This window comes from Lepus europaeus, chromosome 11 (genome assembly GCF_033115175.1).
Source record: "Lepus europaeus isolate LE1 chromosome 11, mLepTim1.pri, whole genome shotgun sequence".
Taxonomy (NCBI): domain Eukaryota; kingdom Metazoa; phylum Chordata; class Mammalia; order Lagomorpha; family Leporidae; genus Lepus; species Lepus europaeus.
Window position 1 is genome coordinate 35,908,958 of NC_084837.1, and position 53,025 is coordinate 35,961,982.

The window sequence follows — 53,025 nt, forward strand, 5'->3', positions numbered from 1 at the left end:
GTCCTGACCTCGGCCACGACCCCTAGTATCTTCTGGTTAACTTGTATGTTCTGCTTCAGGTATTCCATCTTGTTTTTGTTTGTTTACTTGGTTTGTTTTGTTTTCTCACTTCATGCCTTTAGTCCCTTGCACTCCACTTCCAGTAAACTTCCTGGTGGCCAACATGTCCCTACACCTGTTTGCGTACCTGGGCTTAATTCAATATACACCTGGACACTATCTCAATATATCTAAAAATTCACCGCCTGAAAATTGATGATTTATTTACTCTTTCTACAGTTTTTCATATTGAAGAACACACAGTAGGAACCGAAAGCTTTTAATGAAGCCAGCAGGGATTCTTGTTACCTTTTCTAACTTTTACAGCTGATTAACACGGGGATGGCAGCAAAGGCACCCTGTCTTCTTAAATCCTCTACGTACCCACCCCGGATATCTCCGGGGAGGAGCTTTCCTCCTCTCCGCACTGGCCACGAACCCGGGCGGGAGAGGAGCTCCGTGACCATAGAGCTGGCGGAATGCCGGGCTAGAGGGGACCGGAAGTTGCTTCTTCGCCCCCCGCCCAGGGGCTGGGTCGGGTCTCCGCGGGCTGGGTCTGGTTCTCGCTGCTTGTCAGGCTGCTTCGGCTCCGGGTCTTCGTAGCCCGGGGAGTGGGCTTGCCCCAGTGTTGGGCTCGTGCCCGTTCGGACCTCACGCGGGTGCCTGCCTTCCAGAAGCGGAGAGAATTCCTGTGTCTCCTAGCAACCGGGCACCGGGCTGCCGCCTGAGGGAGCGGGGCTCGGGCCGAGTCGTTCAGACAAGGGCCGGAACCTCCGGGCCCGGCCCGAACGGGAGCCGAAACCCGGAGCTGCAAGGATAAGCCAGCGATGGCGGACGAGGCGCTGTTTTTGCTGCTCCATAACGAGATGGTGTCTGGAGTGTACAAGTCCGCGGAGCAGGGGGAGGTGGTGAGTGCTGCCGCACGCCTTGGCACCGGTTGTTTCACCTCCATTCTTTGCCTCAACCCTGTGCCGTCGCCACCCGGCATCCCTCCGGGTGTAAACTGTCCCAGCGCCAGGCATCCTGAACCTGTCGGCCGTCTCCTCTGACACCTTTACCTTCCATCCTTTTCTCTTTGGTTCTCTTTGGTGTCTTTGTGGGTGTGGGTTGGTTTTTTTTTTTTTTTTTTTTTTTGCAGTTCCCCCTTTGCCGTGCAAGCCACAATGTGTTTTTCTTCTAATGTTGTTCCTACCGTGATTTATGGCAGAGCTGATTTTCACACCCCTAGTGAATTTTGCTAGCACTCTGCAGCACTTCAGAGCCTCCCACTGGGCAAACCTGTCCCAGCCTGAGAACCCTGTCCCGTCCTTTCCCGTTCCAGATCCTCGGTACCACTGCACACAACTCGAAGGCAGAGCTTTAATGAGGTGTGGGGTCATAGCAAAGGAAACATGGGAGGTGTTCACGATACTTAGGAAAATAGGGTTTAAGTACAGAAAATATTCAGCACCCACGAATTCAGAGCTAGTTCTAAGAGCTAAGGATAAAGTAGTGCGTGAAACAATGGCTCCATCCTTCTGAAAGAGACTTCTGATACGTGAAGTTCTCCTGCACGCCTTGATTCTTTCAGAAGACGAGAGTAAAGACGCGTTTGGGGCCTAACACTTCGCTGGCTAAATCAGATTAAACGCCTGCTTTACAGCCTTTGGGGGTGGTGATTTAATGAGAAAGGAGTTGTGTATTGGGTATGAGGTGTAGAATCACAGAGATGTCACGGATTTTAGAACTGGGATATTCCAGTCATGGTCAAGTCAGGAACCCTTTCTGTAATGCTGCTGATGAAGAGGGTTGGAGACTGGGCGAGGGGGGAATGGGACAAGTGTCCTAGATAAGGTTAAAGACAAAGTATGAGAGAGGTGGGTTTACTGAAATATGATTGAGCGTTTCATTTTGACTGAGTAAAAAGAATTGAGAGCTATCGTTAGAAACAGCTTGATATAATTAAATAATTGGGGCCTTCTCAGTGGAAAAGGGGAAGGGGAATGATGTGGCCCATTTTTTTTTTTTTTTTTTTTTAACAGAGTGGATAGTAAAAAACAGAGAAAGGTCTTCCTTTTGCCGTTGGTTTACCCTCCAATTGCCGCTGCGGCCGGCGCATCGTGCTGATCCAAAGCCAGGAGCCAGGTGCTTCTCCTGGTCTCCCCTGCGGGTGCAGGGCCCAAGGACCTGGGCCATCCTCCACAGCAGAGAGCTGGCCTGGAAGAGGGGCAACTGGGATAGAATCCAGCGCCCCAACCGGGACCAGAACCCGGTGTACCGGTGCTGCAAGGCAGAGGATTAGCCTGTTAAGCCACGGCGCCGGCCTTGAATTTTAGAAAGATGATTCAGTGTTTGGGTTAGAGAGGGAAGACTCTTGTAATAACATCCATTGTTGCAGGAGTCACAGCAGGAGATTAGGTTTGAATTAAGACAGGGATAGTAGAAATAGGGGAGAACAACTTGAGAGGTAGAAGACAGAATCTATAGGCCTTGAGTAAGTGTGGGAGTGAGAGTAGAAAGAGTCTCAGAAATGAAGCAGATTTGATTATACACTTTTTAAATTTATTTTTATTTTATTTGAAGGACAGAGAGACAGAGATAGCTTCCGGCTACTGGTTCACTCACCAGTGCCCATAACAGCTGGCTGGGCCTGGCCAAAGCCAGGAGTCTGGAACTCAATCCCAGCATCCCACATGGGTGACAGAGACCCAAGTATTTGAGCCATTATAGGCTATTCCCTTCCTGCCCTATCCTGCCGCCCCACTCCAACCCTCCAACCCCCAGTCTGCCAAAGTATGCAGGAAGTCGGAATTAGAAGCAGAGCTAGGACTTGGACCTGGGCACTCTGACAAGGGATTCTCGGCGTTTCAAGTGGTGTTCTAATTGCTGCGCCAAATGTCTGCCCCAAATACAGACTTAAATATGCTTCATATGAGTGCTGTGTGAGACCTTTCAATGGCTGAGTCCAGTAAAGTGTATACTTAGAAGTACAGTTTGATTTGGCACAGCCCAAATTGGAATGTGTGGTTCTTTAGAAAAAAGTTCTGCAAATAGTGAAGCCTGTGGTCTACTTCTTAGTAGAAATCAGATGGGCTTCAGAATATACAAAATCCCTGCTTTCTTGGAGCTGCATTCCAGTAGAGGGTAGGGTTAAGGGGATATGAGTGATATAAAATATTAAACCTATGTTAAATGGTGAAAAAAGTTCTTTTTTTTAAAAAAAAATATTCATTTGAAAGGTGGAATTATAGAGAAGGAAAGAGAGAGAGATTCCATCAGTTGGTTCACTCTCCAATTGGCCACAACAGGCCGAAGCCAAGAGGCTGGAACTCCATTTGGGTCTCCTACATGGGTGACAGCAGCCCAAGTACTTGGGCCATCTTCTGCTGCTTTCCTGGGTGCATTAGTAGGGAACTGGATCAAAAGTGGAGCAGGTGAGACTCGAACTGGCACTCATACAGGATGCCATTGTTGCAGATTGCAGCTTAACCCACTAAGCCACAGTGTCAGCCCCAGAAAGACATTCCACAGAGAAAAATTAAACAGAGAAGTGGCATAGGGCATCAGAAGTTACTTCCAGAAGGCTTAATAAAACACAGATACTGGCCCCCACACTTAGAATTTCTGACTCAGTAGATTGGAGGTGGGGCTAGTGAATTTGCATTTTTAGCAAGTTCTCGTAAGATGCTGATGTTGCTGGTCTAGGGGCACAGGAGGATAGAGTTGCTGAAGGGAGATGATGCTGCAGTTTTAGCGATATCTTTAAAATGGGCTTCATCGAGTTGGTGACGTGAGAGCAAATACTTCTAGGAGCTAATAAAGTTGGTCATATCACTATCTGGAGGAAGAACTGCCATTGTAAAGGCCCTGAAATTGTACTATTGCTGGCATGTTTAAGGGTCAGCAAGGAGACCAGAGCAGATTGATCTGAATGAGTGTGAAGAGTAGAAGGTTCAGGCCAGAGAGGTATGGGTTCTGGATTGTGTAGAGCTTTACAGATCAACTGTAGGAATTTAGAAGTGTTCAGCATGGAGATACTAAGATTGGATGAGATTGTCATAGGAAGAGCAAAGCAATGCCATGATTCAAGAAGTGGGATGGTCATCAACCAAGGCACACTGAGAACCAAGGAGCTTAGATGACTTTAGCAGACATTTTAAAGTATAGACCTATTGAACTTAATGAGAACATAAAGATAGTGACTGATGGAAGTGAATCAAAGGTGATACCAGATTTTATAAGGTAGGAGAAGGACTGGTACTGTGCTGTAGCAGGTAGAGCTGCTGCCTGGGGGTGCCAGCATCCTATATGGGAGCTGGTTCAGTCCCTGCTGCTCCATTTCCTATCCAGCTCCCTGTTAATGCACCTGAGAAAACAGCAGAAGATGGCCCAAGTAGGGCCCCTGTACCCACGTGGGAGACCTATATGAAGCTTTTGGCTCCTGGCTTTGGCCCGGCCCAGCCCTGGCTGTTGTGGCCATTTGGGGAGTAAACCAGCAGATGGAAGATATATCTCTCTCTCTCTCTCTTTTTCTCTGTGTGTGTCTGCCTCTCCTTCTCTGTAATTCTGACTTTCAAATAAATATTGAGGAATAAAAAAGGTAGGAGAGAACAATGGATAAGCCTCTAAGAAGAGTCGTTGGTATTTCTTAAAAGTAATTATAAGTTATTAGTAATTTTATTGATAAAATTGAGGATGTATTGTAAAACACTTTCTATTAAAATGTTTCAGTTACAAATATGAATGTTTACATTAATATTTAGCCAGTATTTTAAAAGTTTTTGAGTGCTAATATCTTGGCTTTCCAAACTTATTTCACAACTTATTTCTTATATAGGAAAATGGACGGTGTATAACTAAGCTGGAAAACATGGGGTTTCGAGTAGGACAAGGATTGATAGAAAGGTGAGCAGTATGGATTTGAAAATTTTCTTCCAGGTAGGTTATGAACAAAGATGATCCATTTCAAACGATTGCATAAACCCTGAGATAGTACAGTTTGAATTCCTGAATTTTAATTCTTGTCTATACTTTAATTCATAGATAGAAATTTCTTTCTAGGCCTGATTCTATTTTAGTTATTAAAATATTATGTTTTAATATCTGAAGATAATATATTTTTATCCAGATTTTTTTCTCCTGAAAAGTATTGAAACAGTTATCTAAAGTCTCATTGCATTTTCTACTTGAGATCTATTAGGTCCTTTAAAAAATTCCTGAATGTAATTTTGTTTAAGTGTATAGAGGTGGAAATTAGATTCAGTGTTTATGTATTTAATAATATTCTTACTTGTAGATCAGTTCTTTTTAGTATTCCTTTCTCACTGTGTGACTGGTTAAATTATTATACTTTGTACGTTACCATGATCATGATCAGTTCTTTATTTTGATGTGCTAGTTCTTTATTTTGATGTACCTGAAATTTTGGATATATTGTTGGACTGATAAACTCTTAATTTTAGGCCCCATACTTAATAGAATGGAACATGAATCCATTGAGATGGAGATCTGTTTTACTTCATGATTATCAAGAAATGTTCAGTGTTATTCTGACATTTAAAAGTTAATAATTTGCCCTTTTTGCTTTCTTTGGAGGAAAAACACTGTATTACTTTTAGCTGATCTTTTTAGGTTTACAAAAGATACCGCAAGATTCAAGGATGAGTTAGACATCATGAAGTTCATTTGTAAAGATTTTTGGACTACAGTATTCAAGAAACAAATTGACAATTTAAGGACAAATCATCAGGTATTTAGATATACGAAGGCCTCTTTTAAAAGTTATTTAACTTAATATAAATGTCTTATTTTAGTAATTCAGTTATTTAAAACAAAATAATTTCTGATCAACTCTGGAATGTTTCTTAAAGTTATTAGTTTTTTCTTTAGTAGGGTAGAGTGAATAAAGATGAAAATTGTTTCTTTCTTCCAATTATATAAGTGATGTTAAGCTTTAAAAAGTAGCAAATGTCAGAATGATATTGGTTTTAGGATTTGATTTCTTAGTTATTTATACTTAGTAGTGGTAATATGGAGAGTCATCAGTATATCTCACATTTATGTCTTTAGATTAATTACTAAAGTCTAATTTACAGAGCATATTTAACTCAGTTAACTATTATTATTATTATTATTATTATTATTATTTTGACAGGCAGAGTGGACAGTGAGAGAGAGAGAGACAGAGAGAAAGGTCTTCCTTTGCCGTTGGTTCACCCTCTAATGGCTGCTGCGGCCGGCGCACCGCGCTGATCCGAAGGCAGGAGCCAGGTACTTCTCCTGGTCTCCCATGCGGATGCAGGGCCCAAGCACTTGGGCCATCCTCCACTGCCTTCCCAGGCCATAGCAAAGAGCTGGCCTGGAAGAGGGGCAACCGGGATAGAATCTGGCGCCCCAACCAGGACCAGAACCCGGTGTGCCGGCGCCGCAAGGCGGAGGATTAGCCTGTTGAGCCATGGCGCTGGCCCCTCAGTTAACTATTATTGCTGTCATATTTCCTATTCTTAAAATGTTTTGTTACTATAAAATTAGATTACATAGAAAACTATGCATTTGATAATTGATTTGACTTTATAAACCTTGAATACTTCGAGTGGATTTGGCATCTTAGGTATAATACATGAAAATAACTGGTTTGATATTACCATTATAATTCATGTTTTCATACACTAGCACCAACCTTAGTATGAAATTGCTTCAAATGGTAATGGGAAACAGTGACTCTGTTTATTGACTTTCTAGACATAATTTCATGTGAACATGTATTATGATTCCTTTACACAAGACTGAGATCTTATTATAAGGATGAGGTCTGTTCTATGCATCTTGGTGTCTTTAGTGTATTAAAACATTCATGAATATTAGTACTGTGAAATAATGAAGTTGCAGCTCTAACCTAAATATTGCAAAACTTCATCCTTTAAAGAAATTTGACCAATGGAAAGAAGAATTTTAAGTAATTTCAGAAAACTCTTAAATTGTTTCATGGGGATACATTTTTTAAAAAAATTTTTTATTTATTTATTTGAGAGGTAGAGTTACAGACAGTGAGAGGGAGAGACAGAGAGAAAGGTCTTCCTTCCGTTGGTTCACTCCCCAAATGGTTGCAACAACCAGGGCTGCACTGAACTGAAGCCAGGAGCCAGCTGCTTCTTCCTGGTCTCCCATGCAGGTGCAAGGGCCCAAGCACTTAGGCCATCTTCTGCTGCTTTCCCAGGCCACAGCAGAGAGCTGGATTGGAAGAGGAGCAGCTGGTACTATAACCTGTGCCCATATGGGATGCCAGCGCCACAGGCAGAGGATTAACCTACTGCGCCACGGCACCGGCCCCAAGGGGATAAGATAATTTTTAAAGACTACACATTATGTTGATTTGGATGTTTTTTCTATTTTGGAACAGGGCATCTATGTGCTTCAGGACAACAAATTTCGTTTGCTTACTCAGATGTCTGCAGGAAAACAGTATTTGGAACATGCATCCAAGGTATCTCATGTAAAAGAAGATTTGGGTTTTCTATTAAAAACAGAGGGAAAAATACAACACCAATTACAATAGACTCTTGAATCAAAAATAGGTTTGAAAATTTCTTATTTATTTGTTTTCTTTTTTATTTATTTATTTATTTTTATTTATTTTTTTATTTAGTGAATATAAATTTCCTAAGTACAGCTTATGGATTACAAAGGCTTCCCTCCCCACAACCTTCCCCCCACCCGCAACCCTCCCCCTTCCCACTCTCTCTCCCCTTCCATTCCCATCAAGATTCATTTTCAATTCTCTTTATATACTGAAAATCAGTTTAGTATATGTAAAGATTTCAAGAATTTGCCCTCACATAGCAACACAAAGTGAAAAAGAATACTGTTGGAGTACTAGTTATAGCATTAAATAACAGTGTACATCACATTAATGACAGAGATTCCACAAGATATTTTTTTTTAAAAAAGGATTGATTTTTTTTCTATGTAATTTCCAATTTAAAACCAAGGGTTTTTTTTTTTTCATTTTCAATTATCTTTATATACAGAAGATTGCTTTAGTATATACTAAGTAAAGATTTCATCAGTTTGCACCCACACATTACCACAATGTGTAAAAATACTGTTTCAGTACTAGCTATATCATTACTTCACCTTCGACAACCTATTAAGGACAGATCCCACATGGGACGTAAGTACACAGTGACTCCTGATGTTGATTTAACAATTTAACACTCTTGTTTATTTTTTTTATTTTTGACAGGCAGAGTGGACAGTAAGAGAGAGACAGAGAGAAAGGTCTTCCTTTTTGCCGTTGGTTCACTCTCCAATGGCTGCCGCGGTAGGCGTGCTGCGGCTAGCGCACCGCGCTGATCCGATGGCAGGAGCCAGGTGCTTATCCTGGTCTCCCATGGGGTGCAGGGCCCAAGGACTTGGGCCATCCTCCACTGCCTTCCCGGGCCATAGCAGAGAGCTGGCCTGGAAGAGGGGCAACCGGGACAGAATCTGGCGCCCCGACCGGGACTAGAACCCGGTGTGCCGGAGCCACAAGGCGGAGGATTAGCCTAGTGAGCCGCGGCACCGGCCTATTTATTTGTTTTCTATAAAACAGGAGACATGTCTGTCATGTTACAATAATTTATACTAAATTGTAGGTAAATGGATTTACAGTAACCAGTTAAACACTACAATGTAGATTTATGATAGATTTTTGAAAATAACGTAGCTATATTGGTAAACGTATTCCAATGTACAAAACTGACATTAGCTGTACAAAATTATTCACCTCATATAAATTAAAAATGTTTTAAATTAATTTTTGTTTCTAAGAATACATGTTTTATGTTAGGTATATCTATATTGCTTGGCTTTATGTAGTTTTTTTGTTTTTTAATTTCAAGTAGGAATCAATTACTAGGTAAGAAAATTGACAAGTTTTTTTTTAAAGGTTTATTTTATTTGAAAGACAGAGTTATAGGGAGAAGTAGAGTCACAGAGAGAGAAGTCTTCATCTGGTGGTTCACTCCCCAAATGGCCGCAATGGCCAGAGCTGAGCCAGTCTGAAGACAGGAGCCAAGAGCTTCTTCCGGGTCTCCCATGTGAGTGCAGGGGCCCAAGGACTTAGGCCATCCTCTGCTGCTTTCCCAGGCACATTAGCAGGGAGCTGGATCAGAAGTGGAGCAGCCGGGACTCAAACCGGCACCCATTAGGGATGCTGGTACTGCAGGCTAGGGCCTTAACCTTCTGCACCACAGCACCAGCCCTCAGACAGATTTTAATCTAAGGGTTCCTTTGAAGTGATTAAGCTATCTGGGCAAATATAAGCTACTATTTATCTGTAAAAATTCATTTACACTTAAATTATCTAACAGAATGACAGTATACAGTGGTAAGGTCATAGATTTGGAGACTAATTAAATCTAGGTTTTTAAGCTAAGCTCTATAATTAATGGATTTGTGACATTAAATTACCTAATTCTTCTGGACCTTTCTTTTTTCCCATTAAAATAACATGGTGCTTTATACATAGAAGATGCTTATTAAACTATTATTACAGCTATAAAATGTCAATAAAATTAGCCAAGAAATGGGCATGATACTTTGTTTTTATAATTCACTAGTACACAGTTGCTTTTTTTCCTGTGTTTTGGGGTTGTCCAGGCTCTAATTAAATTTTTGTAGTTAATATATAATTTTTTTTTCACTGTATTATCCCTTCTAATATTTCTGCGTCTCACCTGTTTGGTTTCTTCAGTTGTGAAAAGAGTTAAAGAGTAAGATGGAATGCTTCAGTGATTTTTTTTTTTTTTTTGACAGGCAGAGTTAGACAGTGAGAGAGACAGAGAGAAAGGTCTTCCTTCTGCTGGTTCACCCCCCAAATGGCTGCCACGGCTGGTACGCTGCGCTGATCTGAAGCCAGGAGCCAGGTGCTTCCTCCTGGTTTCCCATGCGGGTGCAGGGCCCAAGCACTTGGGCCATCCTCCACTGCCCTCCCGGGCCACAGCAGAGAGCTGGACTGGAAGAGGAACAACCGGGACAGAATCCGGTGCCCCAACCGGGACTAAAACCCATGGTGCCGGCGCCGCAGTCGGAGGATTAGCCTATTGAGCCGCAGCGCTGGCCATGATTTTTAACTATTTTGAGATTATAGATACCTTTTTTAACACTTTTTTAAGATTTTATTTATTTATTTGAGAGGTAGAGTTACAGACAGAGAGATGGAGAGAGAGAGAGAAAGGTCTTCCATCCACTGGTTTATTCCCCAAATAACTGCAATGGCCGGAGCTGGGTCGATCCGAAGCCGGGAGCCAGGAGCTTCTTCCAGGTCTCCCACGCGGGTGCAGGGCCTCAAACACTTGGGCCATCTACTACTGCTTTTCCAGGCTGTAGCAGAGAGCTGATTGGAAGTGGAGCTGCTGGGCTTTGAACTGGTACCCATATAGGATGTTGGCACCAAAGGAGGGATACTTAATCTACTATGCCACAGCACCAGTCCCAAGATTATAGATATCTTTGAGAAGTGGAAAACCTCTCCCCATAAGTATGCACACATACGTAATTTTCATTTTTATATTTTAAAAATATTTATTTATTTATTTATTTATTTATTTATTTGACAAGGCAGAGGGAGAGGCAGATATAGAGGTCTTTCATTTCCTTGTTCACTCCCCAAATGGTTGCAATACCTGGGGCTGGTCCAGATCGATACTAGGAGCCAAGAACTCCATCTAGGTCTCCTACATGGATGGCAGAGGCCTACGTACCTGGTTTATCTTCCCCTGCTTTTCCAGGTGCTGTAAGCAGGGAGCTGGATGGGAAGTGAAGCAGCTGTGGCTTGAACTGGCACTCTAACATGGGATACTGGTGTAACAAGCAGTGGCTTAACACTCTGAGCTACCGTGCCAAATCCCAAGATTTTTTTAATTTTTTATTTATTTGAAAGAAAGAGATGGAAAGAAAGATATTCAATCTGCTGATTCACTGCCCAGATGGCCGCAATAGCCAGAGTTGGGCCAGCCTGAAGCAGGGAGCTTTTTCCAGGTCTCCCACGTGGCTAGCAGGGCCCAAACACTTAGGCTATCTTCTGCTGCTTTTCTGAGGCCATTAGCAGGGAGCTGGATGAGAAGTGGAGCAGCCAAGACATGAACTAGTGCCCATGTGAAATGCCTGAATAGCACACGGCAGCTTTACCCTCTATGCCACAATGCCAGTCCAGCCCCCATGATTTTTATTTTTATGGAGTTCAGTTACTAGGTTAGAATTGTTGGAGAGGCTGGCATTGGGACACAGTGCGTTAAAGCCACAGCCTACAGCGCTGACATATCATGTGGTCTCTGGTTCAAGTCTCAGCTGCTCCACTTCTGATCTAGCTTCCTGCTAATGTTCTGGTTCAAGTCTCAGCTGCTCCACTTCCGATCTAGCTTCCTGCTACTGCGCCTGGGAAAACAGAGGAAGATGGCCTAAGTCCTTGGGCCCCTGCACCCACGTGGGAGACCTAAAAGAAGCTCTTGGATCCTGGCTTTGGATCAGCTCAGCTCTGGCCGTTGTGGCTATTTGGGGAGCGAATCAGTGGATGGAAGACCTCTCTCTGTGTGTCTCTACATCTTTCTAACTCTTTCAAATAGATAAAATAAAGCTTTAAAAATTTTTTTGGTGGGGGCAGCACTGTGGTGCAGCTGATTAAACCACCATCTGCAGTGCTGGCATCCCACACAGGTGCCAGTTCAAGTCCTGGCTACTCCACTTATGATCCAGCTCCCTTCTATGGCCAGGAAATGCAGTAGAAGATGGTCCAAGTCCTTGGGCCCCTGCACCTGCGTGTGAGACCTTGAAGAAGCTCCTGGCTTCTGGGTTTGTGTCAGCCCAGCTCTGGCTGTTTGGCCATTTGGGGAGTGAACCAGCTGATGGGAGGTATCTCTTTCTGCCTTTGCCTCTTTATCACTCTGCATTTCAAATATATAAATAAATCTTAAAAATTAAATAAATAGGCCGGCGCCGCGGCTCACTAGGCTAATCCTCCACCTTGCGGCGCTGGCACACCGGGTTCTAGTCCCGGTCGGGGCACCGATCCTGTCCCAGTTGCCCCTCTTCCAGGCCAGCTCTCTGCTGTGGCCAGGGAGTGCAGTGGAGGATGGCCCAAGTCCTTGGGCCCTGCACCCCATGGGAGACCAGGATAAGCACCTGGCTCCTGCCATCGGATCAGCGCGGTGCGCCGGCCGCAACGCGCCTACCGCGGCAGCCATTGGAGGGTGAACCAACGGCAAAGGAAGACCTTTCTCTCTGTCTCTCTCTCTCACTGTCCACTCTGCCTGTCAAGAAAAAAAAAAAAAAAATTAAATAAATAGGCCGGTGCCGCAGCTCACTAGGCTAATCCTCCACCTGTGGCTCCGGTACCCTGGGTTCTAGTCCCGGTTGGGGCGCCTGATTCTGTCCTGGTTGCTCCTCTTCCAGGCTAGCTCTCTGCTGTGGCCCGGGAAGGCAGTGGAGGATGGCCCGAGTGCTTGGGCCCTGCACCCGCATGGGAGACCAGGAGGAAGCACCTGGCTCCCGGCTTTGGATCAGCGCGGTGCACCGGCCGCAGCGGCCATTTGGGGGGTAAACTAGTGGAAGGAAGACCTTTCTCTCTGTCTCTCTCACTGTCTAACTCTGCCTGTCAAAAAAAAAAAAAAATTAAATAAATAAAAATTCCTTATATTATTCATTTTTTCAGTTTCCACTCTTGTCAGACTTTTTCCTGCTGTAGTTTAGTCCCTTTCCTTTTGTTGCAGACAGTTTCTCACTATCCAGAGTGTTGATAATTTGAACCTGGATAAGTCTTTGTTGTAGCAGGCTCTAAGTCTTGAACAAGTTGACACTCTTGGTTGTAAATACTAGAAGCCAACTCTCATTGAATGCAGTATCATTAGTTAGCATATAGAGTTCATGGAAGGGCTCAGAAAACAAGCAAGAACCATGGGAGGTTTAAGTAGCCAGTGACTGGATCACTCCACAGGGAGTGATTAGACTTCTGTGGGCAGGGTAAACAATAGACATAGCTACTTTTGGTGCCATCAGAACTAACTCTGACCTGTTTTCGGCTTATTTTTTCACTCATTTTTGATTTAGAGTACTGGCCTAGAGCAGCTAGTTGGCCAAGCTTGCCATGTGTCCGTGAGCTTAAGTTGCTAAGGATGTAGAAGTCTACCTTTTAAAAAAACAGTGGTGACTTACTGATAGTGTGGTTTAAGTAAATGAAATAGTTATCAATAGCTTTACTACTTTAGTAAATCATTACTATTTTTAACAGTTTTTTTCCTTTTAGTATTTAGCATTTACATGTGGTTTAATCAGAGGTGGCTTGTCAAACTTGGGGATAAAAAGTATTGTAACAGCTGAAGTGTCTTCAATGCCTGCCTGTAAGTTGAATTCACATTTCTATAAATGTGTTATTTTTCTAAGGAGGGTCTTTTTTTTTTTAAACTTAGAGGAAATTAAAAATGCTAAAACTGTTTCATTTTAGTTTTAGCAGTTTAACATGTAGCATACTATACTAATATTCAATGACATTTTATTTATTTTAAAGATTTATTTAATTATGTGAAAGAGTGACTTAAACAGGGGAGGGGAGAGAGAGAGAGAGAGTGAGAGTGAGCGCAAGAGAGCATGCGTGCTCATGAGTGCTTCTGTCTGCTGGCTCATTCCCCAAATGGCCACAATGATTGGACCTGAGCTGGGTGGAAGCTAGGAGCCAGGGGCTTCATCCAGGTCTTCCATATGGGCCCAAGCACTTGGGCTATCTTTTGCTGCTTTCCTAGGCACATTAATAGGGAGCTGTATCAGAAATGAAACAGGGGCCGGCACTGTGACATAGCAGGTAAATCCACAGCCTGCAGTGCCAGCATCCCATATGGGTGTTGGTTCAAGTTCTGTCTGCTCCATTTCCGATCCAGCTCTCTGGTATGGCCTGGGAAGGCAGTAGAGGATGGCCCAAGTTCTTGGGCCCCTGCACCCACGTGGGAGACCTAGAAGAAACTCCTGGCTCCTGGCTTCGGATAGGCCTAGTTCCAGCTGTTGCAGCCAATTGGGGAGTGAATCAGTGGATGGAAGACTTCTCTCTCTCTCTGCCTCTCCTCTCTCTGTGTAACTCTGACTTTCAAATAAATCAATCATAAAAAAAAATCAAACAGCTGGCACTTGAACCGGTGTTCATGTGGGATGCTGGTGTTGCATTCTGCTGTGCCGCAATGCTGACCCCTCAATATTTTAATTCGTGATAGAAAATTCTCTAAGAAAAACTGCTAAAGAAATACAATATAAGGGACAACTCTTAACTTTTAAAGGAAAATGCACAGTGTTCTTTTAAGGTAGCACTTTTTCCTGTGGTAGTGAAAATGTATTTTTAAACAGTTATTTAGGTTATGTCTATTGTTAAAGCTAAATAAATCCAACTACTCTTTTATCACTAAAGATCTTCCTAAAGATCTTTTTACTAGAGCTATCACTAAAAAATAAAATTTACTTGAGCTTCACTGTCTTTCTTTCCCAGTCATTGTGCTCATTGGTAAGGAAACACCTAAAAATGTAGGCCTCACAAAGAAACAAAGGTACTATGAAAAATTGTTTGACACAGCAAGTTTATTAATAGGAACTACTTCTTAAGTATAACATAAAATAAATGAATAGGCTTGTTTTGTTTTCCTTGTATGTAAAATCAGATAATGATTTTATATATTTTCTTTTTTAAGGCAAATTTCAGGTGATGATACAGAAGCTGTAGAACATTGTGGAATACAAGCTTCAACAGTGTAAAGAGATAAATTATGTGTGAAGTATTCAGGTAGTATGATTTAACTACAGTGTTGGACATTTGTACAGAACTGAGGGTGTATTTTATTAATCTAATACAAAACAAGTTAAAGCAGATAAAGGGACATCTACTATGACTTACACTTTACTGGAACTATTCAAAATGAAAACCTGATTTCAAATAACTAGACTCCAAGTTGTAACTCTTTACTTTAAATATTGTTGTTTGCTTAGAGTGATGTGTATTTAACCATAGATGGAAACACAAAACTCAGGGTTTGTTGAGTTAGCATAAAGAAAAATATGACCAATCAGATCATTTGTGTAAGAATTAATAATTTTGATAAAGTGGGAATATCAGTTATTTTTAAAAAATACACTAAGTTAAGCTTTTTATTGCTTATAATTTATTTGATTGTTTGTATAAGGATTTCATATGTGTATACATTATATGTCTCTCTGTCTGCCTAAATTGCTTAAAACCTTAATTTCACTTTAATAACTTTCAGTCTTTGAGACCTTCATTAATATAATAAAGGTGAAGTACATGATAGTTTAAATGTTAATTTGGTGACATTAGGGCCAAAGAATATTAGGTGTGTTGGGAAGGGTGTGTTCCTGTTACAGTTTTTCAACCTCCTGTGGTGCACTGGAAGTTCTGGTAAAGGTTCAAACATCCTTGTTCTCTTGTCTACTCTTCTACAATGGACAGAGGGTTAGATAATAGGACTCATTCATTGGGCCTTATCCATTGACATTGATTGGACCATATCTTCTCAGTGGGTTGAGGTCAGTGTTCAGCTAGTATAGCTCTTGTAGCACCTTTTCCAGTTATCTTACTTTATTTCAGTTATCTGGCTTATTAAGTAGGTATGCACAATCCAGCTTTTGTTAGAACTCTGTATGTTGGGGTGTCTTCACTCTGATCACTAACACTGTACTTTGTTTTCCATTTAATTACTATCCTTGTGCATATATTTGTTTGACAGGGAATTTGGTAGAAGGTGATTGGCACATCAAAATATTTCACTGGCTTCTCTGCCATAAAAATGAAGGACTAAGGATAACTTGTAATAAAATGAAACAAAAATTATATTAAAAACAGGCAATAAAAATATAAAAATTTACTTTAGGACATAAAAGAAAATTCAGGTTATAGCCATACCATTTTCCTTTCATAGAAAGGTATTATTAAACTGATAAGAACTGATATTACACTTGATCTTAGCCAAAAGGCTGAGAAGTGATTAGAAAGTTATTATAAATATATCATTTTAACTTAAATTATTTTAAGTAATCCTAATTTTCAGAGTATTTGGGAAGTTTTTATTTTTTTCAGGTTTTAGAAAAATATATTCAGAGAAAACTGTTCCAAACATAAAATAAAAAAAAAAAAATGGGATGCTTAGAAATTAAAAAAGGTTGCAGTGATCCAGGAATAGCAAATGACCCAGAAGTAGATCAAAAGGAACAAAATAGACTTTCAAAGCAGGCGTAGTGTACGTGAATTTTTAAGAAAGGCTGTTTTTCAAATCAGTGGCTTTGTTAAACACATTCATTTGCCTACCCATCAGTCATTTTCTCTACCCTCCCTTGCTGACAAAGCCTTATTTTTGTTTTGGTGTTAACTGTGACTACCCCTACTTAGGATGTGTTGATTAGACTTTGACCCACTCATGGTGATTGGTTTATCTTGATCGCTCAATGAAGTCCTGGCTAATGAGACAAAGAGGGAATACTAGGTTTGGGGGAAATTTTTTTTGTTACTCTCAGAAATGGATACAAGATAGGGAGCCTCCCCGCTTTCTTCTCAGTGATGATGGTTGGGATGTTTGGACTGAGTCTGCAGCCTCCTGGTGACTATCAGAGGACACGCATGAAGGTAAAAGCCACCACCCTGAAAATAGCAGGATGCAGACAGAAAGCAGCTGAATTGTGCTCTAGAATAACTAATGCTGAAGATGCTTTACCTCTGGACTTTTATTATGTAAAATATTAAATTCCTTATTTCAATCCACTTTGGCTTGGTTTTGTTTTTATTTGTAGCCAAAATGAAATGTTTCTTATAGAAGCAAAAGAAAAGCAGGGTCAAGAAATACTGCAGGGGCAGATGTTTGTGATACAGCGGGTTAAGCCACCCCTAAGCCAGAAACCTAGAACTCCATCCTGGCCTCCTGCATGGATAACAGGGGCACACTTGGGCCATCTTCCACCAACCAGGATTCGAAATCCATTTCAAAATGAGATGCAAACCTTGCCACATGCCTACCCTGGTGCAAAAAATTTTCAAAATCCATGCATAATTTTCACATAATACACATCTTCCAAGAAATTTTCTAAGACCTTTATGTATGGGTTTCAGGATTTCTTGCACGAAAAGAAACTTTTTTTTTTTTCTTAAAGCTTTATTTATTTGAAAGAGTGAGAGAGCAGATGAGCGAGTTCTTCCATTTGCTGGTTCACCCCCCAAATGGTCACTACAGCTGGGGCTAGACTGATCAGGAGCCAGGAGCCTCCTCTGGGTCTCTCCCACATCAGGCAGGGACCCAAGTACCTGGGCCATCTTGAAATGGTTTCCCAGGCTTACTAGCAGGGAGCTGGTTTGGTAGTGGAGCCGACAGGCACTGACTTTACCTGCTGTGTCACAGCACTGGCCCCCAAATAAATATCTTTTAATCAAAGTTTCCACAAACTATTTTTAAAAAAGATTATTTATTTGAAAGGCAGAGTTAGATGCAGAGAGAAAGAGAAGTCTTCCATCGCTGGTTCACTCCCCAAATGGCTGCAATGGCAGATCCAAAGCCAGAAGCTAGGAGTTTCTTCCAGGTCTTCCACTCAGGTGTAGGAGCCCAAGGACTTGGGCCATCTTCTACTGCTTTCCCAGGCTGTAGCAGGGAGCAGGATAAGAATTGGAGCAGCTGGGACTAGAACCTGTGCCTATGTGGGATGCTGCACTGCATAAACTGTATGTTTATTACAATAAAATTTTAGAGGTCAGCGAGCACCATGAGATTGTTTAAATAGTGGAAAACTTGGGGGCTGGTGCTGTGGGGTAGAGGGTAGAGCCACTGCTTGCAGTGTTGGTGTCCCATATGGGAGTTGTTTCGAGTCCAGGTGCTCCACTTCTGATCCAGCTCTCTGCTATGGCCTGGGAGAGCAGTAGAAGAAGGCCCAAGTCATTGGGCCCCTGCACCTGCATGGGAGACTCGAAGAAGCTCCTGGATCCTGGCTTCAGATTGATGCAGCTCTGGCCGTTGTGGCCAAGTGGGGAGAGAACCAGCAGATGGAAGACCTCTTTCTCTGCCTCTTCTCTCTGTGTAATTCTGCCTTTCAAATAAATAAATCTTCAAGAAAAAATTTTTTGGGGGGTCGGCGCTGTGGCGCAGCGGGTTAATGCCCTGGCCTGAAGTGCCGGCATCCCATGTGGGTGCCAGTTCGAGTCCTGGCTGCTCCACTTCCAAACCAGCTCTCTGCTATGGCCTGGGAAAGCAGTGGAAAATGGCCCAAGTCCTTGGGCCCCTGTACCCACATGGGAGACCTGGAAGAAGCTCCTGGCTTTGGATCGGTGCATCTCCAGCTATTGCAGCCATCTGGGGAGTGAACCAGCGGATGGAAGACCTCTCTCTGCCTCTCTCTTTAACTCTTTCAAATAAATAAAAAATTTTATTAAAAATTTTTAATAAAAATCATTTAATAAAAAATTTTTATAGCTCAGACCATAAAGATAATATTTGCATTTTGAAACTACACTTAAAATTTAAAACATTGTTTAACTCAGCAATTCCATTTCTATATAAAGTTTAAGAAAATGAGTGATGAAAAACTGCATATAAGGATTTTCACTATTTGGTTATTGAATACATATGATTAAATTATGGCATTGGCAAATAAGGGAATTCTACAGCTGTTAAGGGTAAAAGCAGGGGCTGGTGCTGTGGCATAGTAGCATAAGCCTCCATCTACCTCACGTGCATCCTGTATAGGTGCTAGTTCAAGTCCCAGCTGCTCTACTTCCAATCCAGCTCCCTGCTAATTTGCCTAGGAAAGCAGTGGAAGATGATCCAAGTGCTTGGGCCCCTGCACCCATGTGGGAGACCTTGAAGAAGCTTCTGGCTCCTGGCTTCAGATTGGCTCAGCTCCAGCCATTGTGGCCATTTGGGGAGTGAACCAGAGGATGGAAGGCCTCTGTCTTTCCCCTTTCTCTAAGTCTCTCAAATTTTTACTTTTTTAGATATATTTATTTGAAAGAGTTACACATAGAAAGAAGGAGAGGCACAGAGAGAGAGGTCTTTTCCATCTGCTGATTCACTCCCCCGTTGGTCACAATGGCCAGAGCTGAGCTGATCCAAAGCCAAGAGCCGGGAGCTTCTTTCGGGTCTCCCACGTGGGTGCAGGGGTCCAAGGACTTGGGCCATCTTGTACTGTTTTCCTAGGCCATAGCAGAGAGCTGGATCAGAAGTGGAGCAGCCAGGACTCAAACCGGCACCCATATGGGATGCCAGTACTGCAGGCAGCAGCTTTACCCGCTACACCACCAGAGTGCCGGCCCCTCAAATAAATCTTTAAAAAAAGGGTGAAAACATTTACATGGAAACATGTTAATTGGTGTATTAAGAGAAAAGTCTTACTGGATCCTGCATGTACACTATTTAAGTATCTGTTATGAATACATGCTTAAATTATAAAAAAAAAAAAAGACTGGAAAGTTATAAGTAAACTATACAGACTCTGAGATTTCTGATGTTTAGCTTTCATATTATTTCTAAAACAATCCTACAGTAAATATTTTTCTACTTAAGATTGAGAAAATATGTTAAAACCAATGGGATTTTGGGCTGGCGCCGTGGCTCAACAGGCTAATCCTCCGCCTTGCGGCGCCGGCACACCGGGTTCTGGTCCTGGTTGGGGCTCCAGATTCTATCCCGGTTGCCCCTCTTCCAGGCCAGCTCTTTGCTATGGCCTGGGAAGGCAGTGGAGGATGGCCCAAGTGCTTGGGCCCTGCATCCGCATGGGAGACCAGGAGAAGCACCTGGTGCGCCAGCGTCAGCGGCCATTGGAGGGTGAACCAACCGCAAAGGAAGACCTTTCTCTCTGTCTCTCTCACTATCTACTCTGCCTGTTAAACAAACAAACAAACAAAAACAATGGGATTTTAAAACTGGTTTTGGCATCCTGAGATTCCACGGGGTGACCTGGACTCAGAGCTGGGTGGGGGTGATATCAACAGGGGCACCTACTAGAGGTCCTTTGATTGAAAATGTTTGCGTCTGTGGTGTAAAAAATTTTTTTTTTTGTCTCAGTATTCCTGAAAAATATCCCTATGCCAAATTGATTCACTATAAAAATTGTTTCATAATTAACAATTAGAGATCCTCCAGCTTGCTAGTAAAGAGGCAAACTACATTAAAATAATTTTTACAACTTTGTCTATTGCACTTGTAATATTGCCTTCTTAATGTTATCTGTCCTCAAGAATTTTATTCTTTGCAAGTAGCATGTGTTAGATATGTTCTCAGTTACTGTTATAGAGAAATATAAATAACAGTAGGGGTCAGCATTGTGGTGGTAGCAGGTTATGCCGCCGCCTGCAATGCCGGCATCCCATGTGCATGCTAGGAGGTGGACTTGAATATCTGCTGCTCCACTTCTGATCCAGCTCCCTGCTAATGGGCCTGGGAAAGTAACAGAAGATGGCCCAAGTGCTTGAGCCTCTGCACCCATATGAGACCCACAAAAAAATCTTGGCTCCTAGCTTTGGTCTGGCACAGCCTCAGCCATTGTGGACATTTGGGGAGTGAACCAGTGGATGGAAGATCTCTCTTGAGCTCCGACTTTAAAATGAATAAAAAATATTAGAAAAAATTAGTAATTGACATTTTATTGTATCAATACCAAAGATATCCTCCTCCAACAGATCAGCAAAAAAAATGTGAGGCTATATATACAAACTTGGGGCATGTGCTGTGGCATATCAGGTAAAGCTGCTGGCTGCAGCACCAGCATCCCATATGGGTGCCAGTTGAGGCCCAGCTACTCCCTCTTCTGATCCCGATCCCTGCTAATGTGCCTAGGAAAGCAGTGGAAGATGGCCCAAGTGCTTGGGCCCCTGCACCCGCTTGGGAGACCAGGAAGAAGCTCCTGACTTCATATTGGCTCACCTCCAGCCGTTGCGGCCATTTGGGGGAGTGAACCAGCAGATGGAAGATCTTTTTTCTCTCTGCTGCTAAATCTCCTCTGTAACTCTTTCAAATAAATCTTTTATTTAAAAAAAAGCTGGTTGATTTTAGTACAGATTGTTATCTAAACCCTTTATGGCAGATAATCCTGGCTGTGTGCCCAATAGCCACTTTCCCCTTTTTAATAGAAGCCTATTTTTGTTACAAGTGGCAGCGTGCTCAGTTTAAACACACTTTTTCTAGCTTTCTTACTGTTAGGACTGGTCATGTGTCATAACGGTCAAGTATGTAAGTTGAGGATTTCTTACAAAGTTTTGTTTCCCTGTTACAAGCAACAAGGAGCTGTGGCACCCTTTTCCCCCCCTCATGAAATAAATGCAGATGTGACTCAGGAGATAGCCAAATTGTCAAAAAGATGAAAATCGCATACTAGAAATGTGGATGCAGCCCAAGCCCTTTAACGTATTATAGAGCTGTCATAGCATCCCGAACTACTCACACCAGAATTATATGAGGAACAAAAATAATTCTTTAAAAGAAATTATTTGAAAGAGTTACACAGACAGGCAGAGAGAGAGAGAGAGAGAGAGAGAGGTCTTCCATCCAATGGTTCACTCCCCAAGTGGCCACAACAGCTGGAGCTGTGCAAATCCAAGGCCAGGAGCCAGGAGCTTCTTCCGGGTGCGGGTGCAGGGACCCAAGGACTTGGGCCATCTTCCACTGCTTTCCCAGGCCATAGTAGAGAGCTGGATTGGAAGTGGAGCAGCGGAGTCTTGAACTGGCGCCCATATGGGATGCCGGTGCTTCAGGCCATGGCGTTAGACTGCTGCGCCACAGCACCGGCCCCAAAAAAATAATTTTTCAGGGGCCAGTGCATGGCGTAGTGGGCTAAGCCTCCACCTGTGGCGCTGGCATCCCAAATGGGCTGGTTTGAGTCCCAGCTGCTTATCTTCTGATCCAGCCCTCTGCTATGTCCTGGAAAAGCAGTAAAGGATGGCCCAAATGCTTGGGTCCCTGAACTCGCATGGGAGACCCAGAAGAAGCTCCTGGCTCCTGGCTTGGGCTCAGCCCAGCTCCAGTATTTGAAGCCATTTGGGAAGTGAACCAATGGATAGGAGCCCTTTCTCTGTCTTTCCCTCTGGAAGTCTGCCTCCCAAATAAGTAAATAAAATCTTAAAAAAAATTTAAACATTAAATTTTTAAATACATTATTAACTGATGGACTCTTAGGAACTTGGAACTCTAGGTGTGGGAGCTTTTAATAAAAGTAAAAAATTTCAAAAAAAAAAGTTATGTATTACATGAAAATGTCACCACAGCATTTTCTAGCTTAGATTAACACTGAAAAATTACATACGCAACAGTGAGGGAATGTTTAAGTACTTCATGATAAAAAAAACAACTTGGACTGCCATTTGAAAATGAGCTTCATGAAGACTAACAGAAAGGATTCAAATATGAAATTTCATAGGCTCTAATTATAGCTTGTGGTAAAATTACTGGTTACCTGACCCATGGTCATCCCAAATCCCCTTTTCCTTTATACCTTCCTTTCAAGAGACTGGAAAGAAAGCCCTACCACCACTTCCCCACTTTTCTGGGAGCTAGAAGTGCTACTGTGTTTGTTTTTTTAAGGATTTATTTATTTGTCAGAGTTACACAGAGAGAGGAGAGGCAGAGAGAGAGAGGTCTTCCATCTGCTGGTTCACTTCCCAATTGGCCACAACGGCTGGAGTTGTGCTGATTTGAAGCCAGGAGCCAGGAGCTTTTTCTGGGTCTCCCATGCAGGTGCAGGGGCCCAAGGATTTGGCCATCTTCCACTTCTTTCCCAGGCAATAGCAGAGCTGTATTGGAAGTGGAGCAGCCAGGACTTGAACTGGTACCCATACGGGATGCCGGCACTGTAGGCAGTGGCTTTACCTGCTACGTGACAGCGCCGGCCCCATTACCTTGTTTTATAATTGTGACCAACAGATGTAAATAAACCTGATGTGGATTTCTGGGAAACTTCTGCTTTTATGAGAAAAAGATTAGATGTAGAAGGCTCATCTTGTACCGTTTCCTCTCTTGAATACAGAAACACTGTTTTGAATTACAGTGGACAGCATGTAATAATGTGGGAAAGGCTGAAGGAATCTCAGAGACCTTGATATTGCTGAGTCACTGAATCAATGCCAGTTTTCATCGCCTCTAGACTTGCTATGTGAGAGAGATAAATCCCTACGTGTTACTTAATGTAGGAAATATCCCAGATACAGAAATATATGTTATGACTGATATAAATAGATTGGTCAATAAAATCAAAACAGTTGACTTAACAAGAAATTTTTGAAAATGCTTTGTTGGAAAAGATTTTGTTTGTACAATAAATAATTTAAAAATAAAAGTACTGAGTTTAAATGGGAAACAATATATTGTTGTTGACTATGAACAAATCTGCCATTTAATTTAGATTAAACCAAGTACATTCATTGCCTTTTATTTTGCTCAAGAATCAATTTTAGTAACCAAAATATATTTTCAGCAAGATATTTTATGAATTATGTAAACAAACAATGAAAGAGCACCAATGACCTCTGTAAAAATCTCAGCATACATTTTTTTTTTTTATGCAGGCTGTTTTACTAATGAATGGCACTCAATTTGTTATAAACACACGTGATTGCAGAAAATTATTCAAACTGTTAATCAAAAACCAAGTGGGATTTTCCAGATATTTCAGACATTCAAATTAATACAATCTATATTCTGAGTGTCAACTTTCGTTGTACAGGTTAAGATGCAAACCCTTCACACAGCGTTGAATATGTGAAACAATCTGTGCTTGAACTGGCATTGTACTGCCTCAGTTTTAGGCTGCCTTCATCAGAAATGTCTTCAGTCCCTGAGATCAGCTACATCAAGATGGTTCATCAGCTAAGTCACGTTGGTCAAAATACCTGGATGAAAAAAGAATTTATGCATAAAAATATTAATTGCAGCACTACTTGTGGTAGCAAAAGACCACAAACAACTCAAAAGTCCATCAATAAGCAGACTGGTTAACTAAACGGAAGACTATGAAGAATGAACAAAAATTTACATTGCTACAATGTGATTTCTAGATTTACTAAGTGAAAAAAGGGCATAGAACAGATTATTTAGCATGCTACCATCTGTGTGTAGGGATGCAAACATATTTGTAGAATTTAGTACCATCTGAGGTTTCAGGCATTTATTGGGGGTCAGGGAGAGCACTGAATAACTTTAAAGAAATTGTCACGTAATCTTAAATTAGAATTGAAATATTAATTTAAACTCAAAATTTATTTTATTTTATTTTTTTTTTAACGAGGATATCCAGGGCTTTATTTTGTAATGCAGAGCAAAATTTATTTCTTTCTAAAAAAACATGCTCCCTAGCTCTGTGGACTGAACAGGCCTAAGAGCGATGACTAACTTACTTCTAGCTTCCCTCGTGTTCAAACTGTGGTCTCTAAATACCATTTCCAACTTTTACTAAGGAACAAGCATGCCAGGGGAGAAAAGACTGATTCCATATCTGGAGCCAGAAATGTCCAAGATAAATTTGAATCATGTTGGCATACCAGAAAGTAATAAAGGTTTAAGAGACCACAAAGAGTTGTGTCAAAAGGATATAGGGACAGACTTAAAGTGGTCCCACTGGTCAAAGAAGGAACAATTTGCGCATTAAAAAGAATAACGACACCAATGGATTAAAATACACCAATGTTAAAATTATTAAATAAGATAATTAAAAAATAGAAACAACCTTATTGGTTGTCTTAGGAAATTGCTAAATCACCTGTTTTTATTCCAAAATTAGTAATAAAAGGAAATAACCTAGCATGTACCATGACTTTTTATTTTTATTACTTTTTAAAATTAATTTCAGAGGCAGAGAGAGTAAGAGACAGAGCGCTCCACTCCACTGGTTCATTCTCCAAATGCTTACAATGCTTGGGGTTGGGCTGGGTTAAATCTGGGAGCTGAAATCTCAGTTCAGATCTCCTATATGGGCCGGCGCCGTGGCTCAACAGGCTAATCCTCCGCCTTGCGGCGCCGGCACACCGGGTTCTAGTCCCAGTCGGGGCACCGATCCTGTCCCGGTTGCCCCTCTTCCAGGCCAGCTCTCTGCTGTGGCCAGGGAGTGCAGTGGAGGATGGCCCAAGTGTTTGGGCTCTGCACCCCATGGGAGACCAGGAGAAGCACCTGGCTCCTGCCATCGGAACAGCGCGGTGCGCCGGCCGCAGCGCACTACCGCGGCAGCCATTAGAGGGTGAACCAACGGCAAAGGAAGACCTTTCTCTCTGTCTCTCTCTCTCTCTCTCACTGTCCACTCTGCCTGTCAAAAATAAAAAAAAAAATAAATAAATAAAAACAGATCTCCTATATGAATGCCAGGAACTGAGGCATCACCACTGCCTCCCAGGGTCTGTGTTGTCAGGAAGCCAGAGTCAGGAACCAGAGACAGGTACTGAACCTGGGTAGAAGTACCTGGGATACAGGTGACTTACTTGGTGGCTACATGCATACCCTTTAACCAGTGTCACAACTGCTAGGGCAAATGCCTCCCCCAGGTTGGTTGGTTGTTTTTGTACAAATTATATCAGGGCAACCAAACTATTAACGGGAAGTTATTATTATTTATTTATTTTTTTGGACAGGCAGAATTAGACAGCGAGAGAGACAGAGAGAAAGGTCTTCCTTTTCTGTTGGTTCACCCCCCAGATGGCTGCTACGGCCGGCGTGCTGCACTGATCTGAAGCCAGGAGCCAGGAGCTTTTAAATAAGTCCCAGGGAGAATTCTTATGTAAGACTTAAAAATCAAACATGTACTAAATAAAAATATACCCCAACTGAAAATGAACAAATGATTTAAGCAATTAAAAAATACAAATCAAAAAATTAAACATGATCTATACTCAGTGATAAATAAACAAGAAATCCAGGATTACTTAACTATACCTGCTAACCAAGCAGATTAATAAATTCAAAGCAGGAACTCTCTCATCATCTTTGTTGTCCTAAAAAAATTTCAAAAAAGAGAAAAAGAAAAAATTAAGTATAGTCTATTCTTTCCGATATTTTGAAATAAACTTTAAGATGTAAAACATGAAAATTCTGTAAGCTGATAATAACTATAACATGAAAATAGGAACTGTCAAAGAAATAAACTGTAGAATTAATGACTACTTGAGAAACGGTTGAGATACTTTTTTTTTGTTTTGTTTTTAAAGATTTATTTATTTTATTTGAGAGGTAGAGTTACAGACATGGAGGGAAAGACAGAGAGAGGTCTTCCATCTGCTGGTTCACTCCCCAAATGGCTGCAATGGAGCTGGGCTGATCCGAAGCCAGGAGCTAGGAGCTTCCTCCTGGCCACCCACATGAGTTCCAGGCCCAAGTGCTTAGGCCGTCATCCACCTCTTTGCCAGGCCACAAGCAGAGAGCTGCATTGGAAGTAGAGCACCTGGGACTCAAACTGGTACCCGCATGGGATGCTGGTGCTGCAGGTGGAGGCCTAGCCTACTATACCACAGTGCCAGCCCTAAGATCACCTTTTACAAAGATTTTGAATAGATAAACAACTAAGAATTGGAGGTTCTGAGGACAGTAATACAAGAGAGATTTTTTTCCTTGGCCTCAATTATAGGAGCAATAAAAAAAAGGCATGTCCTGACTGGGCAGTAATGAAAAACATAAACGTATTTTAAGGATGGGTCTATATTATGGCCTAGCATGTTAAACTGTTGCTTGTGACCCCAGCATTCCATTACCAGAATAGCAGTTTGAGTTCTGGCTGTTCTACTCCTGATCTAGTGGATGATGGTCAAAGTGCCTCCTTAGGCTGGCGCCGTGGCTCAATAGGCTAATCCTCCACCTGCGGCGCTGGCACCCCAGGTTCTAGTCCCGGTCGGGGCGCTGGATTCTGTCCGGGTTGCCCCTCTTCCAGGCCAGCTCTCTGCTGTGGCCAGGGAGTACAGTGGAGGATGGCCCAAGTGCTTGGGCCCTGCACCCCATGGGAGACCAGGAAGAAGCACCTGGCTCCTGTCTTCGGATCAGTGCGGTGCGCCGGCCGCAGCGGCCATTGGAGGGTGAACCAACAGCAAATGGAAGACATTTCTCTCTGTCTCTATGGCCACTCTCTGCCTGTCAAAAAAAAAAAAAAGTGCCTCCCATGTGGGAGACCCAGATGGAGTTCTTGGATCCTGGCTTTGGCCTGGCCCAGACTTGTGCGGCCCCTTGAGGAATGAATCAGCAGATGGAAGATCTTTCTTTTCTTTTTTAAGATTTATTTATTTACTTGAAAGTCAGAGTTACACAGAGAGAGAAGGAGAGGCAGAGAGACACAGAGGTATTCCATCTGCTGGTTCACTCTCCAACTGGCTGCAATGGCCAGAGCTGTGCTGATCCGAAGCCAGGAGCCAGATGCTTCTCCAGGTCTCCCATGTGAATGCAGGGGCCCAAGGACTTGGGCCATCTTATACCACATTAAATTTAGTAAGTGGAAAAATGTGTTAACATCCCTAAAAATGATTCAAAGTATGTTAGAAAAACAGAGGACAGCAGTAGTGTTTAGCCTTGAGGTGGAGACACCCACATCCCATTATGAGTGATTCCTGTCTTTGGTTCCTGAGCTTCAGCCAATAGAGACCCAGGGAGGTGGTGCTGATGGCTTAAGTAATTGGGTTCAGGTAGGAGACCTCAAATGAGTTCCCAGCTCTTCTCTTCAGTGCAGCCCAGCCCTGCCCAGCTCTGGCTGTTGCAGAATTTGGAGAATGACTCAGTAGATCTGTGTATGCATGCTATTATTTTTTTAAAAGAGAAGATAGAGCGATTCTTCTTAATTGTCTGGATCAGGGAACACATCATAGCAAGTGGTGGAATATAAGACAGATTATGAAAAATAAGTGGTACTTAGATGCAGACTGGAAGAGAATAGAAAGTCATTTTTGTGAGGGAGGAAGATCTAGCAACAAAGCTTGGGGTATATTTAGTGAATGGCCAGCACATTTTGCTTCAAGTACATGCCAAACAATAGTTGGTTTGGGTCACACTGTGGAAATTCAATGAAAATATTCTGGAGTGCTCTATAGAGACCAAGTATGTGTTTTTGGGAACAAGGAAGAGTGATAAAGAGAAAGATCAAAACTGGGCTTAATCTGGCATCAGACTAATTAATATAGTAACAGTGCAGGCATTTTTAGCCAGGCATACTGCCACTTAAGCCAAAAGCAAACACTTTTCCACAGTCCCTTATGGCTATATGACTAAATTCCAGCCAATGAACTATACAGTTAGATGTGCTTACAGAACCTCTGGGAAGGCTATTTAAAGGGGGATTGGCCTTCTTCCCTTTATTCTTTCCAGAAAAGCTGCCTGTAATGAAAACTAATGGCCGGGGCCGGCGCTGTGGCGCAGCGGGTTAACATCCTGGCCTGAAGCGCCGGCATCCCATATGGGTGCCAGTTCTAGTCCCAGCTGCTCCTCTTCCAATCCAGCTCTCTGCTTGGCCTGGGAAAGCAGTAGAAGATGGCCCAAGTCCTTGGGCCCTGCACCCACGTGGGAGACCTGGAAGAAGCTCCTGGCTTTGGATCGGCGCAGTTCCAGCCGGAGGAGCCATCTGGGGAGTGAACCATTGGACAGAAGACCTTGCTCTCTCTCTGCCTCTCCTCTCTCTGTGTAACTCTGACTTTCAAATAAACAAATAAATCTTAAAAAAAAATAATGGCCAAAACTCCTGCAGGCATCTGGAATCCTGAGATGAACCTGAGGAAGCCACATGTGGCAGAACCCAAAGGCCTGGGATACTGCTATATTACATCTTGTCTGCCTACTTCCTTTATCTGAGGACAACAATGCCACTTTATTTAAGTTGCTAGTATTTTCCACTTTCTTGTTATGTGGCCAATTCTAATTGCAACTAACAAAATATGCCAAAGGTCTCCTTTCTATTGGAATTCTTCACCACTATAAAAACTGCTGGATGCTTTCAATTTGGAAAAGTGAGGTGAAACTTACCACTAAGAGCCTCACTTCAGAGCACCTTCTTGCAAGCTGCCGAATCAATGAGTGAGCCTCAGGTAATAAAGGTTTTTCAAGACAAGCCAATAAAGCATAAAGCCATCTTCCCTAAATAGGATTAAAAAAAAACTATTAAATCACAAGTTTAAATATTCTAAGGTGTGCCTGGTTATCTGCCATGAATAAATTCATACAACTCATTACTGTGTTACCTTTAGACCCTCAGATACACTCTTTTGCAAATATCTTTAGCTGTGAAACACTGTTGGTTTCTAAAAACTAAATCTTTCAAAGATGATAAAATTTATTAAAATTAGAAAGAAAACAGGTAATTCATTTAAAAATATTCATCAAATTAACCCAACTTTTAAGGTAAAAAAAAAAATGAGTTGTGAATATAAAGCAATAAAGTAAACACAGTGTAGCATAGTTCTAACAGTGTAGAAATAGAGCCAGACTTCCCTGACTTGAGTCTGAATTCTGCCAATTACAAGCTGTATAATGTTAATTGAGTATTGCACATAACAGTTAATAAATTGTTGAGGGCCCAATGAATTATTATATGTAAGGTTCTTAGAATAATGTCTAGCATGTAGTACTTGCTGTTGTTGTTACTTCTGATCCTTTTGTGGACTGATTTCAAGGTCATTTTAGAAAATGTGTTCCAAACTTTAACCACTGCCACTGGAAGTGGTGTTTGCAGACTCCTGCCAGCCTGTGAGCACACTGTGACTGCTCAGCACTGGGATAAGTAGTTTGTACCAGGATATAAATTAACTCTTTGGTTGACATTTGTCTTCTTCCCCCTCCCCACCAAAGGAAGACTTTGTCAACGAAGAAAGCAGTATGTTGATTTACACCCTGATGTAGGTTCCTTATTGCACCACAAACAAGCATAGTTCAGATTACACGTATACTATCGTGTATCACTTAAGGACAGGGCCACATTCTGAGAAATACATTATCAGGCTATCATGTCATTATGCATACACATAGCAAGTGCTTACACAAACTAAGACTAGGCTATATAATCTTAGAGGACAACTACTATAGATGAAGCCCTCCTTGCCCAAAAACATCATGGTGTGGCACAAGGCTAGTAACACATTTGAGTATACACACACACCCACACAAATACCATACAGTCACACCTCGTGTAGCCTATGAAAATAAAACTGCATTATGAAAATAAAAAGATAACACTACCAATTCTGGAGTAAAGTCTCTTTCTCCAAACCAATTACTCAGATATTCCAAGACACTAGTTACTGTCGCCTAAAAAAAAGGGGGGGAAGGGTAGTGGCACAGAACAGTTATAATATTAGTAATAAATACTGACAAATTCAATAGGAGTTTCACTAAATTTAGTTAGAAAGCAACATTTAAGATTGTCTCCATTCTTTAGATTTCCAAAGAAAACTGACTCTTATTAATAAGAGTCACCTCTGGGAATAGCCTTTTTTTTTTTTTCCAAAAAAAATTGTATTTAAGGAATACAAACTTCAGAATTTCATAATTTAGGAATACAGTAATTCTTCTCATCATATCTGCCCTCCCTCCTACCCACGTTCCCACCCCTCTTCCCCTTCCCTCTCCCATTCCCAGTCCCATTCTCCACTAAGATCCCTTTTCTTTTCTTTTCTTTTCTTTTCTTTTCTTTTCTTTTCTTTCTTTCTTTCTCTCTCTCTTTCTTTCTTTCTTTCTTGACAGGCAGAGTGGACAGTAGAGAGAGACAGAGAGAAAGGTCTTCCTTTTTGCCATTGGTTCACCCTCCAATGGCCGCCGCGGTAGGTGCGCTGCGGCCGGTGCACCGCGCTGTTCCGATGGCAGGAGCCAGGTGCTTCTCCTGGTCTCCCATGGGGTGCAGGGCCCAAGAACCTGGGCCATCCTCCACTGCACTCCCTGGCCACAGCAGAGAGCTGGCCTGGAAGAGGGGCAACCGGGACAGGATCGGTGCCCCGACTGGGACTAGAACCTGGTGTGCCGGCGCCGCAAGGCGGAGGATTAGCCTATTGAGCCCCGGCGCCGGCTTCTTTTTTTTTTTGGACAGGCAGAGTGGATAGTGAGAGAGAGAGACAGAGAGAAAGGTCTTCCTTTGCCGTTGGTTCACCCTCCAACGGCCGCTGTGGTTGGCGCACCGCGCTGATCTGAAGCCAGGAGCCAGGTGCTTCTCCTGGTCTCCCATGGGGTGCAGGGCACAAGCACTTGGGCCATCCTCCACTGCACTCCCTGGCCATAGCAGAGAGCTGGCCTGGAAGAGGGGCAACCAGGATAGAATCCGGCGCCCCGACCGGGACTAGAACCCAGTGTGCCGGCGCCGCAAGGCGGAGGATTAGCCTATTGAGCCACGGCGCCCGTAGATCCATTTTCAATTAACTTTATACCCAGAAGATCAACTCTATACTAAGTAAAGAGTTCAACAATTTGCACACACATAAAAAAACTGTTTCTCAACAGTCGAGACAAGGGAAGGTCATTACATCTCGAAGTTAATTTTACCTTTTTTTTTGAGAAAATTAACTTTAAAGAAGCATTCAAGAATGATACATCTTTTGGGAGCAATTAGACATAACTATAACTTATGAGACATAAGACCTCCATTTAATACATTAAAAGAAAATAAGTCCTTGAGAACAAGTTTTATCATTAGTTAAGGAAGCACCTAGGAAAACAAGCAATGGAGTTGGACACTTAAGCAGATGTAAAACTTATGAGACTTAAAACATATCCTTCACTTAATACACTAAAACAAAATAAATCTTTGAGAACTATGATAATACAACTCTTTGAGGAGAGAGGTCTTGCATGGGAAGTTAGTGCACAGTGACTCCTGTTGTTAATTTAACAATTAACACTCTTATGTATGATGTCAGTAATCACCTGAAGCTCTTGACAAGTGCTGCCTAAGGTATGTAAGCCTTTTGAATTCACAAACTCCATCAGAACTGTATGGACTTATTTTTTTTTACTGTATAAACATAGGTCTTATAAGTTATAGATACCTATAACTAATTGCTCACAAAAGATGTATCATTCTTGGGTGCTTCTTTAAAGTTAATTAAGTCAGAATTTGTCAAAATTGAGACAAGGCCATAAGCAAAGTAGAAGTTCTCTCCTCCCTGCAGAAAAAAGTACATCCTTCTTTGATGACCACTTCTTCTACTGGAGTTTCACTCACAGAAGTCCTTCATGTAGGACATTTTTTGCCACAGTGTCTTGGCTTTCCATGCCTGAAATGAACTCCATGGGCTTTCCAGGTAGTCCAGAATGCTTTAAGGGCTGATTCTGCGGTCAGAGTGCTACTTAAAGCAATTGTCATTCTATCAGTCTGCTGTATGGACTGCTGCCCATGTTGGAGCATTCACTCCTTTTTAATTCTATTATTATAGAAATGTTGGGCCGGCGCCATGGCTTAACAGGCTAATCCTCCGCCTTGTGGCGCCGGCACACCGGGTTCTAGTCCCGGTTGGGGTGCCGGATTCTATCCCGGTTGCCCCTCTTCCAGGCCAGCTCTCTGCTATGGCCCAGGAAGGCAGTGGAGGATGGCTCAAGTCCTTGGGCCCTGCACCCGCATGGGAGACCAGGAGAAGCACCTGGCTCCTGGCTTCAGATCAGCGCATGCGCCAGCCGCGGCGGCCATTGGAGGGTGAACCAATGGCAAAAAGGAAGACCTTTCTCTCTGTCTCTCTCTCTCACTATCCACTCTGCCTGTCAAAAAAAAAAAAAAAAAAGAAATGTAATCCAGACACTTAATACTATTTATATGAATGCTTTAACACTTAAAATGCTATTTTTACCACCCAGCTTAAGGGGATTTGGGGTGGGAATAGGCTTCTAAGACAAATATTCCTATACTTTCAAATATCAATGAATGCCTTGATTAAAATACTAGGATTTAGTTTGTAACTACTAACATAATTTAAAACTATTTGGAAAACTTTACAAACTCTTGAAAAAAGAGTCTTTACCTTTAGTCCATTTCTCAATTCAAAACAAAGTACAAATCTGAAGAAACAAATCTAGAAAGACCTGTTTTACAGCTATACAGGTAGAATTTATCAAACTCTTGAAAAAACATCCTGTGGCTTATTCAATTATGGCTTACCAAAAAACCCACACTGATAGAATTTACAATGACAGCTACAGTATCTTCATACAAATGATCAAGTATGTGAAACTGGCACCCTACTGTATGATTTCCAACAGAGTATGAGCATTAAAAAGAAAAAGACATTTTCCAAAGGTACACAATGCTCTGTGAAGGTAAAACAGTTAAATAATTTATTTGCTTTTTAAATAGCTACAAACACCATTCCTAAATGACTGAATAAACTTATTTCTCCTCTTCTGATGCAAGAAATTCTGTATTTCCATCTTAAAGAAATGTGGAGGACATTTAGAAATACAAACAGTAATCTAACCTTACTATTTAAGTCAAGTCCCAGAATCTAAGATTAAGAACTGAAAGGCACACAATACTTTAGCACTGTTACTAAGAGCATGGGCTTTGGAGTTAGATCTACCAGGACACTGAATCCCAGTGCTGCCGTTTATTTGTTCAAAAACCACCTGCAATCACTTAACCTCAAATTTTATTTCTCACTTATAAAAAAAAGATATTACGAACTCCTGACATAGGGTTGTAGTGAGAAATAAACAAGAACCACTGAAGAGCTTAGGACAAGGTCTTACACATTTTAAGTGTTCAGTAACTGTATTCAAATACTTTCTCACATTGCAAACAACAGAATGCAAAAAGGGCACATATCCATAGCATTAGATAGATTTTACCTGATTCATTCTGCTAACAATACTGAGCAAAGGAGGAAAACCAATCTGAAAGAGAAGATGAGACCGAAATTTACCAAATGGCACTGTACGGAGGGCTTCATTTTTAAAAAAATGTATTCTTTTTTTAAGATTATTTACAACAGTTGTTTGGAAACAAAGAACAGATAAGAGGAAATTCCTTCCCTGCTCACTGTAAAGAGACATCCCAGGGACTACCACACTGATGACACCACAGAAATAATGTCTTCAAATTTGAATACATAAATTGTAAAGGGTTTTTTTTTTTTTTTTTTTTAAAGATTTAGTTATTTATTTGAAAGTCAGAGTTACACAGAGAGAGGAGAGCCAGAGAGAGAGAGAGATCGATCTTCCATTTTCTGGTTCACTCCCCTACAGGCCACACAGTTGGAGCTGTGCCAGTCTGAAGCCAGGAGCTAGGAGCTTCTTCCAGGTCTCCCACGTGGGTGCAGGGGCCCAAGGATTTGGATTTGGGCCATCTTCTCCTGCTTTCCCAGGCCATAGCAGAGAGCTGGATCAGAAGTGGAGCAGACAGGTCTTGAATCAGCACCCATAGGGACAGTGCTTCAGGCCAGGACGTTAACCAGCTGCACCACAGCACTAGCACCAAGTATGGTCTTAATAACTAAAATGTTGAACTATAAAGTTTAAAACAAGATACTATTTGAAAAAATTAACTTATTAAATACTGTGGGACCAGTATCGTGGTGCATTGCTAAGCTACTAGTTACGTGCCTGCATTCCACTTTAGAATGCCAGTTTGAGTCCTGGCTGTTGCACTTCCCATCCAGCTTCTTGCTAATGCACCTGGGAAGGCAGAAGATGTTGGCCTGGGGAATTGGGCCCCTACCACCCTCATGGGAGACCTGGATGAAGCTTCAGGCTCCTGGCTTCAGCCTGGTCTGGTGCTGGTCATTGCAGCCATCTGGGGAGTGATCCAGCGGAATGACAGCTCGCTCTCCTCTCTCTCGCTCCCTCTCTCTTTCAAAATAAATAAATAAATAATTTTTTTCCTTTAAGATTTATTTATTTGAAAGGCAGAGTTATAGAGAGGCAGAGGCAGGGAGAGAGAGAAGTCTTCCATCCGCTGGTTCACTCCCCAGATGGCTGCAACGGCCAGAGTTGCGTCAATCCGAAGCCAGGAGCCAGGAGCTTTTTCCTGGTCTCCCACATGGGTACAGGGGCCCAAGAACTTGAACCATCATCTGCTTTCCCAGGCAATAGAAGAGAGCTGGATTGAAAGTAGAGCAGCTGGGACTCCAACCGGCGCTCGTATGGCATGCTGGCACTGTAGGTGGCAGCTTTAGCCGCTATGCCAGAGCACTGGCCCATAAATAAATAAATAATCTTAAGAAAAATATTATCCAAAGGGCCAGTATTGTGGCACAGCAGGTTAAGCCACTGCCTACAATGCCAACCTCCCTTGTAAATCCTGGCTGCTCTACTTCTGATCCAGCTACCTGCTCATGTGCCTGGGAAAGCAGTGGAAGATGGGCCCAAGTACTTGGGGCCCTGCCACCCACATGGAAGATGTGGATGAAGTTCCAGGATCCAGGCTTCAACCTGGGCCTTGTGGCCATTTGGGGGTTGAATCAGCAGCTGGAAGCTCTCTAACTCTGCCTTTCAAGTAAATCAATAAATCTTAAAAAAAAATTATCCAGGCTGGCGCCGTGGCTTAACAGGCTAATCCTCGGCCTTGCGGCGCCAGCACACCGGGTTCTAGTCCCGGTTGGGGCACCGGATTCTATCCCGGTTGCCCCTCTTCCAGGCCAGCTCTCTGCTATGGCCTGGGAAGGCAGTGGAGGATGGCCCAAGTGCTTGGGCCCCGCATCCGCATGGGAGACCAGGAGAAGCACCTGGCTCCTGGCTTCGGATCAGCGAGATGCACTGGCCGCAGTGGCCATTCAAGTGTAAACCAGCGGTAAAAGGAAGACCTTTCTCTCTCTCTCTCTCTCTCTCACTATCCACTCTGCCTGTCCAAAAAAAAAAAAAAAAAAATTATCCAAAGAATAACTTTCTTGTGTAAGAAAGCATCAAATTAACTTTGCTGAAGGTCTGAGACTATATAGATTCCTCTATTAAGTGTAAGAATGCCTATTTTGCCAGCCTATACATTGTATATTGATTTTTGCCAATATATTATCTGAAAAATAGCTCAGTATAGTTCTATTTCTGTTTTTTTTTTTTCTATTTCTGTTTTTTATTTTTTAAGATTTATTTTTATTTATTTGAAAGACAGAGTTACAGAGAGCGGTAGAGACAGAGAGAGAGGCCTTCCATCCGCTGGTTCACTCCCCAGATGGCCACAATGGTTGGAGCTGCGCCGTTCCAAAGCCAGAAGTCGGGAGCTTCTTCCAGGTCTCCCACGTGGGTGCAGGGGCCCAAGGACTTGGGCCATCTTCTCCTGCTTTCCCAGGCCACAGCAGAGAGCTGGATCAGAAGAAGAGCAGCCGGGACTAGAACTGACACCCTTATGGCAGGGCTTTATCCCCCTGTGCCACAATGCCAGCCCAGTTATATTTCTATTAAAATGGAAGCTGGGCATCCAGTCATACAGAAACAAATTGTTATTTCCTTTCTGTGGGATGTATGATCTTTTGCTTCTTGTTTTTGTTTGATATGTCTGTGTGTGAGGTGACTCTTGGCCTTTTAAATGATTTTTGGAGCTGTGTATATTTAAAAAAAAAATTTATGTATTTGAAAGGCAGAGTGAAAGAGAGAGGGTGAAAAACAGAGTCACATTTTCCATCCATTGGTTCACTCCTCAAATGTCCACAATGACTGGGTTGGTCCAGGCAGAAGCCAGGAGCCTAGAACTCCATCTTGGTCTTCCACATGGGTGGCAAAGACCTAAGTACTTGAGTTATCCTTTTCTTTCTTCCCTGGCACTCCAATAGGGAAGTGGATCCAAAGAGGAGCATTAGGGGCTGGAATTGGCACCCAATATGGGATGCCAGCTTCCCCAGCAGCAGCAACCAGATGTACCACAACAGTGGCTCCCTGCAGTGGGTTTTATAGAAACATCTACCGGGCCCAGTGCCATGGTGCACTGGTTAATCTTCTGCCTGCAGCGCCGGCATCCCATATGGGCATTGGTTCTAGTCCTGGCTGCTCCTCTTCCAGTCCAGCTCTCTGCTGTGGCCTGGGAAAGCAGTGGAAGATGGTCCAAATCCTTGGGTCCCTGCACTCATATGGGAGACCAGGAAGCAGCACCTGGCTCCTGGCTTCAGATTGGTGCAGCTCCAGTCATTGCGGCCATCTGGGGAGTGAACCAACGGACGGAAGACCTCTCGCTCTGTCTCTGCCTCTATCTGTAACTCTGTCTTTCAAATTAATAACCAATGGATGGAAGACCTTTCTCTGTTTTTCCCTCTCACTGTCTGTAACTCTACCTCTCAAATAAATAAATAAATAAATAAAATCTTAAAAAAAAAAAATCTACCTACTTGAGATCAGGTGAATCCTGAAGGACAAGGAGTAGGCCACATAATTTATGACTGAAGCCATGTCAAACTTAGATTTTTTAAAAAAAATAATTTATTTGAAAGGCAGAATTACAGAGAGAGGAGAGACAGAGAGATCATCTATCTGTTGGTTCATTCCCCAGAAAGCTGCAACATCCAGGCCCAGTCCAGGCTGAGGCCAGGAGCCAGGAGCTGCCTATTTAAAATTTATTTATTTATTTTTAAGATTTATTTATTTAGGGGCTGGTGCTGAGGTGTGGCGGGTTAAAGCCCTTGCCTGAAGCACTGGCATCCCATATGGGCGCTGGTTCTAGTCCCTGCTGCTCCTCTTCCAATCTAGTTCTCTGCTATGGCCTGGGAAAGCAGCAGAAGATGGCCCAAGTTCTTGGGCCCCTGCACTCACGTGGGAGACCCAGAAGAAGCTCCTGGCTCCTGGCTTGAGATCGGCCCAGCTCCGGCTGTTGTGGCCATCTGGGGAGTGAACCAGTGGATGGAAGACCTCTCTCTCTCTGTCTCTGCCTCTATCTGTAACTCTGTCTTTCAAATTAATAAAATAAATCTTTAAAAAAATTTATTTATTTGAAAGGCATGATTACAGAGAGAGAGGAAGAGACACACACAGAGAGTTATCTTCCATTTGCTGGTTCACTCCTCAAAAGGCGACAATAGCCAGGGCTGGGCCTGGCCAAACCCAGGAGCCAGAAGCTTCTTTTGGGTCTCCCACTTGGGTACAGGGGCCTAGCACTAGGGCCATATTCTGGTGATTTTCCCAGGTCATTAGCAGGGAGCTGGATCGGAAGTGAGCAAACATGAACCAGGATGCTGCGTTGCAGGCGGTAGCTTTATCTGCTATACCACAACACTGGCCCCCTAATAAATACATTCTTAACATTTCCTCTCCAGAATAGGCAACTTACTGAAAATTTTAAAGCCATCTCTCTAATTATGTAATGTTTTCTTAAGTACTCTTAACTCAATGTTTAACCTGTGCCTAATCATTTCCACAAATTAATTCCTATCTAACTCAAAATTCTTCTACAACTGAGACATGAGATATTAAGTCAACATACAATACGCCACAGTGAATTGTTTCAGGAACTAGTCTGCCACTCTGTAGGTTATACTCAATAAAATAAATGAAAGATTGACAATATTTCATGTAAACAGCTAGTCAGTAAATATTCAGGCGACATATTATTTCTCACATTTTGTATGTTACTTTTTTTACAATGCTTTAAAAACACAAAAATCGTTCTTAGTTCATGGGGTATAGAGAAACAGGCTACAGACTTGATTTGGCCCAGGTTGTACTTACACTAAGTAAGACACCAAAATTAAAATGCTATGCTTTGTTTATCTGCATTATTACCTACTTGCACATAATCAATTCCAGGGCTTTCATTTGTAGGTGGTCCAACAGCCCCTTCAGCACATAACCTTTCACCCAGACAAAATTTTTTCCAGCCTTCTTCATCTTCAGACTTTGGCTAAGAGGAAAAAAAGGAATTAATTTTCCTGTACTTATTTTTTATTTTGAACATTAAAAAAAGAATCCCCCAATTCTTAGCAGCTCAACACAAATATATGGGGTCAGTTATGGGCAGAAATGTGTGTCCCCCCAAAAAAAAGAAATGTGTGTCCCCAAAATTCATATATTGAAGCCCTAGCTTCTAATATCTCAGAAGGTGACTATATTTGAAGTTAGGAAGAAGTGATTAAAGTCATGTAATTAAGGTAGTCTCTGATCTAATCCCAGGGTGTCTTACAACTTTAAAATTTTTTTCTTTTTTCTTTTAATGTTTAAAAATTTGAAAGACAGAAGAGGAGTAAGAGCAAGCCAGAGTGGGTGGGGGATATTCCATCATTGGTTCACTCTCCAAAAGCCTGCAAAAGCTGGGGTTAGGTCAGGTGGAAGCCAGGAACACAACCTGGGTCTCCAGTATGGGTAGCAGGGACCCAAATACTGGAGCATCACTTGTGGCCTCCCAGAGTGCATATTAGCAGGAAAGTAGGATTGGAAGCAGAGGTAGGACTCGAACCTGGGGATGGAGGCATTCCAAGTAATGACTTAAACCGCTGTGCCAACAACCCAGCCCTCAGTGGTTTCTTTTTAAGAGGAACTTTGGATACACAAAGAAACCTGGGATTTACATGCACAGAGAAAATGCACGTGAAGACAAAACAAAAGGAAAGAAGCCATCTGTCAGGGAGAGAAGCCTTAGAAAAAACTGACTGTTGACATTTACATTTTGTTCTTGAATTTTTAGCCTTCAAGATCGTGAAAATCAGGACATTTGTTTAAGCCGTTTAGTTACTTATGGCAGTTATAGAAATTACAGTGCTTGGGCGGATACAATATATGTGGGACATGCTTACTTTACATCACATTTTAATGCACATTGGCAAGGGTATGTTCAAAAGAGGATAATAAAGATAGAAATCATTGTGGAGTGGGGCCAGCACTGGCACTGTGACGTAACAGGTAAAGCTCCCACTTGCAGCGCTGGCATCCCATATGGGCACCGGTTCGAGTCCCGGCTGCTCCACTTCTGATCTAGCTCTCTGCTATGGCCCAAGTGCTTGGACGCCTGCTCCCAGGTAGGAGAAGAAACTCCTGGCTCCTGGCTTCGGATCAGCGCAGCTCTGACCATTGCGGCCAATTAGGGGGTGAATCAGTGGATGGAAGACCTCTGCCTCTCCTTCTCTCTGTGTAACTCTGACTTTCAAATAAATAAATAAATCTTTAAAAAAAGAAAGAAAGAAATCCATCCATCCATCCATCAATCAAGAAGTGTGCAGCAGTTGCTGCAGTGTAGCAGATATAACTACTGTTTGCAATACCCGCCTCCCATATTGGAGTGCCCCTTCATGTCTGAGCTACTTTGTTTCCCATCCAGTTTCTTGCTAATAGGCCTGGGAAGGCAGTGGATGATGATCCAAGTACCTGGGCCTCTGCCACCCATATAGGGAGACTTGGATGGAGTTCGTGGCTCCTGGTTTTGGCCTGGCCCAGCCCTGGCCGCTGTGGCCATTTGAGAAGTCAACCAGCAGATGGAAGATCTCTCTCCTTGTTCTCAACCTCCCAGTGAGCCTGTCACTCTGCCTTTCAATTAAGTAAATCTTTTTAAAAATACACAGTAGGTGCTTGATAAATCAATAAATAAATGTTTATATATATTTACGTAGTTGCCATCAGCATGTACTTCTAAAATTTTCATTTTTTAAACACGTTTACTTTATAATACTCTACTGTAGTGATGGACTGCTCTGATTCAACAGTTGATTGAATCAATTGTGTGATGTCATGTGGGTGGCAGGTGCTCAAGTACTTAAGCCATCACTTGCTGCCTTCTCAGGAGCATTTAGCAGGATGTTGGATTGGAAATGGAGCAGGTGGGACTTGAAGTAGCACTCTGATACAGGATCCTGGTGTTGTAACCAGCTTTTTTTTTTTTTTTTTTTTTTGAGGATATCCAGGGCTTTATTTTGTAATGCAGAGGCCACACCGTGGCCCCAACCCCACTTCCCACCCTGCAGTTCTTAAATGTTTACCACTCTAGGAGACCCAGCAATCCCCTTCATGATCTTTTGAAGATCATTGAACTTGTAACCAGCTTCTTGACCTCCTGTGCCATGATGCTAGTCCCTCTCCCAATTTCTTTTTATTCAGGACTCTTGAAGAACTTAAAATTATCTTTAAGCTGATAAAACACAGGAAAGACAACTTTCTTATATGGCTGATTGGCTTAATTACTGTCACTTTATTGTGAAATAGATATGATCCCTTACAAATATATGGGTTTACTGCATGACACCATTAATTCATCAGGAAAATCCAACAAGTCTTTAAAAATTTTTGTTAAAGTTTATTTTTAGGGGCTGGTGCTGTGGTGTAGCGGGCTAAGCTGCCACCTGCAGTGCTGGCATCCCACATAGGCACCAGTTTGAGATCCGGCTATTCCACTTCCAATCCAGCTCTCTGCTATGGCCTGGGAAAGCAGTAGAAGATGGCCCAAGTCCTTGGACCCCTGCACCCATGTGGGAGACCCAGAAGAAGCTCCTGGATCCTGGCTTCGGATTGGTGCAGCTCCAGCCACTGCAGCCAACTGGGGAGTGAACCATCTGACAGAAGACCTCTCTCTCTCTCTCTGTCTCTCCTTCTCTCTCTGTGTAACTCTGACTTTCAAATAAATAAATAAATCTTTAAAAAATTATTTGTTTCTATTATTTATTTGAAAGGTAGACAGACATACACACATAGACAAAAACAAAGAAAAAGAGAGGAAGACAGAAAGAGAGTTCTTATCAGTTGTTTCATTTCCCAAATGTTCCCAACGGTCAAAGGTAGGCCAGGCTGAAGCCTGAAGCAAGGGACTCAATCCAGGTCTCCCATGTGGTTAGCAAGGAGCCTTCCAACTCGAGCCATCAACCCCTGCCTCACAGGGTGTGTATTAGCAGGAAGCTAATGTACAGCCATGACTCCATCCCAGGCACTCTGATACAGGAGGCAGGCATACCATTAGTCCCAATACCCATCTTCCAATGAACCTTTATTCAATCTTTTTGTAAATCATGAAAATGTACTTATTTTATAAAAAGTAAACATCCCAAAGAAACCATAAAGACTTGCAGAGGCCAACCAGTTACCCATCCCAATCCCTCAAGACACTGTGCATTAAAATTATCATGAAAGTAACACCTTACATTACTGACTACTCGCATAACAGAACTACTACTATTAATGGTATATGGAAGAGATTGAAAATAATATGGACCAAGAAAGTGGATCTTTAAAGACTGGAGGTAAATACAGACTATTTCAAGTAGTTTACAAATTGAGTTGAGATTACATACCATGGTCACATTACTATCCAACTGTTGTGACTTCCAGTGACTTCTATGTTTGTTTACACTCTAAAGGAAGAAAAGTTAAGACAGTGATCTTCTGAGAACAGTAACCTGAAGAGCAATCAATTTCTGCATAAGATTCCTAAAATTTGGAAAACAGGTTTCAAACTGTATGCTACATAGTGATTATAAATTGGTAATGGATTCACAAATATTCTGCATACTTCAGAATCCTAAATCTTATTTTTCCAAATACAGTCGAAGAAATCAATCTGATGAAATGTGATACTTACCCGTCGAACAGTTGAAAACTGTGACACTTGTTGCTGTTGCCACTGAAGTGTTGGGGAATAACCTTCAGGGGCAGGCTGGCATCCTGAAAGCTAGAGATCAGTTCACAGGCGTTAGGTTCAATGTTAGTGTTATAACTAGAATCCATGCTCTGTAAGGTACATGTAAAACTAAGATGTAGTGTAACTAAGATCTAAGACAAAAAGTACATTTTGCAGTCACACAAAAGTAGGCCTTTCACTGCACTATTTATGTCTTGGTTTAAAATGTAAGAAAAAAGATCCCTAGTATTTTACTTAATAAGAGAAATCTGGAATGGTTTATAGTTGGGAGTTTCTAAGAAATTAAATGACATGATCTCTGGAAATACAATCTAAGCCTACATTTCTATAATAATAAAACTGAAACAAAAAATATTCAGAATAAAGAGTTTTGGTATGCACAAAATGAACTCAAATAATTTGAAGACATGACTTTAAAAGAAGTCTACTTTTGTTTACCAAAAGAGTATATAGTCCATAATTGATCACATAGGACTGTTCTGAAATAAAACTCAGTAGGGTCACTTTTTTAAAGTAAGATATATACTACATGTTCCACAAACTAAAAAACTTATGAAAAGGAATTATATGAACCATTAGTGTCTGATGAGAAGTGGGTAGGCCTCACAATTAAGATGCCTGTGTCTTACACTGGTGTGCCTGGGATTGACTCCCTGCTCTGGCTCCAAACTCAAACCTTCTGCTAATGCAGACCTTGGGAGACAGTGGCGGTAGCTCAAATAATTGGGTTCTGGCCTCCAAGGTGGGAGACCAGCATTGTACTCCCAACTTCCATTTTAGCCCAATCCTGGGCATTTGGAGAATGAACCAGTAGATGGAAGTACTCCCTCCCTCTCTTTCTAACAATAGTAATAATAAATTAATATTTAAAACATTCATAATTTTAAATATCAGATAAAGAAATTACTTAGAATGTAGAAAGAAAAGGATATACCAGTATTAGTAAAAAATGTAAAATGCCATTCTTTCTTTGGTCTTGGGTTAAATATAATTTAGATATATCTAAATTAGGTAGACTTTCCATGACTATTCCAACTAAAGTAATTCTCCCTCCGTCCCTCCCCAAGGTTTATTTATTTACTTGAAAATCAGAGTGACAGAAAAAGAGGGAGAAACAGAGACAGAGAAGACAGAGAGATCCTATATCTGCTGGTTCACTCCCCAAATGGCCCCAAGAGCCAGGGCTCGGCTGGCCAAAGCCACAAGACAGGAGTTTCTTCCAAGTCTCCCACATGGGAGACAGGGGATCCAGCGCCTGGGCCACCCTTTACTGTTTTCCCAGGTGCACCATCAGTGGGGCAACTGGGACCCAAACTGGTGCCCATATAGGATGCCAGCACTGCAGACAGCAGCCTAACCCTTTGCTCCACAGCACTGGCTCCTGGTTTATTTCTCAAAAGTTGGCAACAGCTGGGGCTGGGTCAAAGTTAGGAACTCCATGCAGGTCTCCCATGTGGGTGGCAGGAACTCAAATACTTGGGCCATGATCTGCTGCTTCCCAAGTGTATTATTGGAAAGCTGGATCAAAAGCAGAGTAACCAGCACTATTATATGGGTATCCCAAGCCATAGCTTAACCTGCTGCACCACAATGCCCACCTGGGTTCTGCTTTTTATTATCACAGATATTTATTTTCTTCACGGCAATATTCACAATACATAATTTTAATTTTTTGTTTGTTTACTCTGACTTCTTCAGGAGAATGTAAGCTCTATCAGGGTAGGCATCTTTTATCCCTTCCTGTATTGTAGTCCCAGAGCCTGGCACAACCTAGTCACAACAAAAATAACTATTTCTCCTACTTGCTGAATAAATAAGTAAAAGTGTCCATAAGTAGAAATGCACATAACCAGAGAAGCCTAAGGGATCACCTTTCTATTCTTAGAAAAACAAAAACCAGCCAAATTCAGAACATGCAAACTACACTCAATAAACACCAGAGCCGTAATTATGAAAACGTAACTGGAAAAAGGTTCCTTAAAAATAAAAGTGCAAGTAGCCTATTTAAAGGCTCCTTAGGTATTGGGTCACGTCCCTAAAGTAAGATGAGCAAGTCTTCATGTAGACTCCAGGGTCACGAAAAGGTTCTCGCGAGGCGGCAGAGGCAAAGCGTGCAAGCCAATGCCTAACTCCAGGGGAAGCAGTCAACTCTCACCTACACCACAGCTTATACTCTCAGATATTATAGGAATGTGTGTGTCAGGGAAATCCCCATAAGATTATAAAACTCACGGAAACATTCACACTCTGCTTCCTTTTCAACTTCTTTGGGTCAATCTGAGCTACCACAACATCTGGACATTGAGCTGCTTCGATCCTACAAATAAGCAATAAATGCAACAAATTTAATGACTATCGCGCTTTGTTCGCGTGCAGTAAAACAAGCGATCCACTTCCACAGTTCATTAGGAAATTAAAAAAAAAAAAATCCAGAATTCCAACTGGGGTACTAAACACGGGATGTCTGACATTATCTGGATTGAAGGCAAAGAAATCCAAGAACACACATCTCGGTATCCGTTATCAAGTTAAAAGGAAACGCCACTTGGGATGTAACCCCGAGATGCTGAGCAGAAACTGGGACAACAGGGACGGGACTTTTTGGCACCACGGGCCGTGCCCAGCGGTAGGGGGAACGACGAGCCCACCCGCACGGGGCCAAAGCACTCACTGGACCCGCCTCAGGTACTCCTGCGGCGTCCTTGGGGGTACCGAGGGATCGAAACCCTCCGTCAAGTCGCAAGGCTCCACCGGCAACAGCCGGGGCATCAACTCTTCCACCGCCGACTCCGAGGCAGGTACCCACGCCATAGCTTTCAATCCAGCTGATCCCGCCCTGCGCGTGCGCCTAGTCTAGGTCATGGCGCAGGCGCACAAGTAGGTATTTTTTGGCGCGCTGCAGAGCCTGCGGCAGTGTCTAGAAAGCGTAAGTGCGCATGAGCAGAGGCACTGCTTGCCTGGAGGTTAAGGCTTCAGTGGGAAAATGAGCCGCAGGTTTGGTTCCTGGAAGTTGTTCTAAAGTGGTTTTCGGGTTTTCACATCGTGTTCTCTCGTTTAAGGCTGGAGTAAAGACTGAGGGTTATTAACTTCTATTCATCCCTATTAGTGCAGGATCCTTAAACGCTTTAGGATCAAATAACGTATTTGCATAATTATCATTTTTGGAGCTCTAAATTCTTAAACACCTAGGAAAATCGTTTTATAAATTTCCTCATTTAATTCTCACGACAACCCTGTGAAGAAGCTAGTATTATTTCGTTTTCGAGGGGGAAGAAGTCGACATAAAAAGTAGTTAAGTTCTACAACTGTGATTTTCTTCCAAGCAATTACAACCCTGATACCAAATGAATGAAAAAAAATCTCTTTGCTTAAATACAAATAATCAAAGATAAAACTAGCACCAGCATTCAGAAATTACCATTATTAATATTAGGTCAATCCTGTGAGGTGGATACTATTATTATTTTTATTATATAAGTGTGCAAACAAGACAGAAATGAATTAACTTGTTCTGAGTCACAAAGTGCAAGAAACAATGGAAGTATTATATCTGATCTTTTGTAAACAGACTCTGAGGGAATGCAATTGACCTTTATTTTTTAACGTGTATGTTTACTTTTAAGACTTTTTTTTTTTTTTGGCACTGCCTTTAGCTTTCCAACCAGGATGTAACTCATTTAATTGAAGATAAAGGAAGAACAGTTCTTAAAAGTGAAGAGCTAAGAAACTAGTAGTACTTACCAATTGTAGCTACACAGTTGCTGTCAAACTGGAAAGTTATTTGATCAAAAATTTTTCACTGGGGTGGGCATTGTGGTGCAGCTGTTAAGCTGCTTGGGTCATCTACATTTCATATCTGAGTGCCTGGTTGGAGTCCTGGCTACTCTGCTTTCATTTGATTTCCTGCTAATGTGTACCTTGGGAGGGAGAAGGTTATGGCTTAAGTATTTGGATCCCTGCCATCCACGTGGGAGACCCAGAAGGAGTTCCGGGTTTCTGGATCTGTCTTCAAGCAGGCCTGCCTGTTGGGGGCATTTGGGGAGTGAACCCATGGATGAAGATCTCTCTCTCTGTCTCTCTTTCTCTCTCTCTCTCTTTCTCTCTATTCCCCTCTCTATGTTGCTCTGCCTTTTAGATGAATTAAAGATTCTTTTTTCACTGATTTTGGGAAAAACAGACTTAAAGAGAAGAAAAATGGAGACATCTAATTGTTCCTGTCCCCCAATATTTGGGTGATAAGAAGAAATTTGAAAAACTAGGCAACGGCTTCATTTTTGGATTTTCTTACAAATACTTTTTTTTTAAATTATAAATTATTTGCAGCTTCATCTCACTTTTCTGGAGAATAGGTGATTGCTAAGCTGACCAACCACCAATGGAACAATGCTTAACACTGTACGTATCAGAATGTCAGAACTACACATGGATCAAGGCAGAAAGAGGAATAGCAAAATGAAACAAAACTTGTCCTGGGACATGCTAATACATTGTCTTCCAAAAGAGGAGGTGAGTAATAACTCATACAAATGATTATGAAATGGTTCTGAAATTTTAATTATACAGTGATGAGTTCATTCAGGAGAGAGTAGTTTATAAACTTCCTGTTTCATTAAATCTAATCTGGCTTTAAAGATATTGTGATGTGCTTTGGAACCAATTTTTATATGATTATAAATTGGAAATTGTGTAAGTATTTCGAATGTTTCAATGAGATGTGGGACAGCTGAGAATAAGCTATGTTTGGCTGATTAAATTATTTGAAAAGTGTTTCATTTTTGCAAAGCTGAACTTGTGAAACTATAATAAGCATTTCATATAAAGTCTTCTAAGGGGAAAACCGTTTTCTAAGGTACAACTGTCCTCTAAAGTACTGGACTACTTCAGATGCCCTGTTTTTAGAGGTTTCCAGTCAGTTTTCAGTTTGTAATGGAAAGACTTCTGTGTTTAATGTTTCTCACGTTGGGGGTTGGCTGTAGGAGTTACATGAGAGTTGTGAGAACAGAGCACTGTGTTGAGTGTTTATGGATGATGTGGCTGTTAGTGTGTGAGTGTGTGTAGGAATCCTTTTGAAGAAATAAGTTAAAATACGGGTGCTTGTGTTTTCTGTAGTTTCTGATGATTGAGTGTGGAGCTCATAAACACATTTTAAGAAAGATCCCAAGTGAAAAACATAGTTTAGCCTATTTATTCTTTCACTTCGTAGTCTTTAAGATTTACTGCAGTAGAATTTCTGCTGTGTTCTTCTTCTCAGTTCTTTGTTCTTGGCCACAGCCTAAGCTTCACTTAAATTAAGCTATTTGTTTTTTAAATATTTATTTATTTATTTGAAAGACAGAATTACAGAGAGAGGAGAGACAGAGACTATCTGTTGGTTCACTCCCCAGATGGCCGCAATGGCTGGGGTTGGGCCAGGAGCCAGGAGCTTCATCCAGGTCTCTGATGTGGGTGCAGGACCCAAGAATTTGGCTATTTTCTGCTGCTTTTCCAGGCCATTAGCAGGGAGCTAGATTGGAAATGGAGCAGCTGCGACCAGAACCAGTACCCATATGGGATGCTGGCATTGCAGGCAGCAGCTTAACCCACTGTGCCACAATGCCAGCCCCACTTGCTTTTGAATTTTTTTAAAATATTTTAATTATTTAATTGAGAGGTAGAGTTACAGACAATGAGAGGGAGAGACAGAGAGAAAGGTCTTCCTTGCGTTGGTTCACTCATCAAATGGCTGCAACGGCTGGAGCTGCGCTGATCCGAAGCCAGGAGCCAGGTGATTCTTCCTGGTCTCCCATGTGGGTGCAGGGGTCCAAACAGTTGAGGCACCTTCTACTGCTTTCCTAGGCCACAGCAGAGAGCTGGATTGGAAGTGGAGCAGCAGGGAAGCAACCGAGACTCCAACCGGTGCCCATATGTGATGCCGGTGCCGCTGGATAAATCTGCGCCATGGCACCGGCTCCAAGATTTGTTTTTGAATTTAGTTATCCAGTTAATATTTACCAGTTTGCTACTGTGTGTCAGGCACTATGGTAGGCATTGGGAGTTACACTGGTGAGCTGCTTCTATTATGTTGCTCACAGTCTAGAGGACAGAGAAATATTTTAAATGTTAACTAGGATAAGTAAATACTATTAAGGAGAGGTTCAAGGTGGGGGTGGGTGCAAGAACTTTTTAGTGTGAATAAATGTAGATCAACAGAATGAGAGGAAGCAAAGCCCACTTAAATCAGAGCTGGCTATAAGAAGATAGCCACCACTACTAACATATTGGCAGAGATCAAAAGGTTAAGCTGGTATGCTATGTGGGAGTGCCAGTTGGAGTCCCCGCTGCGCTGCTTCTAATCCATCTCCCTGATTTTGTGCCTGAGAAAGCAGCAGAAGATAGCCCAGGTACTTGGTCTCCTGTGGGAGACCCAGATAGAGTTTGGGGCTCTTGGCTTTGACCTGGACTGACCTCGCCATTGTGGCCATTTGCAGGGTGAGTCAGAGGATGGAAGATCTCCAGCTCTCTCTCTCTCTCACTCCTCTTTTCAAATAAACAACATAAATCTTAAAAAAGAAAAAAAGGCAAGTAGACACTATGCTGTTGCAGAAGGCTATTGGCATAGAGAAGCTGTGTTCAGCTGCTATGATTTGAGTGTGTCTTCCCTAAAGTTCATGTATCAGAAACTTAATGCCCAAATTCCCATGTTAGTGGTATTTCGTGGTGGCGCCTTTTGGAGGTAATTAGGATTAAATAAGGTCATCAGTGTGGGGCATCCATGATGGTATTAGGGAGTTTATAAGACTAGGCGGAGACACCTGAGCTAGCACACTAGCTTTGTTTTGCCACCTGATTCCCCTCCACCATCTTATAGTGCGCCAGGAAGGCCCTCACTAGATGCTCAGAATCATGAGTCAAATAAACTTGTATTCTTTATAAATTACTCAGATTGATGTTTTATTATAGTAACAGAAAATTGCCTAAGGGTACATATTTGGCTTTCTGTGGTTGGTCCTAAGTGAGAAGTGGGGATAAAAATTAGGAAAATTTTCAGTCATTAACCGGTTTCTGGGCATTTTGTGACAATTATTACAAAGGCTATTGTTTGGCTTCCTGGACTGTTGCTAGCAAAAGCAATCTGCCTTCCAATATAGTATGAGTTATAGCAGGCTGATTTCTCACACTGGTTACTGTAAGACAATGGATTGGTTTCCTAGGCTGGTTGCTGTTGATTGTAGGAAACCATATATATGTGATTTGACCATTGTCTCTTTGTATCTTTAACCTCCAGGCAGGTAGAGGAAAGAGTTTATGCAATGCCTTATTGCTGGAGGAAGTTGGTTATGTTGGAAAACTGGAAGGTCAATATGGCTGGTGCACAGAGTTGGGAGTAAGTGGTTCTAGACAGGGTTTTGAGAAATGTAGCTATATATACAGTAAATATTTATGGAGCATACTCTTGTTTGCCAGGGGCTGTTAATGCCTTCCAACCAAAGACCACTGCAACATTTCTCTAGTCATATGTTAGAGACCTGGGGATGTCTCAGTAGGAGAGTTGAAGAACTAATATATTTATAACAGATTTTGGGCTTCTTAAGGTGATTTAGGGAGAGTGGTGCTTTGTTGTCAGGAAATGGGATTAAATCTGAGGAGTCTAGCTCCTAGTTAAAAACCTGTGTGTGTGTGGGGGGGGGTTGGGGGGAGGCAGTGCTGTGGCTCACTTGATTAATTCTCTGCCTGTGGCCCCGGCATTCCATATGGGGGCCAGTTCTAGTCCCGGTTGCTCCTCTTCCAGTCCAGCTCTCTGCTGTGGAGGGCAGTGGAGGATGGCCCAAGTGCTTGGGCCCCTGCACTTATGTGGGAGACCAGGAAGAAGCATCTGGCTCCTGGCTTCGGATCGGTGTAGCGCCAGCCTTAGCAGCCATTTGGGGAGTGAACCAAAGGAAGGAAGACTTTTCTCTCTGTCTCTCTCTCTCTGTCTATAACTCTACCTGTCAAATTAAAAAAAAAAAATTAAAAAGAAACCTGTGTGTGATTTTTCAGGCTTGACCCTAAGCCATACAAAGGTATTACCTGGCAAGCCTCACAGGAGGAAGCTGCCCTCCCCACACCAGACTTGGTTCATAGTGCACTGCGGTCTCTTACGGGAGTTATGGTCGAGGGCTCAGGCCTTGTCTTAGTCTGTTTTTTCTTGATAACACAATACCAAAGTCTTGACAAGTTACAGAAACAGAGATTTATTTTAGCTTACAGTTCTAGTCCAAGGTTGAAGGACTGCATCTGGTGATGGTCTTCTTGCTGGCAGAGTCCCAAGTTAGTGTAGAGCAACACAGGGCAAGAGATAAGGAGTGCATACATGTATGTTCTCGGGTCTCTTTCTTTTAAAGCCACCAGTATAAAGGGGTTCTACCATGGTGAACCCCCCAAAGGCCCCATTTCTAAACACTGTAGTCAGACTAAGTTTTCCATTAATAAATCACAATGGGGATTAGACTACAACATGAATTTTAGAGGGCACATACCATTTTAAACCAAAGCAGGCCTCCCAGCCAGCCATGTTGTTATGCATAGCTGCATTTCTTGCCCAGGTGCCTCCATTTGGAGGGCTCCTTGTTTGGAAACTTTCCTACTCTTGGCATGAGTACTTTTCTACTCCTAGACTCCCCCTACTCTTCCGTGGGGGCTCCTTTAACAGTGAGATGACCTTCATGTTTGTTTTGACCCGCTTGACCCGTGATCAGCACTTCATTCCATGGAAATCAATGGTAGGGGGTGGTGCTAGAAAGCAAGTTTACACTACAATCACAGAACATAATTAAGAAATTTCACCATTATTAACATTTTGGCGATGCTTTGATTGGCTACTGCTACACCTGACAGTACAGCTTTCAACTGAGCACATCTGCTCACTTGATATATCATTCGATGTCTTAGCAATTCTTATCTAGAAGGGAGAAGGAAGAAGGCGAACTTATGCTGTAATTGGTAACTGAGCAGTGGTCACCCATACTAGCCAAGATGCAGTCATTTTGTGGCTTGGACAATCTTGTTTTTGTCTGAGTTGGATATGCTTGCAGAGTGGTATTGATTTCCTCCTGAACCTTCACTGTCATTGACTGTTCTTCTCTGATGTTGATATGCTGTAAAATGGTTCAGGTTCAGCAAGAGGACAACATGGCCTGGCTGAGAGAGCCTGGGCAGCACTAATCAGCAAATGATAGGCTATTTTCCTGCTTTCAGGACTTAATGTTTCTCTTTCTTAGAGCTAAATATTTTGCATAGGTTATTCTTTGATCCTCACATCACATTATATGTGGTTACCCTGAGTGGTAGTTACTTTTTTGTTGTTGTTTAAAGATTTATTTATTTGAAAGGCAGAGTTACAGAGAGGCATAGGCAGAGAGAGAGAGAAAGAGAGGTCTTCCATCCTCTGGTTCACTCCCCAGATGGCTGCAACGGGTGGAGCTGGGCCAATCCGAAGCCAGGAGCCAGGAGCTTCTTCTAGGTTTTCTATGTGGGTACAGAGGCCCAAGGACTTGGGTCATCTTCTACTGTTTTTCCAGGCCACAGCAGAGAGCTGGATTGGAAGTGGAGCAGCCAGGACTTGAACTGGCACCCATATGGGATGCCGACAGTGCATGCAAGTGGCTTTACCTGCTATGCCATAGCGCTGGCCCCAGTAGTTACTTTTGTTATCTACATTTGCAAGTGAAGAAACTGTAGCTCAAAAGAGGTTATGTGACATGCCCAAGTTACATAACTAGGAAGTAAAAGGGTTGAAATTCTATCCTGGGTGGTCAGACTTCCAAACTATTGCTCTAAACCACTGTGTTGTACAAAATACAGTTCAAAAACTAAAAACAAATGAAAAACAACCCAAAACAACAAACAAACAAAAAACCTCAGTAGGGGTTCTTGTGAGCCTTTATGACCCCCAGTCTTAGAGAGAAGCAGTGACATGCAGAGGTCCCGTTTTCTCCCTAGTCATAGTACCTGCCCTGTGGGCAAGGGCAGTCTCCTTATCTCTGTCTGTCTGAGAACATCGTCCTCAGGCGCTGAGTACAGATCCACAAGATGGCTAGAAAGCTGACGTGACGTCAGAAAATCAAGTCAAGGTCTAGTCTAATTATGGAACACAAAACAAAAACCTTTCTCCTTATTTATTTAAGAGGCAGAGAGAAAGAGACAGGCAGGCAAACAGAGATGAGCTCTCATCTTCTGGTTCACTTCCCAAACGCCTGCAACTGCCAGGGTTGGGCCACACTGAAGCTGGAAACTGGGAGCCAGCAACTCAGTCCAGGTAGCAGGTACTGAGGTGCTTGAGTACCTACTGTTTTCCAAGGGGGCATATTAGCAGGAAGTTGGGATTGGGAGTGGAACTGGGACTCAAACCCAGCACCCTGTTATCAGAACAAAATTAGACCTTCCTGCTGGGCACTGGACAGCCAATACACCAGAGATGAGTTGCTGCAAGGAGATAATATGTTTTATTCAAGTGGCCATCCAAAAGGTGGACTCTTTGATCCCAAAAGGACTCTTTTCAACTAGCAAGTCAGCAGGAAGATTTTTTTAAGGAGAAAGGTTAGGAAATAC

At 42.4% G+C, this 53,025-nt stretch overlaps 2 protein-coding genes and 1 pseudogene across 5 annotated transcripts; 1 reads left to right on the plus strand and 2 right to left on the minus strand.

Annotated features, from left to right (window-relative positions):
* Positions 1-547: 547 nt before the first annotated feature.
* Positions 548-16,987, plus strand: TRAPPC6B (trafficking protein particle complex subunit 6B). Of its 3 annotated transcripts, none has more exons than XM_062205235.1 (6): positions 550-947; positions 4,856-4,923; positions 5,614-5,767; positions 7,418-7,501; positions 13,298-13,391; positions 14,721-16,817. In XM_062205235.1, exons 1-6 carry the CDS (start codon positions 867-869, stop codon positions 14,750-14,752), a joined length of 513 nt encoding a protein of 170 aa, XP_062061219.1. In that variant the 5' UTR covers positions 550-866; the 3' UTR covers positions 14,753-16,817. The 3 variants fall into 3 exon arrangements, with proteins under 3 accessions (XP_062061221.1, XP_062061219.1, XP_062061220.1); XM_062205236.1 differs by having other exon boundaries at positions 552-947; positions 5,650-5,767; positions 14,721-16,816; XM_062205237.1 differs by lacking the exon at positions 13,298-13,391 and having other exon boundaries at positions 548-947; positions 14,721-16,987.
* Positions 15,924-16,029, minus strand: LOC133770846 (U2 spliceosomal RNA; annotated as a pseudogene).
* Positions 16,988-21,876: 4,889 nt separating the features above from the next.
* On the minus strand, positions 21,877-45,310 carry GEMIN2 (gem nuclear organelle associated protein 2). Of its 2 annotated transcripts, XM_062205239.1 has the most exons (10): positions 45,131-45,309; positions 44,692-44,776; positions 42,400-42,489; positions 42,113-42,172; positions 38,632-38,745; positions 33,777-33,821; positions 30,192-30,260; positions 28,983-29,093; positions 25,926-25,984; positions 21,882-23,896 (listed from the first exon to the last, which is right to left on the minus strand). In XM_062205239.1, the coding sequence occupies exons 1-10, from the start codon at positions 45,268-45,270 to the stop codon at positions 23,857-23,859; spliced, it is 813 nt and encodes a 270-aa protein (XP_062061223.1). In that variant the 5' UTR covers positions 45,271-45,309; the 3' UTR covers positions 21,882-23,856. The 2 variants fall into 2 exon arrangements, with proteins under 2 accessions (XP_062061224.1, XP_062061223.1); XM_062205240.1 differs by lacking the exon at positions 25,926-25,984 and having other exon boundaries at positions 21,877-23,896; positions 45,131-45,310.
* Between the last annotated feature and the right edge of the window lie 7,715 nt (positions 45,311-53,025).

Coding starts and splice junctions, on each gene's coding strand:
- GEMIN2 (XM_062205239.1), bottom strand. CDS start 45,270: ATGGCGTGGGTACCTGCCTCGGAGTCGGCGGTGGAAGAGTTGATGCCC. Junction 42,173..42,399: donor AGTTTTCAACTGTTCGACGG/GTAAGTATCACA, acceptor TTCTTCCTTTAG/AGTGTAAACAAACATAGAAG. Junction 38,746..42,112: donor TGGATAGTAATGTGACCATG/GTATGTAATCTC, acceptor TTTTCCTCTTAG/CCAAAGTCTGAAGATGAAGA.
- TRAPPC6B (XM_062205235.1), top strand. CDS start 867: ATGGCGGACGAGGCGCTGTTTTTGCTGCTCCATAACGAGATGGTGTCT. Junction 4,924..5,613: donor GGACAAGGATTGATAGAAAG/GTGAGCAGTATG, acceptor CTTTCTTTGGAG/GAAAAACACTGTATTACTTT. Junction 13,392..14,720: donor AGTGTCTTCAATGCCTGCCT/GTAAGTTGAATT, acceptor TTCTTTTTTAAG/GCAAATTTCAGGTGATGATA.